The sequence below is a fragment of the Vigna umbellata genome, chromosome 8 (assembly GCF_029865625.1).
Source record: "Vigna umbellata cultivar VRB3 chromosome 8, Vumbellata_1.0, whole genome shotgun sequence".
In the NCBI taxonomy this organism is placed as follows: Eukaryota; Viridiplantae; Streptophyta; class Magnoliopsida; order Fabales; family Fabaceae; genus Vigna; species Vigna umbellata.
Genome location: NC_142172.1, coordinates 45977749 through 46049000, shown reverse-complemented (window position 1 = coordinate 46049000; position 71252 = coordinate 45977749). Strand labels below are relative to the sequence as shown.

Below are 71252 nucleotides of genomic sequence, written 5' to 3'. Positions count from 1 at the left end.
TCTGTTTTACAGGTTCAATATTGTGGGCCAGGTATTCTTAAGAAGACACATTCTATAATTTAAACATCCTTCAATTTCACTGCAAGGTCTAAACTTGTATGGGATATAGAACTATGTTAATTCATTTCAAGCTTAAACTTTTGGTTTCTTTTCGTTTTCAGTGGGCAGTGACAACAAGCGTAGATTTTTCACTTGCACAATTGATTCAGGTCATTATTCTGCTTAGTACTGGTGGGAAAAAGGGCGGTGGATATGAGGCATCTAAATATGTAGTTATTGCTCTCCATGGGGGAATCTTGACCGTACACGGTATGATAAACACCCTTCCGATCTCATTCTTGTCATTCTTGGGACAAATGGCAGCTATTTGGAATGTTTTAGGTACGAAGAAAATTCTTGTTAAATTTAGTATTTTCTGCATTCGGCTTTCATTGGAAGCCCTTTCTGAATTGTAAACTTTTAGGTGTTTTTGTACTTACGATTCTGATTCCATCTGTTGCAACGGAAAGAGCAAGCGCCAAGTTTGTTTTCACTACTTTAAATACTGAAAATGGGGAGGGAATCAGCAGCAGACCTTACATATTTCTTTTGGGACTTCTAATGAGTCAGTATACCTTGACTGGGTTTGATGCATCAGCTCATATGGTGAACCTTTTCTACTCTCTGTCTTCCTTTTGGGAAAAACCATGCACTACATTAACTAAAGACAATGCTTGACAGCTTATGTTATTTAACTTATGTTCTCTCACTTTATAATATGGTTTTTAAATCATGAATTGGGCTCAAAATCTAAATGGTAAGACAAAGCTAGATAAGATTTTACAAATCTAAATGGATTTTTGTAGGGATAAACTAAACTCAAAATTTAACAAAAATAATTATTCATTTTTTTTATCTGAGCTTTGTGTTGAGCAGAAGTTATTTGCACATCTGTTTCAACCTCTTCTTCCAGGATTAGATAATTCCAGATGAACTGAGATTGTTGTAGGTTTATAGCATATCATGTAAGTATAACGAGTTGTTTGTAATATACAAAAAAAAAATCTAAAATAGAATTTGAAATCATCTTATAAATTAGATTTTAGTCTAACTAGTAACGAGATAATCATCTCTTATGTATTCGTTTTAGATTCTGACACTGGTCAACGTGGGCTTTGCGTTTTTCTTTTTCAATATTACCGTTTGTCCAAGCTCGAAGGATCAGTCTGATGACTGGGTCTAAAATTAGTAGCATGAAATTGTGTCTTAGAATTGATTTTTTTCATGAATTGTTTCGTATGAGCTCTATTAATAACTTCAGTTTAAGTATTCGGAGGAAGAAGGTTTCTCTTACAATTCAATTTCATATTGAAAATTTTATGCTCTTCATTTCGAGTGATGGACCAAAGTGTTCCTAAATGATCTAGACTAAGACCTTCTGTTTACTGTAACTTGTATATGCAGACGGAGGAAACCAAGGATGCTGACAGAAATGGACCGAAAGGAATTATCAGCGCCGTTGGGATATCCATTGTTGTTGGATGGTTTTACATTCTGGGCATTACCTTTGCAGTCACCGACATCCCTAGCCTTTTGAGTGAAGATAATGATGCTGGTGGGTATGCCATTGCTGAAGTATTTTATCAAGCATTCAAGAAAAGATATGGCAATGGAAGTGGGGGTATTGTTTGCTTAGTAATCGTTGGTGTTGCGATTTTTTTCTGTGGCATGAGTTCAGTTACCAGCAACTCAAGGTAAATGTGGCAACCCTTAGTTTGCTTTCCGTGATATGGATTAAATATCTCGGTTACACTTACGTGTGAATATGCTATGATATGCTTAAACATTTTCCAGAATGGCTTATGCTTTCTCTAGAGATGGTGCCATGCCATTGTCATCATTGTGGCACCAGGTTAACAAACAGGAGGTCCCTATCTATGCAGTTTGGCTTTCCGTTTCAATATCATTTTGCATGGCATTAACGGTATGTGTAAACTTTGGTTTCTCTGATTTGTTGAAAGTGGAATGATATGATTAACCATTATAATCTGAAATGTAAAAACATTGCAGTCTCTTGGAAGCATAGTTGCTTTTCACGCCATGGTGTCCATAGCAACCATTGGTCTCTATATTGCGTATGCCTTTCCCATATTCTTTAGGGTGACATTGGCACGAAAGCATTTTGTTCCTGGGCCTTTTAACTTGGGCCGTTACGGACTTATCGTGGGCTGGGTTGCCGTTCTTTGGGTGCTGACCATTTGGGAGTTACTCCCTCCACCCCCACGCATTGCTTCCTGCACCTTCCCATTCCTCTTTTACCCTTCAATAATATTTAAACGGATATTGACATCCGTTAAAGAAAAAACGGATGTCGACTTCCGTTGAAGGGCAAACGGATGTCTGAGATCCGTTTCACTGTAAAATGAAACTAAAAGCTATCTTCCTCTGCCCAAAAACTATTAAGGGCCTACCTTTCTCCCTCTTACTTTTCACGTAGAAACTTCCCCTTGCAACTCATCAACCACTCAAACTCCTACAAACATTCTCATGATATAACACACCAACACTCCTGCAACCTCCTTCGTGTATTTACTTCATGGTTTAAATTCTTCATTTCCTTCTATATTTCTTCTCTTCTTCCATTGAAACCTCTCCTTCCAATGCAACTCTTTCTTTCTTTCTCACGTACCCCTCTCTCTTTCTATTACTTTTTCATATAAACGTTGAACCCCAAACTCGTCTTATCTTCACTAAGTTCAAATATCTTCCAATTAAATACCCAATCTCTCACTTTCCATTACAGAGAATCTACCTTCATGCAAAGACCTATTACTCACTGTTTCTCCCTCTCTCATAAGATCCTCCACATACACATATATATTATTTCACAAACTCTCACTCTCGTCAATCTCATGCTTAACCCACACTACACTTCTTCTTTCTTCTCTATAACCAAACAAACACACACGTGCTATCCGCATAATACTCTCTACCTTTCTTCACTTTCTCTACCTTCATACACACAGCCGTCTCTTGGCGTGCTCGATAATTAAAGAGGATCTGAAGAAAAAATTAAAGAAGTGGAAACAAACATAAAGAATTGGTTGGGAACAAATGGATATGGAGAGAAAGAGTGAAAATGAGAGTTGGGAGTGGGGCTGCTGTGAAAATGAGAGAAAGAGATTTAGAGTTTTCTTAAAAGAGTAAAAAAAGTAAAAGATTAAAGTAAAAAGGATAGTTTTGTAATTACAAATTTTTTTGGGGAGGTGAAGGGAGCAGTTGGGGTGGTAGAGGGAGTAGCTCCCTGACCATTTCCATACTGTTCTCATTGCCTGTTTCCTACCCAATAACCGTAGAGAAGCTTAACTACACCCCTGTTGTTGTTGCATGTTTGCTTGTTGGGTGTTGCTCCCTCCACCACCACACCTTTCTCCCTCCACCTCCCCAATTTTTTTTAATTCCAATTATATCCTCAAATTAAAATTTTTTATTTTTATTATTTTAATTTATTCCAAACCTAGTTCTCCTACTTTACTCCCTCCACTCAATCTTTCCATCTCTCAATTTCGTTTAACAATTTGTCTTCTGTTTTACTTTACAACTGCATTTGTCTTCTCCGTTTCACTTCTCCTCATACGATTCTTTCTTCTTCATTTTCCTTACATTATTAAAATACATTAAAAATATATTAAAAAATAATAAATCAAAACATTTAAATTAAATTATTAAAATATTTCCAAAATAAAGAATAAACTAATAAAATAAATCCTAAAATTAAAAACGTAACTCGGAGTCCGTTTAAGGAAAGAACTGATGTCAACATCCGTTTATGGAAAGAACGGATGTCAACATCCGTTTAAGGAAAGAACGGATGTCAACATCCGTTTAAGGAAAAAAACGGATGTCAACATCCGTTTAAGGAAAAAACGGATGTCGACATCCGTTTTTTCCTTAAACGGATGTTGACATTCGTTTTTTTCCTTAAACGGATGTTGACATCCGTTCTTTCCTTAAACGGATGTTGACATCCGTTGAAGGATGTCACCGTTTAAAAGTTACGTTTTTTATTTTAGGGTTTTATTTGAAGGTTTATTCGAAAACACACCTTAAGGAAGCAACACACGCACTGCACCACTCCACACACTGCACCACGAGAGCGACACTGCATCACGAGAGCGACACTGCACCACGAGAGGGAGACTACTTGATAATTCTTTCCACTACCACCAACCTTTACAACTTGTAGTATCTCACCGCGACAAAAGAAAGAGATGAAGAAAAATAATGTTAAAATAAAAGAAAAATATTTTACTCATGTAGGAGGAACTAAAATAGGTTATTAGTGGAATAAGTTGTGAATGGGTAAAATTAAAAAAATTAACCCTAAAAATAAAATTTTATTTAAGGGCAAAATAGTAAAGGGGAGGTGGAGGAAGAAGGGTGTGGTGGTGGAGGGAGCAATACCCTAAACCTTTTATATATTAGTAATTGGGCCTTTAAACCAGCGGCGACCACTGATAATCCAGTAAGAAACTACGAAAACAAGCAAGGGTATTGCTCCCTCCACCACCACACCCTTCTTCCTCCACCTCCCCTTTACTATTTTGCCCTTAAATAAAATTTTATTTTTAGGGTTAATTTTTTTAATTTTACCCATTCACAACTTATTCCACTAATAACCTATTTTAGTTCCTCCTACATGAGTAAAATATTTTTCTTTTATTTTAACATTATTTTTCTTCATCTCTTTCTTTTGTCGCGGTGAGATACTACAAGTTGTAAAGGTTGGTGGTAGTGGAAAGAATTATCAAGTAGTCTCCCTCTCGTGGTGCAGTGTCGCTCTCGTGATGCAGTGTCGCTCTCGTGGTGCAGTGTGTGGAGTGGTGCAGTGCGTGTGTTGCTTCCTTAAGGTGTGTTTTCGAATAAACCTTCAAATAAACCCTAAAATAAAAACGTAACTTTTAAACGGTGACATCCTTCAACGGATGTCAACATCCGTTTAAGGAAAGAACGGATGTCAACATCCGTTTAAGGAAAAAAACGAATGTCAACATCCGTTTAAGGAAAAAACGGATGTCGACATCCGTTTTTTCCTTAAACGGATGTTGACATCCGTTTTTTTCCTTAAACGGATGTTGACATCCGTTCTTTCCTTAAACGGATGTTGACATCCGTTCTTTCCATAAACGGATGTTGACATCAGTTCTTTCCTTAAACGGACTCCGAGTTACGTTTTTAATTTTAGGATTTATTTTATTAGTTTATTCTTTATTTTGGAAATATTTTAATAATTTAATTTAAATGTTTTGATTTATTATTTTTTAATATATTTTTAATGTATTTTAATAATGTAAGGAAAATGAAGAAGAAGAATCGTATGAGGAGAAGTGAAACGGAGAAGACAAATGCAGTTGTAAAGTAAAACAGAAGACAAATTGTTAAACGAAATTGAGAGATGGAAAGATTGAGTGGAGGGAGTAAAGTAGGAGAACTAGGTTTGGAATAAATTAAAATAATAAAAATAAAAAATTTTAATTTGAGGATATAATTGGAATTAAAAAAAATTGGGGAGGTGGAGGGAGAAAGGTGTGGTGGTGGAGGGAGCAACACCCAAAGGTTTAATACTTGATCCCTACTTTTGAGAGTTTGGTTTAAAATGATTCTACCTTTTAAAAAAATTCAACAAGTTCCCATAATTTATTAAAAAATGTTTAATCCGATCATTTTCGCTCACGTCGTTAAAAATCTAACGGTGCAAATGCCACCGTGGCCAAACCTGACTGAGCTGTGAAATTTGATGAATATGTGGCACTGTTAAATATTTTAAAAAATTAAAAATGACGTAATGTAGGTGACACGTTACTTTTTGTTCCTTGTTCTGATCACAAAGGAGGCACTTGAAGTTGCAGCACGACCACCGCCACTGTCACTGCTGCGGCCACCGCCACCATCTATTTCTTCTGAATCGGCGACAACACTTTCCACAACCCCCAAATCGATTGTCATGGATTTCGATCCCAAATCTTCCACATCACCAGCGCCAAACCCTAACTACGCAAATATTATCAATTGTTCCGCCATTCAAAATCCTTGACGTGAATCGTTCATCAACAGCTACCGCCTCAAGCTTTCCACTACGTAGTCCGCATACAAGCTCCTTCTCAACAAAGAGAAGTTTTATAAGAAACTAATACGTCATTTTTAATTTTTTAAAATATTTAACAGTGTAACATGTCACGTATTGGCCACGGTGGCATTTGCACCGTTAAATTTTTAACGGCGTGAACGAAAAGGATCGGATTGAATATTTTTTAACAAATTATGAGACCTTGTTGAATGTTTTTAAAAGATATGATATTTTTTACCAAACATATAAAAGTAGGGATATATTAAACCTATATAAAAAAATGAAGTTTCGTTTACAATAATTCTTTTTAGAATCCTATATTTATTTTTCTTTTAGTCTCTATAATATTATTCTCGGGACATGTAAATTGAATATTTTAAACTCCATATTTGGTTTTAAAATGAGTCGATTCATTGGAAATCAATTTGCAATTATTTTGTCCTTTGACTGTGCGGTCGTTCTTTAATTTTTCTTCATTGTTGCAACTACCGCAATGTCTGAAGAAATTTTTCTATGTTGAGTAACTCAAAATTTTCTTAAGTTTGTTGATAAACATTTTTGGAAGAAAAATAATTATTTCATAAATTCAACTTATATTATGCACTATTAAACAATTTTTTAGATATGATAAATGATTTTAGCTATTTTCGTTTCATTCAGTCCTAGTATCTCTTTTTGTTTTTTAAGTATATACATAATCAAAGGAAAACATAAAAAAAAAAAATTCAACAGAAAATTTTTACTCGATATATGCTTTCATTTTTTATAAGGTGCATCTCTTATTGGTTGAACAAAGAGCGAAATGAAAATGTGTTGCAGTCTCTTGGCATCATTGTGGCATTTGAAGCAATGGCTGCCTATTTTTTTTAGGGTAACCTTGGCCCAAAAGCATTTTGCTCCGTACTGTTCTCGTTCCCTGTTTTGTACTCAATAGCCATCCAAACATTTAACTTCGCTCCTATTGCCGTTGGATCTGTGCTTGCTCTCGTAGTCGTCTTCTGGAAACTCACCGGTCACCGTTGGTTCAAAGACCCTTTAACCGACATTAAAAACTCAACTTTTTCGTTGTTATGATGTCTTTGTAAAACCTCATTTATCAAACCTTATAAGTAAATGACTAATTTAGCTTCCGAAACTTATATTTTTATTTTGGTTCCTAAATATATATCATTATTATCGTTTGTCTATATAGTAGAACACAAAATAAGAAAATGAAAATTTGAACTTTAGAAACTTAAGTGAAATTATGAATAATTTTAACCGTATCTTAAACATAACTCTTCTTTGAACAAATCTTAGTGTTGTTAAAATGGTTAGAACTTGCAGATCAACCTGACCCACTACAGGTTCGAGTCAGGTTAGATTTGAAATTTTTTTTATACGGTTTAATTTTCAATTCGGTTTACTTAGAATCCGGTTCATCCAGGTTGAACTCATGGTGAGTCGGATTGGCTCACCAACCCACCTAGTTTTATTTAATTATTTATTATTTTGTGTTTTAATATTATTAGTTAATTTTTTTTATTGTATTCTAAATGAGAATAAAGAAAATATTATAAAATGATCAATTCAATACTCTAATATTATAAATGATAAGTGACACAAAAATTATCAATATTATAAACTTATTTATTTATTTTTAGGGTTTGCTTTTGGATTATATTTGAGTTATATGTTAATTTTTTATTTTGAATTGTCTTTAGAGTTTAACATTATTTTAGAGTCAAATTATTTAAATTTAAATTACAAAAAAATTGTAATTTTTTTAGATTAAAAAAAAACAATTACAAAAAAATTGTAATTTTTTTAGATTAAAAAAAAACTTGTAATTAAGTGAGCTAGTAAGTCAACCCGTTTAACCCATCAATTCGTGCGTGGTGGGCTAGGCCAGACCAAATTCGAATTTTTTCGGCTCACTAATAAATAAGTCGGGTTAAATTGACTCACTAAGTGATCAACCCATGGATGATCGGGCTGGGTTGGACGGAATGACCCGTTTTGACACGCTAATAAACCTCTCTCTGAAAATATATATATATATATATATATATATATATATATCTTTATGTAAATACAAATGTGTGTGTTTGTCTGTGTTATGCTTGTACTAATCTCTCTATCTTTGTAATATGATATCTTTAATCAATTTTATTTCTTTCAATTTTAAACATGATTTTTCTTATTTTTATTGTATTTAAATATAATTAATTATTTTCAACAAATTTATTAACAATGAGTTTTAATCACAGTTCTTTAAAATAATAGTTTATTATTTATGTAAATATAATTCAAAAAAACAAGTGAAGTTTGATATTTGAAAACGAAAACTACAAAGTCAACAAATGTTGCTTAAATTTATTGAGGCTGGTGGAGAACATGCCTAACCTTTTGGTGTTGACACCGGTATGATTCGCCATCATTGGCCTAATGTCAATGCAAAATTAATAGTGAAATAAAATGATAGTCAAAGCTTTGAAGGAAGAATATCATTCATAATTTTCTTATATGAAAATAGTATCGCTATAATTCTCATAGCATAAATAGGCTACTTAAATTGAGAAATTTACAATTTTAAAATAAGGTTGTTTTTAAATTTGTAATTTTATTTAGTCATATACTTAATATAACCATCAAAGAGTTTAAATAACAATGAAAAAACTATGAAACAGAAATAATGTTCATAAATATTATATAAGAAAAAAATCCACATATTCAATGCTTTGAGATTTTGAATTAAAAATTATATTAACGATGTACAATTTTTTATTTTAACTATCAAAATTTAATTTTATCCATCTAACCCATTTTCATGTGCAAAAATCCGTATCATATCAAAATCCATCTAATTTCAATCTACAATTCACCAATTTATCAATTTATCAATAATTACCGTCATATACAAGTTACTATATTAATTGGAGTTTAAAATATTTCTCTTTTACTTGATAATTCCTTATAACTAATTGTATGGTTATAAATAGTTTGGAGGCGTAAAACATAATAAAGACACCGTAAAACTCATGTAACAAGTTAAATTAGTTAAAATAATGAACCTTCTCAATTATAAATTTATAAAATTGTTTTAATAACTGGTTAACTTCTACATAACAGAATTTGTTTGTCAAAAAGTTAAAATTAAAAATTAGAAGTTAAGAGGAAAAAAAAAACTTTCATCACGTTGAGAAAATAAAGAAAAGAAAAACAGAAATAAAAATGGAAGAATTGAGCCACAACTCTTGATTGGTTTAACATCATCCAATCATTACAAGATTGTATTTTCATCTTTATATGGATTTAAAATTTACCTATATAAGAACGGCAACTTTGTTGGATTATGATACACATTAATAAATTTTTATATCCACTATTTTATATATTATTTTGTTTATACATAATAAATACTATAATTCACTTTTTTTTACTATATTAAATTTAAAAGTGAGTTGTAAAGTAGTTGATAGAATGTAAAAAAAAAAAAAAGTCCTCTTTTCAGTGTTATACGTAAAAAATATTTATTTTTTTAAGTTAAAAAAATATTGATAAAATTGATTAAAAACATACAAAATATGAATATGATTTAAATAATAAAATATAAGAAAAGTGAATTTAGATTGAGTTTTTGCGTTGTGAGGGAGGAAATGGTGTTTTGTTGATCACCACATGTTTGAAATTTTGAATGAAGTGGGGAAAAGACAAGGACCCAAGAAAATTCTTTAGTTCTACGTAGAAATAACAATAATTAATATTAGCTTAGATTTTTCTTCTATTTCTAAAATTATAAAGTTAGATCATTGTTAGGTAAAACTAGTTTTTGCAGCATAAAACCATTTAAACATAATATGATTATCTAACCAAAATCAGTTCATTTAAAAAATATAATATTTTGTAAGCTCTCGCCCAATGCAAAATTGTGTAGTCCAGTTTCTGGAAACAAATTTGTGATTTTCTGATAAGAATTTAGCTCATATATATTTAATATTATATATTTTTGTTAAAGTAAATAAGATTTTATAACAGTCAAGTAAACGTATAAATATTTGGTTTAAATATGTCTGTAATGTTTTCGATTAATAGAAAAAAAAAAGTACATACTTTAGACGAATTTTTCGTTTTCTCCAACCATGCAGGTAGCTGGTGGACAAATATGAGCCACAGATAATTTTGTGGAATATTTTTTATTTTCCTTAACGCAACATTTTTATTGAATATTTTATGAAATATACTTCTGAGTGAAAAGAGTGTCAGAATAAATCGGTGTAAATTGATTACTCTCAACATTTTTATTTAAATGTGATTATTTTTGTTTTCTTTTTAATTCTGTTGTTTGATTTTGTGGATACTGTTATTTATTTATTTAATTTTCTACCCATGTACGTTGCTTCAAAGATAACAATATAAAACTTTATCAGCACGGTAGTTATATATCCTAAAAATAAACATTATAAGTATGGTCTATATAATATATAGATCGTATTTGATTTAAATTATGTATGAAAAATTGTATAGTATATTAAAATAACCAGTGGATTGAAAGCCATGCGAATTATTAGTAATTTTTTTATAAAATGTCAAGTATCAATTAACTAATTGTTGTAAGCATCATATTATTTTTCTATTAAATGCAATATTTCTTATTATTATTTACATCTACGTACGTAAACATAAAGAGGTATATTACTATTTGACCATTACATTTAATAATTGGAACCATATATTTATTTTATAACATAAAGATCCGTATATATAGCTGAAACTAGAAAGAAATCAAATAGAAACAACACATGCACCTCTATGTGTGTCCCTTTGTTTCACGTTAAGAATATTACGCGTGTGGTGAATACAATAGTCAATAGACTTTTAATTTCCATTAAATTGTCTCTTTATATATTTAAATAGATTTTAAAAGACAAAAACAAAATAGAAATTTGATTTTCCGATAAAAACGAATCCTTGTTCAAACTCATCACGAATCCAGAGTCGATAAATTAATATATATTTCTAACTGTCATTGATAAACCCTGGTTCTGTGAAAGGTTAATTACTGATCAAATTAAAATAAGGCATCGACATCGAGTTAGTCAGCTAGATCAAGAAATAGTTTACTATTTTTTTTCTCTAAACTATTTTATATTTTTGTATTTAGTATCTAATTAAGTTTTTGGCGTTCTAAGTCATTTCTTTACTTTTTTAAAGTCAAGTATGTTACATTACCTTGTTTTTAGGATAATTATATTTATTTTAATAAATTATATTTTGAATGACTTATTTACTATTCCCTTCAATAATTTTATTTAAGGCTGCTTTGAAGAAATCAGGAAATGCAATTAATTTCATTTATTCTAAAAAAATCGTTGCACACATTTCTATTTTATTCTATTTTTTTTCAATCTACAAAAAGTAGAATGGTAAATCATTCATTTAAATTTATTATTAAATTTCTGCATGATACAATGCGTAATTATATTGCCAATACTATCTGCATCAGTCATCAATGGTATTATTTAGTAGTAGAAATAAAATTACGGAGAAAGAAAAAAATGAACAATAACACTAGAAAATAATGAGATGAGAGAGACATCAAATGGAAAAAAAAAAAAAAGGAAGAAAACGTTGCGGAGAGAAGTGAAAGAGAAACAGAAAGAAACACATTCTCACATCTTCTTCTGTCTGGAGCAGCCTCCATTGACCACGGGGAGTCTCTGTGATTCCTTCATCAATCATAATGGTCTCTGAAAAAGTGATCCCTTCTCATGTGGTCGAAAGTGGACACGCTCCACTTGATTCTGGCCATGCCCGTCTCAGAGAACTCGGTTACAAACAAGAACTCAAGCGTGACCTTTCGTATATTTCTCTTCTCTGTTTTCTCTTCTTTCCATGTTTTCACTACACTTTTTTTTTCTCTTAAATCTTGCTTGCAACTGTGGCAGGGTGATTTCGAATTTTGCCTTTTCGTTTTCTATTATTTCGGTGCTCACCGGAGTTACTACTCTTTACAACACTGGATTGAACTATGGTGGCCCTGTTTCCTTAGTCTACGGTTGGTTCATTGTCTCTGCTTTCACCATGATTGTGGCGCTTCCAATGGCCGAGATTTGCTCGTCCTATCCCACTTCCGGTGGGCTTTACTATTGGAGCGCCAAGCTTGCTGGACCCAGATGGGCTCCCTTCGCTTCGTGGATCACCGGCTGGTATCATATCCAATTCCTTTAACTTATTTTCCCCAATTTAACTTGAACATCTTCAATTCAATGATTTTATTTTCTGATTCTCAATGCAAAAATAAATAGTTTTTCTCCTAACCGCATGATATCACTATGCTAACATGAATGAATCAATGAATGCATGAATGACAAAGCCACATCACCACTATAACTAGTATCATTCTGTTTTTTAAATTTGTTTCCTCAAAATCACCCATACCTACCTCTCACTTTCTTTTCGGTTGATTTCGTCCTTCTCATCGACATGAATGATTCTGGATTCGTTTCCAGTTGTCGTTCCGTATTTGGCACGGGTCGCCCAGTCTTCATTATCTATTAAATACGAGTTAATTTAAGAGATATAATATCATATAGTTGCTATACAGTGTGTAAATAATTGAAAAATTCAAAAGATTATTTTCGTGAATTATTTTACGCACCTTGTTATTTACAAAAATTGACAAATCTCTTAATTATATTATAAATACGAATGAAGACATATTTGATGCTCGAAATAAAAGGTGCTTTAATCTTTAAAAGTTTTTTTCATTACAAGTAAAGTTGTCTGTCAAAAAAATTGTTCCTCTAAAGTTAATATACCAATTTTCTGCTTTTCCAGAAAATGTCTATAGGCTGAAACTTTTAGGGTCTAAAACAATATTAGCACTTCTTAAGATGCTTTTTAAGATAAATTTGTAGTTGTAAAAAAGTGGATAAAATAAAAGTATATGTTAATTTTGATGTGATATTTGAAAAGGTAGTGGTTGAAAAGTAGTAAGTATGTATTATACGGAAACATGAATAGTAATTTAATTTTCTTTATTTAGTATGACTTTTTGTTCTTTTTCTATTCATCTATATTTAGTATGACTAAGAAGATAGATAACAAGAAAAATGAGTTATAAGTATTTAAGATGTTCTTCAGTTTAAAGAAACTATTTTACACTCTCTTTTAACAAAGATTTGTAAAAACACTATTTCAGGGTAATTTTTAATACTTAGTCGTGGTCTTTTGTTGATACATCTAAAAGTTTGTTGTATGTTGTATGCATAAATTCAATATATGCCTGAAGTAAATGTAATTGATGATGCCTGACACTCGCACATGGAGAAGTTACCGTCACTATTTTTTAAGGAAAATGTTATTTGGACAACAAAAGTTTGACACAATTTTGACAACGGCGACGTGGCAGCTGTGCATTGGCTCAGTGAATTGAAAACAAACCAGAAAAAACCCAAAATACCCCTCACCCCGGTTCACTGAGCCAATGCACAGCTGCCACGTCGCCGTTGTCAAACTTTTGTTGTCCAAATAACATTTTCCATTTTTTAATGAGAATTTTTTTATGACGCGTTGACTGGTTGGTGGTAGTACCCATTAGATTTCGATTCTCCTGGGGACCTGAGAGATGGGTCTGTGCGCATCGCGATAAGTTGATATAAATCCGAAATTTAAATCCTTTTTTAATAATTTTCTCAGTGGATCTACGATAGATGTAAACAAATTCAAATAACTTTTATAAAGTAAATTTAATTCCAGCAATATTTTTTAAAAATGATAAAGTTATATATATATATATATATATATATTAATTTTTTATTTTAAAAAATTATTTATTTATTTATTTTCTTTCTTATGCATAAAATTTATTTATCTAAAATTTTGTTAGTTTTTTTTTGGAAATCTCATTGTGACAAGTAATTTATAAGTTCGTGTAAATTTCATACTAAAATCAATTATGTAATATTGAATTAAGTTTAAAGTTATGATTTAAAGTTTATCTTTTTTGTAAAATTTATTGTTTGTTCTATCTATACCTATTATCAGGGAGAAATGTTGTTAATTAGATTTATTATTTCACTTTCTATTAAGCTATTATCGAATTATAATTAATATCATAATCATGGTTTATAATCTATCTTAGTGAAATTTATTTTCTTTTAGTCTATTTTGTCACCTGTTATAAAAAAATTTGTTATATGTTAAACTTATTATTTCATCCACTAGCAATTCATCTATTAATATTTAATCTTATGTTCGAAATGTATATACTTTGATTTAAGAGATGTGTTAAATATTTCATATTGAATATTGGTAAAATTAATTTATAATATCTAAGTATGTACAAACTTTATCTTATAAATTAATTTTATAAGATTTAGTTAAGTTTAAAAGTCTATTTCTTAACTTTCTAACATGTAAGTTTATGTAATTTAACATAAAGAGATATAATTTAACATAAAGAGATACAGAAGAATAATTCTCATTTAATCGTTAAAGGTCACACAAAAGACTTTTAAGGATAGTAATAATAGCTTCTTTATATATATATTATTGTAACAGTAGTATTGACTTGTTTGAAAAACTACATGCCATTCTACTTACTAAAAATTGGTATCGTAGATAGTAAATCTATCATTTAAGCTAGTCACAAAATTTTTATTCATTCCGATCTCTGTTTTAATATTTCCAATAGAGATTTTAGGGTGTATTAGTGGCGCATAAATTTTTCATTTACTTCTCAATTTTATGACGTAAAATGTTCAACCATGGTTTCGATAATTTAAGACATAATTCACCAAGATGCCTAATGTTGTGCCTTAATATGCCGTATAGTTTTAAAAGAAAGTTTATTGCCTAATCAACGTGTAAAGTTTTATAATAAGATACTCTGCAATATGTTTGTCTGATGGTTGTTGGATGGTTTATCTCTTTTACAGGTTCAATATTGTGGGCCAGGTATTCTTAAGAAGTCACATTCTATAATTTAAACATCCTTCAATTTCACTGCAAGGTCTAAACTTGTCGATATAGACCTATGTTAATTCATTTCAAGCTTAAACTTTTGGTTTCTTTTCGTTTTCAGTGGGCAGTGACAACAAGCGTAGATTTTTCACTTGCACAACTGATTCAGGTCATTATTCTGCTTAGTACTGGTGGGAAAAATGGCGGTGGATATGAGGCATCTAAATATGTAGTTATTGCTCTCCATGGGGGAATCTTGCTCGCACACGGTATAATAAACAGCCTTCCGATCTCATTGTTGTCATTCTTGGGACAAATGGCAGCTATTTGGAATGTTTTAGGTATGAAGAAAATTCCTGTTTGATTTAGTATTTTCTGCATTCGGTTTTCATTGGCAACCCTTTCTGAATCTCTTATTGGAATTGCAAACTTTTAGGTGTTTTTGTACTTACGATTCTGATTCCATCCGTTGCAACGGAAAGAGCAAGTGCCAAGTTTGTTTTCACTAATTTCAATACTGAAAATGGGGAGGGAATCAGAAGCAGACCTTACATATTTCTTTTGGGACTTCTAATGAGTCAGTATACCTTGACTGGGTTTGATGCATCAGCTCATATGGTGAACTTTTTCTACTCTCTGTCTTCCTTTTGGGAAAAAGCATGCACTACATTAAGTAAAGACAATGCTTGACAGCTTATGTTATTTAACTTATGTTCTCTCACTTTATAATATGGTTTTTAAATCATGAATTGGGCTCAAAATCTAAATGGTAAGACAAAGCTAGATAAGATTTTTCAAATCTAAATGGACTTTTGTAGCGATGAGCTAAACTCAAAATTTAACAAAAATAATTTGCAGGCCAGTGTTAACCTGCCATTCCAGGATTAGATCATTTCAGATGAGCTGACATTGTTGTAGGTTTATAGTATAACGAATTGTTTTGTAATATACAAAAAAAATCTAAAATAGAATCTGAAATCATCTTATAAATTAGATTTTAGTCTAACTAGGTAAGGAGATAATCATCTCTTATGTATTCGTTTTAGATTCTGACACTAGTCAACGCGGGCTTTGCGTTTTTCTTTTTCAATATTACCGTTTGTCCAAGCTGGAAGGATCAGTCTGATGACTGGGTCTAAAATTAGTAGCATGAAATTGTGTGTTAGAATTGATTTTTTTCATGAATTGTTTCGTATGAGCTCTATTAATAACCTCAGTTTAAGTATTCGGAGGTACAAGGTTTCTCTCACAATTCAATTTCATATTGAAAATTTTATGCTCTTCATTTCGAGTGATGGACCAAAGTGTTCCTAAATGATCTAGACTAAGACCTTCTGTTTACTGTAACTTGTATATGCAGACGGAGGAAACCAAGGATGCTGATAGAAATGGACCGAAAGGAATTATCAGCGCCGTTGGGATATCCATTGTTGTTGGGTGGTTTTACATTCTGGGCATTACCTTTGCAGTCACCGACATCCCTAGCCTTTTGAGTGAAGATAATGATGCTGGTGGGTATGCCATTGCTGAAGTATTTTATCAAGCATTCAAGAAAAGATGGCAATGGAAGTGGGGGTATTGTTTGCTTAGTAATCGTTGGTGTTGCGATTTTTTTCTGTGGCATGAGTTCAGTTACCAGCAACTCAAGGTAAATGTGGCAACCCTTAGTTTGCTTTCCGTGATATGGATTAAATATCTCGGTTACACTTACGTGTGAATATGCTATGATATGCTTAAACATTTTCCAGAATGGCTTATGCTTTCTCCAGAGATGGTGCCATGCCATTGTCATCATTGTGGCACCAGGTTAACAAACAGGAGGTCCCTATCTATGCAGTTTGGCTTTCCGTTTCAATATCATTTTGCATGGCATTAACGGTATGTGTAAACTTTGGTTTCTCTGATTTGTTGAAAGTGGAAAAATAAGATTAACCATTATAATCTGAACTTTAAAAACATTGCAGTCTCTTGGAAGCATAGTCGCTTTTCAGGCCATGGTGTCCATAGCAACCATTGGTCTCTATATTGCCTATGCCTTTCCCATATTCTTAAGGGTGACATTGGCACGAAAGCATTTCGTTCCTGGGCCTTTCAACTTGGGCCGTTACGGAGTTATCGTGGGCTGGGTTGCTGTTCTTTGGGTGCTGACCATTTCCATACTCTTCTCATTGCCTGTTTCCTACCCAATAAAAGTAAAGAACCTTAACTACACCCCTGTTGCTGTTGCATGTTTGCTTATTTTTGTAGTTTCTTACTGGATTATCAGTGGTCGCCGTTGGTTTAAAGGCCCAATTACTAATATATAAAAAAAATGAAGTTTCCTTTGCAATATGATTCTTTTTAGAATCCTAGATTGATATTTATTTTTCTTATGTTATTAGTCTCTATAATATTGTTCTTGGTTTATGTAAATTGAATATTCTAAACAAAAATATATTTTTTGACACGTTCATTTCCTTTTCATTTAAATGACAAGGTGGGTTCTATTTTTTAAAATATTCATTAAAGTAATATGATAATTTTAAAAGAAAATAAGTAAATTTTTTTAAAAGTACCGTGTTAAATGAATGTCAGGTGCTTTATTCTAAACACCATATATCCAAAGATGGGTTGGTGTTGAGATGAGTCAATCCTTTGGAAATCAATTTGCAATTGTATTTTCTTTAATTTTTCGTCATTGTTGCAACTGTAGCAACCCCGCTAGAATGACCTATTATGTCTGAAGAAAATTTTCAATGTTGAGTAACCCAAAATTTTGATAAGTTTGTTGATAAACATTTTAGGCAGAAAAGGATTTATTTATCGGTTCAACTTATATTATGCACTATTAAACAATTTTTTATATATGATAAATGATTTTAGCTATTTTCGTTTCATTCAGTCCCAGTATCTCTTTTGTTTTTTAATTATATGCATAATTTTTTTGTCTTTTATACCTTTTCATTCTATTTTTTTCATGCCTTTTTTCCTCTTTGTCGTATTACTTTTTCTTTTCTGTTTTTTCTAATTTAATATTGAAATAATGGCACGTTACACTGGAATACTGCGAGGGAATTGGTGGATTGATTTATCTATTTATCTATCTATATATTTATATACTAAAAACATAAATATTTTTAATGTATTTTCTTGAGTTGAAACTAAATCAAAGAAATTTGTGTTTAATGGTCTTTCTTTTCCAACTTAAAAAAGGTTTCTTATTAGAAACATTTATTTTATAATAAGATCATCCATTATCAAATAGAATTAAACAAAAGTTTATTGTAAATAACAATATTTTTCATAATAAAATCACCAATTAGAAGGTAGTGTTAAACAATTTTTAAATAAAATCTAGGTTTAATATATCATTTGGTTCATAGTTTGAGACCTTGTGTTTAAAGTCGTTCTATTTTTTAAAAAAATTCACTATTATCCCATATTTCATTAAAAAGGGTTCTAAGTGGTTTTTTTGGCTTATGGCGTTGAAAATATAACGCTGCAATGATGTGACAATTGTGACCTGTTCAATTTTTATAACGCGGCAACTGTGACCCAATTGACGTGGCCAGAAACCCTAATTTTCCTAAGGCCAGAAACCCTTGTGCCACCACTTGAAACCCTAGTCGTCGTCGCTGTCGTAGAACGAAACGCTCCACCACCAAACCCTCTGGCTACCATGCTGCCGTCACCACCATCAACACAAACCTACAATTCGAAGCAAAAAAAAGCAACAGAAAACCCAGAAATCAAACCCAAATCGCCTAATTCCAACCAAACCCTATGCACCGTGAAACCCTAAACCGCGTCGCCAGTAATCAAGGCAAAATCTCCACCATGCGTCGCACCTCACCACCATTAAGCAAAAACTGAATCGAAATCACTAACCTGCAAACTAGAAATTCCAACCCAAATATGAACAAAAAAATCGCAATCGTGACACCTAGAAACCCAATTCACACCTGCAATAAACCATAAACATACATAATCGCTACCCAAATTGCAGAAGTCCTAGTTCGCAAGCAGCATCCATGGACACCAACCTGCAAATTGCACAAGCCAGAAACCCAGAAACAATGTGCCTCCATGCATCGTGCAAGAAGTCTCTTCATGCGTCCTCCATCTTTGTCTTCTTTGCAAAGAGCAAAAACCCAGAACGAGAGCTTCTTCTTTGTTCATCGTTGATCAAATGCGTTGCGCCACCATGGGCTGCCGCAAGTCAAGGTGCAAAATCACGAAGGCTCTCTCGCATAAACATTGCACAGGTCATAGTTTCTCTACTTCGAATTGTAGGTCTGTGTTGATGGTGGTGACGTCGGCATGGTGGCCTGAGGTTTGGTGGTGGTGCGTTTCGTTCTGCGACAGCGCGGCGGCTAGGGTTTCACAGTGGTGGCACAAGGGTTCTTGGCCTTAGGAAAATTAGGGTTTTTGGTCACGTCAATTGGGTCACAGTTGACGCGTCATAAAAAATTGGACAAGTCACTGTTGTCACATCATTGCACTATTATATTTTTAACACTCTAAGTTAAAAGGACTAACTTAAACCGTTTTTAACAAAATATAAAATAATAATAAATTTTTTTTAAAGGTAAAAGGACTTTGAACACAACATTCCAAACAAATAAGGAGTAGATAATGTATTAAACCTAAGATTTATTACAACCAAAAGGTTATGTCACGACGATTTAAAAAGCTTTTGTATAAAGAAGTCCTAAAGGGGATGCAGTAACTCAACAGCCATTTTGAAAGATGTGTACTGTTGAACAGCAGCTCGCTATAAAATCCATTCAACAACCATACCTTTTGAATCTACCATTCATTAATTCACTCACTCATTCACCGAAAAATCAAAATACCAAATCCACACTTACATGTTCCTTAACATCTGTATATCATGCACACAAAATTAGTTATGACTAGGCACAATTATAGTATTTTTTTTGGATTCTTTTCTCCTTGTACTTCTGCCTATTATTGTTATTGTCACAGCCGTCTAACACTACGCCTATCATCAACACAGCCTTTACTTTTTGATAATAACAAAAATAAAGCTAAACGTGTTGTCGTGAATAAGAAGAGAAATAAAAAAAAAAAACAATGTTTAAGGAAATGATGTTATATATAGTAGCATTCTCCCTGCATCGGTATGTTTGGTGAATGATCATAATGGGCAGAGACAACGAAACAGTCCCATCTCACGCCGATGCGATGGCAGAAGGATACGTTCCACTTGATTCTGGCCATGCTCGTCTTCAAGAACTCGGTTACAAGCAAGAACTCAAGCGTGACCTATCGTATGTTTCTCTTCTTTCCATTTTTTCACTGCATTCTTTTTTCTTTTTTTTAAAGAATCTTTCTTTGAACTGTGACAGGGTGATTTCGAATTTTGCGTTTTCGTTTTCTATTATTTCGGTGCTCACCGGAGTCACTACTCTTTACAACACTGGGTTAAACTACGGTGGCACTGTTTCCTTCGTCTATGGGTGGTTCATTGCCTCTGCTTTCACAATGATTGTGGCGCTTTCAATGGCTGAGATCTGCTCATCCTTCCCCACTTCTGGTGGGCTTTACTATTGGAGCGCGAAGCTTTCTGGGCCCACCTGGGCTCCCTTTGCTTCCTGGATTACTGGCTGGTACCCTACCTAACTTCTTTTCCCCAATTACTGCCTCGTAAATTTGTCCATACCCAGTTGAGAGTGTCTTTAGTTTCGTTACTAGCGACTTCTAATTATGTAAGACCGTGAGAATGCAAATTTGCAGTTTGAATGAGGATCTTGTTAGGGACTGAGTTGAATTTAACAGCACTTAGAAACAGGAAAAAGAAATGCAGACACGTAAATGGGAACACATGAGAATTTCCATAGGAGAGAGAGGAGACAATTCTAACAAAATATTCCTTGCCTCTCTCTCTCTCTCTCTCTCTCTCTACAAAACCATATCTAAAACATAAGTTATGGACCAATCAAAATTCGTTGAGCAATCGGTTGATTATTTTGGGCCGTGTACTTTTCCTCACATACCCTCAACATTTGGATCGTGGGTTACGGTCTCATGAATTTTCGCACCCTCTTTATTTGTCTCTTCTGCCACTACTTCTGTTACACATACAAACTAAAATTTCTGAACTTGGACCAAATTAATGTTTTTTAATTTAATTGTGAGGTTTTGGAGGTTTGTAGGAGTGGAAATAGATTGGTTCTAGTTGTTTATCCGTAGCCTACCAATTTGATCTTTCAGAACAAAGATACTCTTCACTGAAAATCTGAACAGAAATTTAGACTGTATTTCATAGATAAATCATAATCAACAAGAAAATGGTAATTATGTTAAATCCAGTCCCGAAATTTCATAGATATAATGCATAATTTGTTCGTTTTTTTACTTACTTGTCTAGTTTATGATGTATATTGGTCAACCAGGTTTTTGAAAATTTAGTGCTCTTAATCGGATAAAATTGACTACAATTGCCTAATTTGTTAGCTCTCCTTAGCGTCGTGTAGCTTGAAATTAAAGTTTATTGCTTAATCAGTTTTTGAAGTATAATAACAAGAGACTCTGCCTTATTTGCCTTACCACGGTTGTTTCTCTGATGCATGTTGGATGGTTTATCTGTTTTTGCAGGTTCAATATTGTTGGTCAGGTATTCTTAAGAAGGCACAAATTAAACATCCTTCACTTTTCACTGCAAGGACTTGTGCGGGATGTAGATTTCCATTAATCCATCTGATGCTCCAACTTTGGTTTCTTTTTTTCGTTTGCAGTGGGCAGTGACAACAAGTGTAGATTTTTCACTCGCACAACTGATTAAAGTTATTATTCTCCTTAGTACTGGTGGGAAAAATGGTGGCGGATATGAGGCTTCTAAATACGTAGTTATTGCTTTGCATGGGGTGATTTTGCTCCTACATGGTATGATAAACAGCCTTCCTATATCATTGTTATCATTCTTGGGACGGCTTGCTGCTATTTGGAATGTTGTAGGTATGAAGAAATTTCCTGTTTAATTGTTTTCTGCATTCAGTTCTCCGTGGAAACCTTTCTTAATTTTTAATTGACATTGAAAATTTTAGGTGTTTTTGTGCTTATGATTGGCATCCCATCTGTTGCAACGGAAAGGGCTAGTGCCAAGTTTGTTTTTACTAATTTTAATACTGAAAATGCGGACGGAATCAGCAGCAAGCCCTACATATTTCTCTTGGGACTTCTTATGAGTCAGTATACCCTAACTGGCTATGATGCATCAGCTTATATGGTATATCTTTTCCACTCTTTTTCTTCTTCTTTTTTCAAAATTTATTGCCCTGAAAAGCTTTTACAAAGTTTCTTGTCTGGTAAATCGTATTATTTCGACATGACATTAAGTCCGTTAAAACATCATTATTAGAATCGATTATTGGATTCGAGGTATTATTTCTTTTAGATTTGATGTTTCTGTCGTAGTTTTGTTCTCCAATATACAAATCATTCGTAATATTCAGTATTGTCCGCTTTGAGACAAAAAAACATTGTGTGTTAAGAAAAAATATTGTATATGCAGACAGAGGAAACGAGGGAGGCTGACATAAATGGACCAAAAGGAATTATCAGTGCTGTTGGGATATCTGTTATAGTTGGGTGGGGTTACATACTAGGCATTACCTTTGCAGTCACCGACATTCATTATCTTTTGAGCGAAGATAATGACGCCGGTGGGTATGCTATTGCTGAAGTGTTTTATCTAGTATTCAAGAATAGATATGGCAATGGAGCTGGGGGTATTATTTGCTTAGTCATTATTGCTGTTGCCATATTTTTCTGTGGCATGAGTTCCGTCACAAGCAATTCAAGGTAAAACGTGCCAGCACCAAATTAGCACGCTTTCTATACGACCGAGACTTAATTTCTCTACATAATATATAATATGATGCTTAAAACTTGTTCAGGATGGTTTTTGCTTTCTCTAGAGACGGGGCCCTGCCATTTTCATCATCGTGGCGTAAAGTTAACAAGCAGGAGGTTCCCATCTATGCAGTTTGGCTTTCCGTTTCTATATCATTTTGCATGGCATTAACGGTATATTTGATATATTATAAACTTTGATTTTATAATAATCTGAATATTTAGGTTTCTCTGATTTGTTGAAAAGTGGAATGTAACTGTATTGCAGTCTCTTGGAAGCATAGTGGCATTTGAGGCCATGGTATCCATTGCAACGATTGGCCTCTATATTGCTTATGCCTTACCTATATTCTTTAGGGTAACCTTGGCACAGAAGGATTTTGTCCCAGGGCCTTTCAACTTAGGCCGCTATGGAGTCATTGTGGGTTGGGTGGCTGTTCTTTGGGTGCTCATCATCTCCATACTCTTCTCGTTACCTGTTTCGTACCCAATAACCATGGAGACACTTAACTACACCCCTGTGGCTGTTGGATGTTTGCTTATTCTTGTAGTTTCTTTCTGGCTAATCAGTGGTCGCCATTGGTTTAAAGGCCCTATAACCACTATATAAAAACTGATCAGTTTTTTTTTTTTATATTTATAATTTGATAGATTTAGTTTTTTTTTTATAACGGTCGTGATTCTAACTATTATAATAAATTACATTTTTTATATGTTAAGTCTAGGAATATTTGTTAAACTTATTGTCTTAGGTTTACGAATATTTATCATATAATAAGTGAATTATTACACTACAAAAAATATTGTATTTAGTGGGGATTATTTTGGGGAGGTTATTAAAAACCCCCTCAAATAAACATTATCTAAAGTTATTTTGATAAATCATCTTAAAGCCAAGAATAACGGAGGTTTTGATTTCTTTTGGAAGAGGTTGGTTAGCTTAATAGATTATAATACAATTTTTTTTTCATTTCCCTCACATTTTTTTAGCATTCCCTCCCAAAATTTTACTTTTTTTTCACTCCAAATTTTAGATTCTTCTTTTCTAGAATTAAAACACAACAAACCCAAAAGAAAGAAACCCTTCGTGTCTCAGCTTCTTCCCTGACCTTTCACTGTCTTAGTTTTCTCTTCACCCTTGATTGACCACCTCAATACGATGGAGACGACCGTCACCGTGGAGGACTGGCCACCGTGGCCCACGAATTGGGGGGCTGAAGAAGCAGCACAGCATGGAGTACTGGATGATGGGGTCGCTTCTCTACGACGTCGAGGGCACAGAAGTGGTTAGGGTTTCGGATCCGCAACTCGCCAATGCCTTCTTCGTTCCGTTCTTCTCTGCGCTCAGTTTCAACACGCACGACCACAACATGTAGGATCCCGCCACGGACACGGATCGTCAATTGCAGGTGCTTCGCCATCTTTCTTTTCTTGGTAGTTGATTTGTGAATCACTGGAATGCAATGCGACACGAGTTAATTTCATTTTTGCATGATGCGATTAATTTCCTTTTCCTATGTAATTTTTGTAATATTTGCCAATAGGTCACTGAAAGTAATATTGAGGAGTTTAAAGCAAACAATGGGGGATCTGACTCTGGGAAACGACATCAGAGGGTATTTTTGCCGCTTCGGCATTACCACTACCGCCAGTGAGCTCATCGAAGGTGTTCCAACACTGTAGGAGCTATTATATTTTTTGTGTTCTTACACTTTCGAAAGTAGAGGGAATACTGGGATTCCTTTGAAAGTTAAACACACAGACTACATGAATTGTAACTCTAAGGTTGTAAGCTCAAAGTTTGTCCTCTTACAAATGATTTTAGGTTGACATTTAATTTCACATAGATTTGCATGCTGAACTAATTTCCTCTGCTTCTTTAGGTTTGTTCGCTTTGTGAGCACTCCAGAGATATTGGAACGTGTTTATTCTATAGAATCCGAAATTGCACAAATTGAAGAGGCAATTGCAATTCAAGGAAATAATTCTGTAGGGATGAGCTTTGTAAGTAAATATCTAGCAATTTTTAAATTCAATGGCATCAAGTAAAGGTCTGTTTAATTTAACTTGTATATCTGCAGGTAGAGGAAAACCAAATAAAACATGTGGAAAGCACTAAAGGGAATTTTGAAAGAACAGGTACATGTATTTCATATGGTTATGCTTTGAAACTATTAACAAACTTGTATTCAACAAAAATGGATATATATATATATATATATAATATATATATATATATATATATATATATATATATAATATATATATATATATATATATATATATATATATATATATATATATAAAGCTTTGCTGAAATTTATAATTGCTGTAACTAAGAAGATCTGTTGGCTTTGCTCAGGCAGGAAGACTAATCTGTTTACTGAAATTTTGGAAGCTCAATTGTAGCTATATGCTCTGATCATGAATTCAAATTTTGGGATATAGTTACCGAGATTCCTTACTACTAATTAATTAATCATCATAAAATTTCTTTTAACATATTATGGAATGAAAAGCATTGACATTTCAAGCATGTGATGGAGTACCATTTAACAATTTCATTGCTGAATTTTTATATGTATAAATCACTGTTTGTTTATTATGGGAATAAGGTTTCAAATTTTAGATCCAGAAGCATTTATAGGCCAATTCTTGGTGCTGCGGAAAATTATGGGAATAAAACCCCCAAAATTTCGGTGGTGGGTTTTTTCAAACCCCGGATCTATATTCTTTAAATGAATATTGTTTCCTTGATTTGGGGTTTTATTCAGTTGGGGAGATTTTTTTATTTGTATAATAATATGAGTATAACTGAATAATGAGTTTTGCTGAGTTGATTTAACGTATTGGCTACTGCTTGGAAATTGTCTTTTAGTTTCTAAGAATTTTTATCTCTTTGATTAGTCTTATTATTTAATTATTTATTGATGTTTTGTTGCACTATATTACTTCTTTTTTTTTATCGTTATTGAATAAACTATTGCTATCTCAGATAAGAAAGCTGACTACGATGTTGAGGTTAGCGGGGTTGAGATATCTCCTGATCTTATTGAAGAGGCCAGCCTGCTACATTCAGCATTGCTGCAACTACAGGTATGACTAAATTTTTATATGTATAAATATCACTGTTTGTTTCCCCTTGGTAGTAACTTCTTGTTTTGCTTATCAAATGAAATTGTCAAACTGATTTGGATAATTGAACTAGCTAATAATGGCTCCTTTTTTCTCTTCTCATTATTTATCGAATTAACTAATCTGTTTACTGAATTTAAACTTCATGATCATGGAAAATGATAGCATCTGTTATATGCAGAGTATTACAACTTTGAGTTCTACCAGTTTCTTGACTTTTCATTGACAGATTCGTTTCTTTTGTATATTAAATAATGATGATTTAATTAGTGACAGTAACAACTCTCTATATGTATTAAGTGGATGAGGGATTTGAGTGATGAAGTAAAGAAATAGCTGGTTTTGTTGAATATGCAGGTTGAGTCCGTGTAGTTTTGATATGTCATTGGTGACTGTGTGAAGTAATACTAGTATTGGTGATAAGCTTTGTAAAAGGTATTGTTCAATTTTGTGTGTTCTATTTGAAATGGGTTTGAATATTTGTTACCCTGTTGAATCTTTGGGTTATGGGAAATTGGTAGGCTATGTAAAGGAAAAAGGGTCGTGTGCATATAAATATGATGTAGCTGAAAGATGTGGAGCATTGGTTTATCTTAACAAATTCACTGAAAGATGTGGAGCATATGTTTTTGTCAAGCAAGAGATGATGCAACCTAGTGCCAACATCAAAGACAGGTAAATTCCTTTCTATATATTTATCTTGCTTTTTCTAGTTTGCATATTGTCATAAATTTTTGTATGAAGAATCTCAACTTTGTAGGTTTAGAAATGGATGATGAATCCATTGTTCATCTTGTTTATCATGCTTACAATCTCACAAAACTTTGTATGTATATCATCAACCAAAGATTAGAAGCAATGGAAGCAGGAGAGTCTACGAACAATGACTTGTTGGACATACATTGTTGAATTTTAAAAAACTAGTGATGGAGGAATGAGTTTAAGGGAAGCAGTTGATGAAGTGAAGCTCTTTTACTTTGCAGCATAGGAAGCAAATGCAGAGTGTCTCATGTTAAACTTTTATCTAAGTTATGGATTTTGTTTAGGTTATCAACATTAGTCTATATGTTTTTAATTGGTCTTGTAGTTTTCGACCAGATCAATCTTGTAATGTTATCTAAATATTATGTACTTTTTTATATTTACATTGTAATTGTTAACGAATGTACTTATATTATTTTAAATCATTAATAAAATTAATTTGAATTAATTTTGTATATTTTACAATTTTATATATTTTATTATTTTTTATTATTATTTTAGCAAGCTTGTGAATTGAATAACATATATTAATACAAAAAATAGTGTAAAAAATACAAATATTTTTTGTAATCAAATAGTTGAAAATAAAGGAGGTTAAAAACTCCCACAAAATAATAGTCAGTAATAAAGGAGGTTTTTACCCTTCGCAAAAAAAACCTCCGCAAATTGAATTTGATACCAGAGGTTGTGAAAAACCCCCGCAGATAGGTTGTGGCGACTCAAACTGCGGCGGTTTGAAAAACCTCCGGAAATTATTTTGCGGAGGGTAAAAACCCCCGCAAATTGAAAAAAAAACCTCCACTAAATAAACACTTTTTTTGTAGTGTTATGTCAGGTTTATAATTATTGATCGTAGGTTTAGATTTATTATGTCATGTCTATAAATACATGTAATAATAATAGTTGCACTTATTATATCAGATTATAATCAACACTTTAATAATACATAATATTGGTTGTTGTAAAAAAATAACTTTAATCAATTATAATTCAGATAAGTGATTAAATTGCTACATTAAAACATACTGTAATTATAGGGAAAATTTACTTATAAAAATAGAATTTGAGTAGTAAACTTACTATTTTATATAGAAAAAATTATTTACTATTTAAAAAAGCATTTATAAGTGATGAAAAAGTTTTAATTTTGATGAAAAAATACTTTCATTCAAAGTTTCACCTATTTCATTAGAAGGTCTGCTACCGGTACTAGAATCTATTCATGCTTCATGCTCTTACTTATCAAAGGATCCACTCATGCTTTAAGATGTTGCCATTGAAGTAACAAGAAGAAATTGACAATTAATGGTGGAAAATTTTGAAGCATGAAATATGGTTTTATAATTGTGTCAACAAGCATGCCCAACGCGTGCTTTCCAACCTTCGATTCAAACTTATCTATGATCTGTGTATAAAGATATGAAGACACATTATTCTAAAATTATAATTGATTTACTTGACACAAACTTAAATAAAATCTTAAATAATTATAATAACGTGAATTAGATCAATATTAATTTAAATAAATATTAAAAATAAATAGAATTAATGTCAACTTAATAATTCACATCATGTTTGCATATTCGGTCACAAAGATTACTTGTTCATGCTTTCTCACAAGAAGGAGAAAGACAAACACTGTATTTATCATCTTCCAATATCTTGAACCTCTACATATGCTTATAATATATATACTATATATGAATCATATAGGATAATGTCTACTACTTGAAAAGGAAAGGAATATAGGTTTCCATGTATGTTCAAACTTGAAGTTAACCATCTATAGAACAGAAAGTTTCCCATTTTGCTCCAAGTATATGCTTCCATTTGAAAGTTCAGTCAATCTGCAAGCACATACATACAAAAAAAAAAGAATGAGAAATTGTGTGTATCTTTAGTCTCCGAAGTATGACATAGTTATTATATTATTTGAATATATGTGTACATGATAAAGTGACAACCTTTTTTGATCTGATGGTGTTGTCCATATCAAATTACCATTAATTAAGGGGAACCCCTTCTAGAACATTTCTTAGCATCTCAGCACATTGATCAACAGCAGCAGGATTGGATTCATATTTATGCAAATTGAAACAATCAGAATCTTCCAGAAACGTTTCTACGAATTCACATAAATCAGTTCCAGGTATATTCGAATCCATTGAAGCACCTGACATTGGTTGTGAATCCCAAGAATCTGTGAATTCCATTCCCAAGCTGTTCACTGGAATCTGATCTTGATTATGGTTCACATTCAAGAAAACTTTTGGTGCTGGGAGACCTGGATCAAATGCTCTTTTTATGCTCTAATTAAATTATCGAATCAATTACAGACAAAAATGCTGGCTAGCGATCTACGACCAATGAAAAACAAAGAGAGAAATTATAGTAATTACCTTTTGTTTCCAAGGTGGATCCTTCAGACGAAGAAGAGTTGGCTTTGTGTCTTGAGGACGATACTCTAGGCAAATCAGAATTGAGAGAGCTCTCTTCACCTTTCAAACGCAATCTGTATTTCTGTGTAAGAAAAATGTTGGTTAAGAAAAAACCTAAACAAACGAAGCAGACGAGAAAACATGAATGGTCATTCATGAATGCAACTATATATAGTTATGGAAAAAGAGAACAAAGTAATGACATCAGGATATATAGTTATTGCATTGATAAACATACATAAACTTACATATTCTTGGATGAAAGCAAAGAAATTTCAATTCTATTTATAGCAGGTTAACCAGTAAATTCCAGATAACTCTAGCCCTAATAACTTTTAAGCATATAAACGTTAATCTGGGCAACATAAATGATGATAAACTATTGTTTGTCTAAGTTGAAGTGGCAGAAAAGAACCTGCAAATGACTTGCAACTTGGCGAACAGTGAGGTAAGGCTCACTGGCATTCATCCGAACTAATATCTGTTTTGGACGAGCAACTGTGAAACACAGGCATTTTAACTATCTTAATTATCACGAATGAAGCTTGAATCCATTACTGATATGTAATCAAGAAAAGAAAAGGGGGAATGAATTCAATATCTAGTGAGAGGGAAAAGAAACAGTACAGTTGTCTCCCAATTCTTTCACTGCTTCTAAAAACTTTTGATGCAACTCAGGAGTCCAAACGCTCAAACGTTTTTTGTGCTCAGACATTCTGAAATATTCATTGAGGTTGTTAATGTTCATCTTGGCTGATCCCAACGAATCTGGCTTTTCCTGCACAACATCTCTCTTTTCTTTTTTCTTGCCTGCATAGTCATCATGCTTTCTTTTTCCATATTCTTTGTGACCTTTGCACTTTGTGGTTGGCATTGTGTTGTTGAGGGTTTTCTTTCCTTTTTCTTTGCCGAATGTATCAGCATCGCTTCTTCCGCTTTTTGCTCCAAGAACCTGACATTGGGCGTTTGTCACCTGTTCAAAAGTTGAGTGCTTTTGAAGGAAACTAATTCATGATAATCAACACCATATACAACACCCACAGAGAAAATTGAGAAGATATCAATGTGCTAGGATCGATGTGTGTGTGTGTATATAAATATAAATGTTATAAAATCATCACACATCCTAAAATTTCGAGGTAGATTTTCTTCAATTGTTTAGTGTAGGTTTAATTTCGCAATAAATCAAAATAATTATAGATTTTCTTCAATTGTTTATCGTAAATTCAAAACTCAAAACATAGAACTAAACACCCACTATTCTTATAGTCATAATAGTTTTATATATATATAAAGTACACCAATTTTAATACACCATTAGTTACTACTGTATTATTAATATAAATCTTTAACATACGAAAGTGTGAAATAACGTTAGTTACATGGTTGAATATGGAAATAAGGTGAAAATGAATAGAGACTTATTTTAAAAAAAAAAAAACTGTTATATTTTTCACTTAATTTTTCATTAACTTTTATTTTTCTTTCACGAAAGTTCTTCAATTTTATTTTTTATTTATTTCCATTTTAATTCTTTTATCTTCATCCCAAGGAATTGAAGATGGTATGAGTGTTATTGAGATAACCCTTCAACTATATATGTACCTGTTTCATCTGGGTATTCTGTAATCCCTTTGCATGGAAGTCTGCATTTCGAGTGTTTTTGGGTGAATAGGCTCTTGAGTGATACACATGTTGCCAGAGATATTGAAGATCATTCGGAGTGATTGGCTCCTTAAGGAAATAACACAATCCTGTAGCTAAAGCTTTCTTATTTACATCATCAAACACTCCAGAATAGATGACTGTACATGACACAAAACGATGCATTATTATATATATATATTAGTCAAATGAGAGTAGAAAATTTAGAGCACTGGAACTTACAGATGACAGGAAGATCCTTTTGAACTACTACATCCAGAAAAGAAGGGATATCCATGTCAGCCATATCAGCTTTAGCCATTATCAGTTTGAACGTGCCTTCTTGATGGCAAATCATGGATGCAGCAGCGGATGCCTTATTTGTAGCAGTAACTGATTAACCAAACAATTATGAGAGCTATCTTCAAAATAAACAACACCAGATTCAATTCTTATCAACTCTAACAGTAATCGTCAAGGGTTTTGACGAATTTCACAGGTGAGGGCACAGATGTGAAATTCAAGTATAAAAATATGTTATTTGAATTCAAAATTGGATATGAAAAACACTGGTTAAAGTGTTACTGTGTGATCATTTGAAAACCATTTTTAAATTCAATTTTTCATCATTTTGCAGAATTTAGAGTACAGAGAGAGGGAAATGAAAGTGGCAAAGAGATTTGAGAGAAAATTGAAAGTATACCTTTGAAAGAATATAGCTGAAGAATTGTTGAGAGATAAGAACGTGAAATTTTGTCATCATGCACTAGCAGAATGCTAAAACCTCTTGCAAAGCTAGGAACATGTTTTATCAGTGAAATTGACTCATCTACCATTTTTCACAATGAGTGAAACTGAATTGACGAATCGAATGAATCATAGGAAGAAGAAGTTTGAAGTGTTTGTGCATTATAAAGAGTACATTATATAAAGTAGGAGGACAAGTGTCTAATAAATGTGACCATATCATAAAAGGCATTTATTTAATTACCAACAACGTCTTGTACCATTTTCTGGAAACAATATACTTTTTAACTTAATTAACTCTTCAATTTAAATCGTTTCAATTGTCATCCATTTAGTTAAATTTTTTCTATTTTCCAATTAGATATACAAAATTTATCTTTACAGGTGGAGTGATGAGGGTTTATCTTTACATTGTCATTACTTATATGTTTTTATAACAAAAATTAAAAACTAGCTTAATTGTTTAAAAAATGAGTATTTTCAATTAAATTTTTATTAAAAAATTTATATATTGAATGTTTAAAATTTATATTTTTTCGATTGAGTCTCTACATCAATTGAAATTTCGAAATACCAGACAATGTCATTTAGCAGAGATAATTAGCATTTCAAGACATTAACTTTTTTATTAACAAGTTCGTAGTGTTATACTTGAGAGTGTAAAATTAAATAATCAAGTCATCCAATAAATTAGTTCAAAAATAAAAAAAATTAAACACTGGCCAAAATTTTGATAAAAATTCAATTAATAATACTCAAATTTAATGAAATACTTAAAATTTAATTAAACTGCATTTTATTTTTTTATATAAAGACACGTAAATAATGATGATGTGAAAATTAACAGAAAAACAAAGTGATAAAAAAATTAATTAAAAATAATAATAATAATTAGATACTGGCTAGATTAATTTTTTTAATAAAATTCAATTAGAAATACTTAATTTATAAAAGTTTAAATTTAATTAATCCTATTTTTTTTACTAAACTTAATTGTGCATACGAAATTTAATACAGGTTAAGCTAACACTTTTGTATTAATAATTATATCACAATGTATGACCTTAATTACTAGCAAATGGTATTTATTCATAGACGTTACATAAAAATAAATAAATAAAAAGCGTAGTTCACATTTTCTACATAAATTAGTAAACTTCTTACTACACGTAATGTGGCACCGAATACATTTAAGAGTGCATCAATTTTAAGAATCATTTTCACATTTCCATAAAGAAACGTGGTTAATGTTCTTCTTTTATAGTTTTGGTAGTACTTTTTTTTTTTGGTGAAATAATTAATAGTTCTATTTAATAACAATACTTTTCCCTATTTGCGTTGTGAGAAATTTAATGTCTATGAAAAAGTATTAATTAATACTTCATCTAAACTTTATTAAGAAGTTTAGTTTCATGGTTAAGAAGTTTGTTGAAACACATATTAAATAAATTTATTAATACATATTAGACGAAATTGTCCATGAATATTGTCATATATATATATGTATATATATATATATATATATATATATATATATATATATATATATATATATATATATTACATAAGTTGGTTCATAAATTAATTAAACAAATATAACAAAAAATATTAAACAAGTAATATGCATTAAATAAGTCTATCCATACACTAATTAATAGGTACAACAACAAAAAATTAGATGAATCATTTCATCCATTCATTATACAAGTCTATCTATACACCAATTAGACGAACCTTTCAAAAACAATATTACATGAGTTTATCCATACTCTAATTAGATGAATTTAACAATATATATTAGATAAGTTTATTCATACACATATTATAAATTTATTAATACACATATTATAAATTTATTAATACATATTAGATGACTCTGTCCATTTTCTAATTAGACAAGTCTTGTAGTATACATTAAATAAGTTTGTTCATACACTGATTATACAAGTCTAGTACCACACAATTGTGATAATGTACTGATTAGACGAGACAAGTCTTATATTACATTAAATAAGTTTGTTCATACACTGATTAGACAAGTCTAGTACTACACAATTGTGTTCATGTACTGATTAGACGAGACAATTCTTGTAATATAATTAAATAAATTTTTTATACACTAATTAGACAAGTCTAGCACTACACAACTATGTTTATATAATTAGACGAGTCTAACAATATATATTAGAAGTCGATTGAAAAAAGTAGTTTCTATATTATGAAAAGTTCATTAAGTTAATGAAATGTGCAGAGTATAAAAATGTTGTTAATTTGAAAAATATTATTAATTTCCCATAATTGTTTTTAGAAAAATGAATTCAAAATATAATTTCAATATAAAACTGTGTTAAAAATTGAAATGTAAGTCTAAGTATCAAGTTAAACAAAAATAAAAAAGTTGAGGAACGTGTACAGTAAAAGACTCGTATAATTATTGTTTTAAGGTTTTTAATTTAAATGGTGTGAATTTTTATTTGAGTTAAGTTTATGTTTTATTGGTGTTAAGTCTTCTTAATAAATTTTTTAAAAGAAATTCATTTTTTTATATAGTTAATGATTTATTTTGGTAGCAAACTTAAATAAGGTAGGGTATGACCTTAATTTTGTGTTATTTTGGATTCAAAGTTGTATTTATCCCTTGCATGATATTCATATTTCATTCTTTTGTTTCAAATCTATCCCAATGTGTTTTTTTAATAATTATATTTATGTGTTTAAAGAAAAATTAAAGAGAAAGAACATATTGATTTATCTTGATAACCTACTAAAATGATATGAATTCAATTTTTTATTATTTTGTTAGGTTAACTTAGACTTAAAATTATAAATCTTATATAATTAAATATAAACATTACTTAAAATTAATTTTATTAAATTTAGTTGTTCACATGTAAAGATTATATCTTAACACATTGTTTATAAGAAATATATGTAATATAATTTTAAACCTAAAAAAAATTGTTGAAGATCAAACATTACTATTAAATGACTGTACATACATATTACTGTTCTCTCTCTGTAAATTTTGTTTTCTAAACATAGCTGATGCTATTTTTGTTATTTATTTTCAAGAAACTTATTATTTATTTGTTTTCTTCTTTATTTTAATAATTCTAAAAAAACATTTATTGAAATTTAAAAGAATTTGTATGCTATACATTATATAATATTTTTATTCTCCTTAAATAAAATGATGTGAAAATAAGAAAAAGTAGAAATAAAATAAGCCTATATAGTAGTTTTCTCATTATAAGTATTTTTTTTTCTTACATCATCTCATACATTTAGCATATTTATATAATTCATGTAAATACTTTAGGTGATTATAATGACTGCATTAGGAGTATAGTTGGTAGGCAATAGGCAATTAACTATTTATAGGTTGTTTCCACAAACACATAAATGTTTAATGGATATATTAAAATAGTTAATTCTAAAAGTTTGTATTTTATAAGCCATAAGTTATTTTAGTTATATTCTTTTAATTTAAAATTTATTGAAATGAATTTTAATTATTTTTTATATTTTAACACTTTATTTATTTTTATTTTATCTTTTACTACATATTTAAATTTTATGAATAATTAATTATTAAGTTAATTTTAGTATTTATAGGTTACTTCTGATTTCTTTTTTGCAGATTAAATTAAAAACAATATCATGTAAATTTAAATAATAACTAATATTTTATTATATATTATTTGAAAATTATATGAACTATAAAACTGTAACATATAAATGTAATAATAATAATTTTCATTCGGTTAGGAAGATTTAGAAGTTATCTCAACAACTTCTTATTATCTCCTATTAAAATTCAAATTCTTAAATAGAAAGTTATTTAATATTTCACATCAATTAAATATATAAATAAGTGTAAATTTTATTTTAAATTTTTTTTTTATAAAATTGAGTTAAATTTAAAAGTTATTTTTTTAACGTATAACAAAGTTATAATTAAAGTTTATACTAATAAAATTTATTATTTATTAAGTGAAACAAAAATTACCCTGTATGTAAAACTAAATTATTTTTAAAGTTTATTATTAGAATCCTAAATTCGAATATATTCTAAAAATATTTATTATTTATTGAATTTATTATATCACCCAATCAAGTTATTGTCATATAACCTATTAGTATCTAATATTATATATATATATATATATATATATATATATATATATATATATATATTAGATAAATACAAATCTTATTTTAAAAACTGATTTTATTGAATTAGGTTAAACTTAAGTTAATATTTTAACAAAAAAAGACTAATAAAATAATGTATTTTCAATCTTGTTATTGACTTAATCTTCATTACTCTTTTAGTAATTGTATTCCTTACATTCAAAAATCAATGCACTTAAAACACGAGGAAATTATATAGTTTAGAAGGGATTAATCTAGTGTAGTGTTTTTCTTTTTAAATTTTTGTTTTTGTTTTTTTTAGATTAAGATAATTAAATTTGCACAATAATGACCATCAGAATATATATTCTCAAAAAATGAAAAATAATTAATCTTATAACATGAATTAATAAAATGAAGATTAAAATAAATACAAGTAAAAGTTAAGTTAATTTCTAACCAGCATAAACATGCCCGGAGTTAATTATTTATGAACATGGACGATTACTCTGTAAAAAAAAAAAAGCTACTAACTTTAGTGTACATTATTATAGTTGTCAATATTGACATCTAAATTAAACTTCTATAAAGGTTTACTTGTAATATATATATATATATATATATAATATATATATATATATATAATATATATATATATATATATAATATATATATATATATATAATATATAATATATATAATAATTCTTTTGAAAAATTACATATTTATGAGTTTCATGATATTCTAAGTAATAAGAACAAAAAATTGGATTCCGGTAATCAACTCATAAATTATTATTAACTTATTTTATTTTTCTCCAACTTAACATAATTTGTTTTTTCAAATTAAATATTGAAATTTATATATTTTCTTTTATCTTTTTATTCTTATTATTTCATATAATTTATAAACTTATAATTTTCTTGCTCTTTCTAAATTAAGTGTTGATATACTTTTATTGTGTCCATAAATATTTTTCATCTATAAAACATACTACAGAGGGGAACAACATTCTTCAGATAGAGTTAAATATATGATTCTGCACTATACAAGTCCACTGATATTTCTAATTTAATACACTTTGATTCTATTATAACGCGTCTGTATTTTCAAGATAGTGTTGTAATGAATTACTATTGTAAATTTAAATTAAACTAAACGTATTTCTTTTATTTTTAGATTAATTGAAGGAAAATATTCAAATGATTTTTAATTTATTTTATTGGAAAAGTTTGTAAAGTATGTAGATAAGTATTGTTTTGAAATAAACGAATTTAAAGTTTGAAGCGGGAGGGTGAGACAGGAGACGAGATCCCCTACAGATTCCACAGACACTCCAAACAATCCCTACCTTTAAATTTCATTTTTTTCATCACAAAACATGATCTAGAGCGTGCACCATGTGCAGTTGTGTAGAGGATTCGGTTCGGTGAAATAGAACACAATACAAAATGCCAACATCCAGAGACACCGAGAGACACAGGTCGACGAAGATGGTGAAACTCTCTATCTCTCACTCAATTTGAAATTAGGGTTTCTCTTGTAATCGCCATCTCATATTCTTAATTTGTTTGCAGGATGAAATCGAAGAGTTGGAACCATTGTTTGATTACAGCCGGGTTCAGCCTGTGAACCCCATTTCCATCGATGGTGCGTTTCTTTTCTTGAAAAATTTAGGCGATTCCAAACCCTTATTTTTACAAGATTACTGTTTATCCTTTTTATTACTATCCTATGGGAGTTTCCGCTTGAATTTGAATGTCTTGTGATGGTCGCAGATGATTTTGATGATGACGAGGATGTGATTTGCCCTGATGGTAAGAAGAGAAAGACTACGGATACTGTAAGTCTTATTTTAGGCTCTGATTTTTACGTATTTTTGCTCTGATTATTGGTTTCGGTTTTGTAACTGTTGAAACTGTTGGGTTTTAGGTTGAGGATGAGAAGAAGACTACTGGGGAAAGAGTCACAGTGGTGAACATTGAAGATCAAGATGATGATTGGTTACCCCCTCCACCAAAGAGTGCAAGTAATTCCCAGAGGACGATTGAAGAGGATTCAACTTTGAAAAAATTGAGGTTGTGTATTTCACTCTCCTTAGGAATTTTTAAATGCCAAATCTTAAGTGTTTGCTATTGCCAATCCTTTTACTCCCCCGTGAAATTATATTGTCATTGTTCTGCGCTGGAATTGGTTGCTCCAACAGTGATATCATAAGATGGGTGCTAGCCTTTTTTATGTTTTTGAAAAGAAAAAAATTGGCCATTCAACCCTAACCACATGAAGCAATGATAAAATGGAATCATTGACACAGTTTTTCATTTTCTTTCTGTATACCTATAATTTTTGTGTGTTAATCATCTGTGGTTTCTTCTGGAGCTGGACTGCCTTTTTCGTTGCTCCACATGTGAACATTACACAGAAAAAGATATGCATGGGTGAATAAAATGGTTTTAATGTTCCATATAATTACTCCCAATCCCTACCCGCTTTTATCTACAGTTTCTAACAGGGTGTTACTTATGGGTGCAGATTAAAGAAGCTGGAACTTGCCTCATTTGCTGAATCAGCAAAACAATTGTTAAAAGATGTTGAAGAGTCTTCTAAATTCGAAGTTAATGATTCGTTGCAGTCTCCGGTGGATGGTGTAGATGAGAAAAGTCTACAGCATTCTGAAAGACCAAAAATCGTCATTTCTGTTCAAGACAAAGATGGAACAAAGCAGATTCGAATGTTCATGGTATATAATTCCTTCAGCTGATATACTTTTTGTTGTCAATGGATGATTCTTCAGCTTGGCGATACAATCTGTGGGTTGTATTAATTGTGTCTGAATTGCATGTGAATCATGCAAATAGTTATCCTATAATTCATTCACAATACGATTCTTCAGCTTGGCGATACAATCTGTGGGTTGTTTTGTATCTGAATTGCATGTGAATCATGCAAATAGCGAAGGATCGTATGAATCACCCTCGTGCAATTCTCCTGCAGTGGGTTGTGACATCTTGCTGTCCAGAGTCATCCGCGTTGTACCTAGCCAGCCATCGTGGCTGGAGCAATAATTTTTGCAAGCGAGATTGCAAGTAAAAGGCTACCAGAGCAGGCAAATCGTGTTGCACTGCAGATCCAGTCTCTGTTCCACTTAAGCTGCTCTTGCTGCTAGTGGAGGGAGATGACCCACAACCCTAAGTTAAAACAGAAATATGTTTTTTTCCTTTAGGAGTTTCTATGTTGTTACAGGTCAAACACCATCCAGTTATGATTTTTTACTATGGGCCATAAGTTTTTATTGGATCACTGGGAAATTCTTCCTACACCCTATATACTTTTCTTCTAGCTCCCTGTAATTATATTTGATGGACAAAACTGCACTTTTGAAATCCTTGACATATTTCGAAAAACTGCACTCTAGTGTCTTTTGATCTAAATATAAAGAAAAAGAATAAAACAAAAGTAAAATATATATTATACATAGTTAAAAATAGACTTTAACCCTGATCAATTTCACAAAACGAACTTGTAATATGGATTTTACACTTAAAATTGTAACTTAGTCTTAACTCTAGTCCTCATCTTGCTGTAGATGAGTGGTGTCTTGAGTGTGAGACTAGATATTTATAGGTATTTTGATAGTGACTTGATAATTGATGGCATGATAGGCCTAACAAACATAGTTAGGATATACTTTGATATCATAATAAAAAGTGAACTTCAAGTCTAGTTCAATCTTACAAAATTGACTTTTACTGTAAGGTTTACATTTACTTATGCATATTAACTTGACCTTATCTTTAGTTAATATAGGATTTTTACAAATTATAAAGTTTTATCTTCAAAATTAAACTAAGATATTTTCTAATCATGCCATTTTGGGAACTAAAAATTATTTTGGAACTTATATATGCTATTTTGTTATCTATTTAACTTCATGCTAATATATGTGTTTATCAGTATCTGTTTCATTTTGTTAAATTGCTCTTAGACCTATGTTTTACTGTTGATAATGAATCTTTCGATTCATTAAACGATGTGATTCAATTTCTGTTTAAGGGTTTGTATCTGATTCAGCTATCATTCGTCGATCTACTGGTATATTTTGTGATATTAATAGTTTTATTTCAGGTAAAATCTAGTTGTAATTTTTGGGATACAAGAGTTGTGTTTCTGTTTTTTTTTCAAAGCTGTTTTTCAATTATAGGTCACTGGACATATTTTCAAAACAGAGTTTGGCCTCTATCCTTACGCTCATCTTTTAATTGTCTCTAGGATGACAAGTTTGAAAGGATTGTCAAGACATATGCCGATAAAATCAAGTGTGACCAGAAACAGATAGTGCTGTCCTTTGATGGTGATAAAATAAGTTCGTCCGAAACCCCTGCTAGCCTTGGGATGGAAGACGATGATATTATTGAAGTTCACGTGAAATCATGTTGATCTAGGTGAGTTATATTCTATCTTTCTGTTTTTAAAAAATCTTTGATTTTGTTCATAGCATTATGATATCTTGCATTGGTAATGTACTTCTGACTTGAAGTAATTGAAGGGTGTCACCTGCTTGCTCACTTTCTGTCATTGTCTCCTGCTCCAGTAGCCGTTCGATTGATTACTTCATTCAAAACGTAATTTGCTTCTTTGCTGGAAATAGTTACAATATCGCCTATACTCATCTGACCCAGGTATTATGGTGCTCAAACTGACATTTTGGACCATGCTTGGGAACCCTTGAAGGTTTTTTGTGTCTGTAGCATCTTTAGTAAAACAAGAACAATTCTAGTTCGTATTTGCAATACTTATTTGTACAGCAAATATTTTGACAGAATAGTTTAGGCACTCTTTTGATAGATGTTTCTTTGATTTGTGATATAGGTCTGTGAAAATCCAGAAAACCTCCCGGTATTTGTGGTGCATTGCATTTTTTTTTTCTGCTGTTTGGTTGATCGTTCAATAGATCTATAAGCGATGAGGTAGCTCAAAGTCGATTCCGAAAATTTAGTTATTTGGTTGATTGTTGATAAGGATGTGAAACAGACATAATACTTGTTCTTCAGTCTCCAGATAGACACACACGTAGGGATTATTTTTAACACTAGAGTACATAAACAAATGCAAACATCATTTTATGGTTACACATTTTCAAATCAGAGATTTTAATTTGTAGTCTAGGATACGTATTAATTTTATTTTTTTCAATTTATTATTCTCTCAAGTTATTATTAGTCAAGCATGTCTCTTGAAGACTGTTAAAATGCTAAAATTTTACGCAAAAATATTCATGCAACTTAAAAAATGAAAAATGGTTTAGAACAATGCATTTTATGCTTAAATGGGAGAGAAATAGAATTATGATAGAGATGAAAAAGGTAACTTTCATCTATTAAAGGCTTAAATGAGTTTTAGTTCCTCGATATTAGATCATTTTTTTTATTCCTTGTAAAGATTTGTATAAATTAGTCCTTTTAAAAACATAACTGTTTTTGTAGTCCTTTTAATACTTTTACAAGAAATAGTCCTACAAGAAACTGGTATTGGTTCCTTTTTATGAACTGTTTCTTAAGTTGTAAGTTATATTTGGGCGTCACCAACGGCTACGTGTAATTAACAAATCCACTTCACACCTGGAGTGACAAATTTTAGTTTATATAGGAATTTAAATTCACGGTTTCGAAATTTTGGATATTACTAAGTTTTTATCGAGTTTTGTTACTTTATTTCATATTTAAATATGTTATCCTTTTAATTTATTTTATTGATTGGATGTGTCAATTATTTTATCTGGAAAACTTGTTTATTTACCGCAACATGATTTATATTGATCACAAAATTTCCCAGACATGTTAACTAAGCAAGAGAACATTTAAGTGAAAAATATAAAAATTTATGAATAATTTGAAATTCAATTAAGCATACTTTAATTAATAATAATAATGATTTACTTTAGCAGATTGTTTTGTTATATTAATTACTATAAAATTTATATTTCTCAAACGACTATATGGAATTTAAGTTTTCTAATACTTGAGTACTTATTAAAATAATTTGGGTGTTACTCCCTCTACCACCTCATTCCCCTATTACTCTTTTCTTTATTTTTTCATTTCTATTTTACCCTTACTAAAATTTTAGGGTTAACATTATTTAAAATCTCATGTGGACATTCATTCTCTTTATCATTTTTTCCTCTTTCTCTTTATTATTTTTTCCAGGTTGCCTCTTACGTTCCACTATCCTTGGGTTGTCTCTCATGTTTCACTTCTTCTCTTTTATAGAATTGTGACGTGAGAGTGTGGTGGACTTTGTGTTTAGTAAGATTGAAAGTAGGGAAAACAATTCATCTTCAGCCGTGAGTGTGGTGGTGCTTCAAGGTGCTGGTTTAGAGGCGTGAGAGGTTCAGAGGCGTGAAGGTGCGTAATAAAACCCTAAAATATAAACCGTATAATCTTTAAACGGATGTGAGCATCCGTCAACGGATGTGAGCATCCGTCAACGGATGTGAGCATCCGTCAACGGATGTGAGCATCCGTCAACGGATGTGAGCATCCGTCAACGGATGTGAGCATCCGTCAACGGATGTCAACATCCGTTTAAAGATTATACGGTTTATATTTTACAGTTTTTTTTATATTAATTTTGAAGATATTTAAATAATATAATTTATATTTTTTGATATATTATTTTTGAATATATTTTGATGTATTTTAATAATGTATTTTTGAGGAGGAGGCATATCAGGCCTATGAAGAAAAAATGGAAGATGAGAAACGGATGTGATGGAGTTTGGGAGAGAATCTGAGAAGGTTGGGAGGTGGGTGAGAAGGGGTAGAAAGATAGATTTTAGGGTTAAAGTAAATAATTAGGATTAAAAAGTAAAAAGGTTATTTTTGTAATTATAAAAGGTTAGTTTTGTAATTCAAAAAATATGTAATAGAATTGAGGAGGTGGAGGGAAAAAATGTGGTGGTGGAGGGAGTAACACCCAAATAATTTAGCAACCATAAAATTTTACTTATGTTAAATAAAAATAATCGAAATCACTTACTATTTTATACTAATTATAATATAATTTTATATTAATTACATCATTTGTCATTTTCTTAATACAAGACAATTAAATAAAATAACAACAGGAATGAACAATTATGTCACCCACTTAATAAAAAATTACAGAATACTTAATTGAAACAATATAAAAAAAGAAGTACTTTAAATTTTCTCAATAAATAATAATAGGAATAATAATAATATATTTTCTATTTTGTAATGACTAAGCAGTTTTTTTATGGTCCATTTGAAATTTGTCATCTACATAATTTTATTTAGACAACTATTCTTTAGTATTACATTTCCGTGATTATTAAACATATTTCCTTATTTTGTTACTAATAAATTTAAAGTGTTTCTTCCTACACCTCACCAGTCTCACCCTGAACCTGTCTATTTTTCTATTATTCCAGCTGTACCCATCTGAAATCCTACACCCCTTTCTTCTCTCTTATCGCAGTGCTCCTCCCATCCTCTGTCACTTTACTTGTTGTCGTGCTTGTATGTGTTGTTTGTATGAATTGTTTGTATGTAGTATTTGTATGTGCTATTTGTATGCTGGGATTGTATGTGCTGGGATGCATTTCTGGGATGGATGAGACGAAAGTTGAGGCCTTAACCCACTGGTTGAGAACACGCTAGTGTTAGAAGAGAGGTTGCAGAACTCTCCACAGTTGGAAGTGTGGTTGAGAGCTCGTCGTACAGTCTAACCACAGTTGTGCGGTTCATATCGCGCTGCAATCAGAAATGCGGCTACCGCACTTGGAAGTGCGGTTTTATTGTTGCCACAACTTGAAATGCGTTCAAGCATTGCTTTTCATTCTTTTTATTTGCTTTATTACATTTAATTGTTTTTTAAACTTGATTTGTTTTTTATATTTTTTATTAGTTTATTTAAATATTAAATTTGTAGTTTATATTTTGTAATTTTGTATTTTACTTTATATTTGATATTTATTTAAATTTTATTTTTAATGTAATTAATTTTTCTTAATTTTAAAATTTAAATTTGTTTGTTAATTTTTTAGTCTATAATTATTTATTGATATTTTATTTTTCAATATGAATTATTATTTAATTATTTGTTGTATACTTTTTTTAGATTTTGATTCGTTTATTAATTTAAATTTAATTTATTGTGTTTATGTTGTTTTTTAAAACTTTTTTTATTGATTTGTTAACTTTTTTTTATTTTTAATTTTTAATTTTTATTATATTTGATATTTATTTAAATATTATTTATAATATAATTAATTTGAAATTTATATTTGTTTGTTAATGTTTTTGAAATTATTTATTTATTTAAATAATAATTATTATGCGTAAATTTTTAATTTTTGATTTATTATTTTGTTTCTTAATTTATTTTTTAATTTTTAATATTGTTGTTATAATTTGTAGTTATTTAAGTATTATTTATTAACTAATTATTATATATTTAATTGATTATTTTAAACATATTTATTATAATAATATATATAAGAAAATGAAAAACAACATAAAACTAAAACACCTAAATAAAAGCATAAAACTAAAACAGCATTCAACTAAAACAAGATAAAACTAAATTTAAAAAACAGCATATAACCTCTCACAAATATAACTCAATGAAACAAGAAAGGAATAAATAAAACAATGGAGAAATAAGGTTGGGGTGCATGCACAAGCACAAGGTTAACATAACAATGAAGAAATGAGATGATGTGCATGCAGAAATTATAAGTATAGTATTAAAGTTGTTGGTGGTTGAAAAATCATTAGATCATTATTACAATATTTAGATTTTATAAAACGAAGGACATAACTGTCAATTGGGAGTTGCAAGACAGGTGAAATGTAAGGAGAAACACTCGTAAATTTACGGAAATACCTTCCTTTTTTTTCATATCTAACACTTTTGAAACATCTCTCTGTATTCAGTGTAAGTAAACAAAGAAATCCATTTCTTTATTCATTTACTCCCTCTCAATGTTTTCTTCTAAGAGCAAAGACATGTTTGAAGGAATTGATTAAAGGGCCATGTCAAACGGGGAGGGTGATATTGAGCCATGTGGAGGAGGCAAATAAGACAATTTTTAATGAGTCATACCTACTTAATAAATTTAAGATCTAAATTTTAAAAGATAAATTGACATGAGACTAAATTTAGATATGAGAATCTTAAATATGATATTGGGTCATAAAAATAAATTTTCTTTTTAAAAAAAAACCTTTTTTCTGAAAGAAATATTCTAAAATAATAAAAATATTTTTTTCATTAAAAACAATTTTTCTTAAGAAATATTCTAGATCAATAAGTAGAAAAGAATCATTCACAATAATTAATACTAAAAATTAATTTATTTTAAGGTAAAGTGCAAATAATATAAAATTTAAATGAAATTTATACTACTATTGTATTTAAAGAAAAAATATACACGGATCTAAAAAATGAGACGATATAGAGGGACTCATAAAACATAGATTAAAACCTCGTAATCATCATTGAAAATGTTCTGATCCCGAAAGGTGTGTTAGTTGGTAAAGAGAGAAGTAAATATATAATTGGAAAAACGTAGAATCTTATCCTAAATAATTTAAAAAAGAGAAAATAAATAATTTTTTTTATAAATTAAAATTATTTTATATAAAATTTAGAGAAATTGTATATTTCTTTTTACAAAATAGACTTATATATAATATCGATTATAAAAAAACTTATTCTTTTAAAATATTCAAGGATATATTTATGTTCCCGAAAAAATTGGTTATCTAAACCTAAATTTGTAGGCCCAACAATGCCACAAAATCCAATTTGGGTCCAGAGTCCACTATTGTCAGTCACGCACATGTAAAATGTTGTCTTCCTCACCCAACTTGCTTTTGCATCTCCAAAGTTTCAAAATTTCCCCTTTTTCTTTATTGTTTTTTCCACACCTTATACTCTCTCTAAATTATTCTAATTACCATAATTTTTTTTTCAGAATTAAAAAATATTTTACTAGTGATAAAAGTATCACGTTAATTCCATTATACAATTTAATATAATAAACAATTAAAGTTTTAGGAAAAATACCACACGGTTGTTTGATTTTTAGTACACATTTATATATAATGTTTGAAAGTAATCAAATAAATTTCAATTATGATTTGGGTTAGTAATTTATGATTTTGCTGTCTGATCTGATTAGATTTTGTCAGTCCATTCCAAGGAAGTAACTAATGTTCTTGTTAGAGATGATAAAATAAAGAAGAAAGAGGACATAAATAGATAACAAACAAATGGAGGAAAAATGCTTTAATTCGAAAGAAATAAATGAAATAAAAATAATTTTATATATATTAATATATTCATTTATTATTTTTAATAATATTTTTGAATTATTTATAATTATTATAACAAAAAATCAACTCCTTTTATAGTCCATCTATATAAAAAAAAAAAGCATTTATTATAAAAACAACAAAAACCATCGTGTTTTTCTTTTTCTCTTCAGACAATCACTCATCTCCTTTTTGTTTCCATACCGACTACCCCATCACATTCGAACAAACCAAACGAAAAATTTAAAATTTTAAAAGAATATATATTATAAAAATCAAAGAAAATAAGACTAAATAAAAAACAAACTTGATCTTATAATGAGAAATAAACAATAAATATGTAAAACTGTCACAATTTTTTTATTTCTTTTGTTTATCTCATTTTTAATTTTGTTTTCACGGTGTATTTTTATTTTTTATTTCAAACAAATATTCAAATAAAAAATATAAAAAAATTGACTACTTTATATAATGAAAATAAAAAATATTACATTAAAATTTTTCAAAGGATCTTTTAGTTTAATTGCTGTAATTTTCTCCTCATAACTAAAAAAAAGTCATCCAAAGAAAGAAGCCAACATCAAACAATTTCTTTTTTACCAAAACCAAATGCAAAACGAAGACAAAAGCTAAAAAGATTATTTAAACCTTAGTATTTGATTAACAATATATATATCTCACGGTAATTAACCTTTTCCTTTTCTTTTTTTTGTGTTACAGAGTAAAAAGTGGATGGAGGCTTTTATTATTAACAGTGTTATCTGAAAGGAAAATGACACTTGAACAACCATTTTTGACAACATTTAGACACGCGCACACGTGTCAAAATCTGAGTGGTCCATTTTCATTTAATTTTTCCAACTGGACCACTCAGATTTTGACACGTGTGCGCGTGTCTAAATGTTGTCAAAAATGGTTGTTCAAGTATCATTTTCCTATCTGAAATCATATTACACTGATATAACACCTCCTACACTTTTCACGTCAATCCAAACAACATTTATTGTATGCACTGTCAATCACCTACAACGCAATTCAATGCTATTTTTTATTTATCTTTCTACATTATCTTCTCATTTGTGTCTAATAAATAGCTTCATCCACTTGTAATAATCATTACAAAGAATAATATAATTTAACTTAAAAAAAATGATGTAATATAAAAAAAAGTATGATTAAATAGATTGAAAAGAGTTACAGAGTACTTGTTTGTTGTAATGTAAATGGAGTGAAAAGCTCGTGACCCAACGTGAGACACGAGGGGTGTGGGCCCGGGGTGGCTGATCCGGTCCGGCTCATCCCATTACGCGAGTTCGGATTGGCCCAACGCGGCTAACCATTGGGATTACGTAACCACCACATTCACATGCACTATACATTGGATAACGTCCTGGTGGACCCCACTTCACCACATCGCTCTTCCATGCTGGAAAGTTCCATCTCTCCATTGTACACGTCACCTCCCCCAATTGGGTAAAGCCTGCAAGAACGCATGACTCATGCTTCCTTCCCTTTCTTCTTCTTCACTGCACAGCGAGAATAGCACTTTTCGCTGCTTTCTCTTTGCTCTCTTCTACTTTATTTTATTGGGAAACAGTCGTAGGTAGAATCTCTTACTTCCTTTTCACTTTTCCTCCTTCTCAAAAGTCAACCCTCCATGCTTCTCTCGGATTTCTTGTTCATCGTTGCTTCCACTCACTGGTTTCTAAACACTCTTTTCCCTGCTTTTTACTTTCTTTGCTTTTTTCCTCCCTGCTTTTCATCACGAAAATTATATTTAATTTAATTCGCCTTGTTTTTGTTTGTTTGTGGTGGTTTTCTCATCTTCATTCATTTCTGCTATAGTTTTTGCTACTCTTTTGGGAGGACAGAGTGGTGAACTATGATTACTCAGTGTCCTCTGATCTGGGTGTTTTTATGATTCAACTATCATACCATTACAAGTTCTTGAGTTTTATTAGTCGTGTGGGTAAATTCTGGATTTTTGAAATAATTCTTTTGGATTTCTAATCTATTTGGACCAACAGGTAAGACATGGACATTTGAATCGCTTTTTTCTTTCCATAATAGTATATTGAGTAAATAGTATATCCACTGTCAGTGTTCACCTTTATTCTGTTATGAATTGTTACATACAGTGCATTTGTCATTTTGTTTTTTTATAGTAATCACTTTAAATGTTATATTTATTATGATTTCGGATTATTTGTATCATCATGATTTCTGAATAGCTGACAATTTTTTTTTTTATATTTTCTGGTTTATTGAAGATAAACTATTTTCCATTTGTATCTTGTCAAAGGACTGTTTTATCATTCTTAATAGTCTTCTCATGGTTTCACAGGTATAACTGCATTTCATGTGAAGCTATTCTGCAATTTCCTTTTTTTCTTCTTAAGCTTTAAATTCTATTGACCCTGTGCGATTTTTTACAGCTTGTAAACCTTCACAGGGCAACAACTGATGTAAGGCGAGATATTGCCTTTTGCATAAAAGGACTCTGCAACCCTACATGGACCACCTGAGCTGATATCTGGATCTTCTTTATTTAAATTGCTGTCTATGCAGTATGAGGTTTTGTAATCTCAGAACCTTTTTCATTATTGGAATTGAAGATTAAGGAAATGGACAAGGTTTGTGAGTTCTGCACGGCCCTGAGGCCACTTGTTTACTGTAAAGCTGATTCGGCATATCTTTGTCTATCCTGTGATGCGAAGGTGCATTTGGCAAATGCTTTGTCCGGCCGGCACCTCCGGAACCTTGTGTGTAACTCATGTGGACATCATGTTGCTTATGTTGTATGTTTGAACCACAAAATGTTAATCTGTCGAGACTGTGATAAAAAATTGCACAATGTTTCTTTATCACACCAGAAACGAGCTATCAGGAGTTTCATAGGTTGCCCTTCTGCTAAAGACTTTGCAGCACTCTGGGGGTTTGAATTGAATGAGATTGAAAACTGTGCCAGTCAGGATCAGTTTGATTCAGTTTCCTGTGTTTCTGCGGAATTGAATGTAGCACAAGTCTCAGGAAAGCCTGATATTCAAAATGAGGTCCCTTCACTGCTAGCTGGGGCCAAACTTGATGAGGAATCGACCGGTCAACAAGGTCAGGTATGCAAGATAGAGTTTTAATATCTCATTTATTGTACTGATGAAAGTTTCAGATTTTACTCATTTGAGCATTACTTTAATAGCTAAAGCCCTCATGATATAAAATTTAGTTTTATGTCACCGAAGTTAGTTTTCCATTATAATAAATATAAGATGGCTTTATTGCAAACCATCTGGTACTTCTGAAGTGATTGACTTTAAAAGCACGTACATACATGTATATTAAAGTTTACGAGTTTGTTTTCCATACTTTGAGAGAATTAGAGGAGTCATTATAACGAGTTAAGAGTAGAACAGGATGTACACTGTTATTGCTTTCAATTTACTTTAAATGGATGCAATAATAGACTACTTGATACTTTAGTTCCGAAAGTTATAAAGTAACTGATAATCTAGTACTGGTTTTATAAAAAAATGTCAGTTAATTTAGTCTCTCAAATTGGTTCCCACAGTTAATTTGATCTTTTAGATTGTAAAATCAATAATTTAATCCCTGAATTTAACAACCACTGTCAAGTAAGCTATTTAATTTAACAACTATCCATCAATTTGGTTCTTGAAATTTATGGTGTGTTTGCTTTGGTAGATCTACGGTTTACGGATGCGAATGAGTATCGTGCTTTAGGAGATTTGCAGTGATTAGAGGGAGTGGAATTGCAGGTTAGGAGAGAGAATGAATTCTTGCATAGGTGAAGAGATTTGAAGAGATTCATGGTGGTTTTACTGAAGTGTCCTTTGTGTATTTTTGAATTAAGGTTATGCATGGAACTGATGGTGTAGTTGTCCTGGTGGTTTTATAAGGCTGTCGTTGGTGGTTTTGTGGTGTTGGAGTTGTTCTCTGTGTGAGGTGTTGGTGGTGAGAACAGATTCTCTATAATGAGAATCGATTAGAGAATTGACAGTTTTTTATTTTCTGAGAAATGGGTCCACTTTTGATTTAGTTTTTATTAAGAACTTAAATTTAATAATAATAACAATAATAACTCACATTCATTTTAATATAATTAACACTAATTATTTATTTTAAATTACTTTTATATCTAAGGATAAAATGATAATCTTTTATTTTTATTCATTAAAATATATATATAAATAACAAATTTAGGAGATTTGTTCATCTTTCGTTTGATCCAAATAACCCCACTTTTACCATATTTTTCCTTTAAATTCATTCTTTAAATCCATCTTCAAATCCAAAAACTGCATATGAAACCACTTATTACCAATAAAGTGAGAGGCTGAATTGACTGATACACACTTACAATCAGAAACCAAAATGACTTACATTGAAACTAAAACAAGTCCAGGGATTAAAATTTCTTTTAACAATTCCAGAGAGTAAAATAATTAATAATTTTTATTTTGGAAATTGATTTGATGGATCCTCTTGTATTGGATAAATGATAGAAACTACCGGTTTATTAAATCTTGAGCAAATACAAGGAATGGTTTGTGCATTCTCAAATTTAGGAATTTGCAACATGTTTTTGGCCAAATTGGTGTTCCTCACTTTGTAAATCTCTTGTAGTTGCTAATCTTCCTTCCTTTCTCTTTCTATGACAACCACTTGTTCAGAGCACAACAATTACTGGAAGGTGTAATTTAAAATCTACCCTTAAGTATTTACTTAAATTGTAATTTTTTTTTTCTAGTCCCAATTCAACAAATCAAGATAACAAATAACATAATTTGGATGTACATGTCTAATTAATTAGCAAAAGGAACAGCTTCTATCATATGTATAAATGCAACCCATATCTTTTCCGCTTTTGATACAAGTTAAAATGTGATGTATCTCAATTTTTGATATTGTTTTGCAGATATTGCACAATCATCAAGAGCGTCAAACTATTGTGCAGCAGATTATTGATCTAAAATGGCTCCAACAAAATGAGGAGATTGATTATTCTGCGAAGATCAGTAGGCTAAAAGAAAAAAAATCATCACCTTCATTATATCACACTCTTAAGAAATTGGACGAAAAATTCAATGGTCAAGCAAAAAATTCCCAGGATTTGGCTACTGATGTTCTGGAAAAAGACTGTCCTATTGTGGAGCCGAGTACAGAAACTTTGCCTTCCACTTTTTCTCAACTTGATAATTTATCTTCATCTTCAATTATCGATCTTCCCTTGCATGGAGAATTGTTCTGGACGTGCAGAAGTCCACTTCGAAGTAATCAGGTCAGAGAATTATCTGTTTGAAGACCACTGGTTTTAACCGCTGTTCTTGATATGAAAATATGAAGTGTTAACTTCTCCTATTTTGCACCTTGCTTTGGTGAGATGCATCCCTTTGGTTACATGAAAATATGAACAAGTACACACAAATATGCAAAAAATGTTTCAGACAAATCACAACTTTTTTCGCTTGCAGTTTGAAAGAGAACACTAGGTTTTGTACATCATTGGATAATATATTTAGTATATGATGAATAATTGGGAACATAGAACCGAGCAATAAAAATAAAAACAATCGAAAAATTCCATATTTGATGTTAAATTATTAAAGATAAGCTATCATCAAGGAGGCAGATATTATGCCTTGTATAGGTAACTCAAAAGGGCACTAAATCTCACCAGACAAGCAACGCGAGCTTAAAACTCAAGTATATCTTGTCTACACTGGGAAAGAAAACCACAATCTAGCTAGGGATAAGATATCCCAATTCTCATTCAACTAAATCCTAACTTCTGATATTACGGATATTCCCTCAATCCTGATTATAAACCGCAATTCACATTTTCTGCTACATTACAAATCATAATTTAATCTAATACAATTTCCCCATACTGCAATAAGCTTCCACCAGTTATAATTGTAATACATTTCTCCTTTTCCTTTATTACAAGATATTAATAAAAAGCTTTATGATGATGTCTGTGTAGCCAGCAAGGACAAACAGAATTACACATTGATGAAAAGCTGAAAGGACAAACCGGACCAACAAAAACCGTACATAAGAAAAGCATATTATGCTAGAAATAAAACAGGATATATTATGCTAAGAAAAGAAGTGATTTTCATATATAATTACTGAAACCGGTATTGGTTTCATAATATAAGATTAATATCATTCCAAGATTTTCCTAACAGTGAAGGTCCTCCTATGCAAAGGCTTTAACTTGTGTCTTCCAGGCCTATCCTAGTTTAAAGAAAAATTGGGTTCAAGCTGAAAAAAATAGAAAATCATACAAACAAATTTCAGCCAGCTTTTGAATGTCTTGAACAGGAGTTTGGTTGGAAAAATGCCAAATTAAACATGCTCTTGATAGGGTTTCTAAACTTAAATCGGTATCATAGAAAGTTTGGAAATTTTGTTTCAAACATAGCATGCTGGCTTTTTAATCTTAGACCTTCCTCCCAATCTGTCAGTGACAAGAAAAAGGAGTTGAATGTCAGACATATAGTAGCATAGGCAGACACTTGTTTTGCTGTGTGTTTGTGACTGCTCTCGCATTTGATTCATTTAAATTTGGTTGACATTATATTGATTGTTCAGTATCAAACATTTGGTCAACTTTATACTTGTCAAAATGGAAATTTCTTTTTGTCAATGTTGCAGCTGTGGTCCCAAAATATTCAAGACCTCGGTATATGTGAAGAACTTGTTCGTCTAGATGATTTTAACATCCCTGATGTTGACTTAACTTTCCAAAACTTCGATGAATTATTTGGAGGAGATCAGGATCCAATTAGAATATTGTTTGATGATCAAGATGTCTCCTGCTCTTCTTTAGAGAAGGATAAGTCAATCGACAAGTCAGATATTGACAATCTAAGTGCAATGGAGGTCTGAATTTCTTCTTTATAAGTCAACATATTTTCATTCCTTCTTAGTGTGTTGATAGTCGTAGGGCTACATCAGACTATAACGATTAGAGAAGAGCATCATAATATTTATCAACATGAGCAGAATGTGAACAGTCATTTATTTTTTTAAGGCTAATTTTAAAGGACAAAGGGCAATATTAATGCAGAGTAATAATTTTATGCAGAACAGTGCACTTCAGCTGTTTTCTTTCAGTGGCTTATCACTTCTTGCATCAAAAGCGGAAAATGTGAAACTTTCAAAGTTTAATTTTTTTCTGATTCATGGTTTTGGTTATACCACACATTTTTTTTTTTTTGGAAAGCATTCAAACACAAATACAGTTGCAACGGTACCATAGATACAGTAAAACTGTTAATATAAGTTTCCGCAACCATTGTATTTCTGAAGCTATTTATAACCATAACAGTTCAAAGAAAAGCCATAGAAGAAGAATTGGAGGACTGCTGTATCCACCCATGTGATGCAATGAGTTAGGTCCATAATTTTGTTATATATGGTGCACATGTTTTGAAGCCCCCATGTTTTTATAGTAAGCTTTAGAATAAAAAAGTCATTTTGTAGTTTAAGGTTAATTCCAGTTTATCTTCATCAAAATCACCTGATAATGTATTCATGAATAGTGGATCAAGCTAAGGTATACGAAGTCAAGGTAACATCAACGAGATACCCGGTCTCCAAAATAATATACCTATTAATTGTACTATTTTTTTTTTCTGTCATGAAAGGATTCTTCGGCTTCTGCATCCATTAATCTCTCCCAATCTGATCATGAGAACAAGGATATGAACCCTCTCGGCCAGTACTGTCCAGAAAGCATGGATCCTACTCATGCAACTCAACCATTTGATTCAGCTATACCCTTATCTGTTTTGGGAATCAGTCTGGAAAGCAGTTTCACACATGAGGACGGTATCCTTTCTCCCTACAGTGAAGGGAAGGCTTATTCAGGTAGTTAAATTGAATTGAAGATTGCACATGTGGAGCCTAAAGGAAATGTCATATAAAGAGAAAAGGTCTCAATTGTGAGTTCTGAGTGCTAAGTGTCCCACTTTAGCCTATGTTTAGTTGAGTCATTTTAGCATGCCATTCAGTTATCGCATACCTGTTAGTTCTTTATCTCAGTATTGTCAATTTTAACATTCGAGTTTGTTTTTGGTACCACGTTGATCTATTACCAGCAATAATGCATTTTATCCCTGGAAATATTAAGTTGATATTTGTATTTTATCAATTTTTATTATATTTATATTCTTTCTGCTTCCAGGCATGAGAAGCAATTTCGACTTCTATCCAGGAAACCTGGAGCTAATGTAAGAAAGAGAGTGAAAGGCATTCCTATGACAGAAATCATTTGACTTTTGCATATTCATGCTGTAGATATCTCTCTCTCTTCCAGATTGTTCCTAATCATGAAGCATTTGTTCACTTGATAAATTGATTCACTCACATTTTTTCTGTTGATAATATATTGTAAAAGTATAGCATCATAATATGTACTGCTTATTCAGAAATATATAGTTAATCTGTGTATGTAAATACGAACAAATTCTTCTCAAATTTGAGTTTTCTTCCTCTTAGAAGTCTAATAATCTTGACAACTCAATACCATGGACATTATATACAGCGGAAAAAAACTCTACAAACAGGTATTGCAAATCTACAAGTAATAATACAAACAACTACTAAGAATTCATTCTTTGCAATATACAGTCCTTTATTAGTTAAAACTTATCGAAAAATATAAAACTAAGACAGATTTACTAAATTTCGTGTTAGACATGTCTAAATATGTGATTATCAATAAATTTCATCTAATGAAAAAAAGAAAACTGTATAAAAGAGTGTCTGACCAAGTTTATTGTTATTATTTCTCTTGATTATATTGATAAAATAAAAGAGCCTGGGGACCTGTTTCGAGAGTGTGTAATCTACATGCACAATACTGCCGGTTTGCAAGGTCTTTTTGGTTCTTGATAAATGATATGTTTGTTGCTGTACCTGCAGATCTAGGGACTTGTTTTGGTTTCTCTTGATAGCTAAGTTTAGTCAACCCCATTGCATTTTTTTCTTGACGTTTGAACTCTTAAGCCCTATTACAGAATAATGTACCTATACTCAACAGTTATGTTTCAATTCAATCAAAGTTAAGGATTATGCTGTACAACTAGAAGCAGCCATTTTCAGTGGCAGCTCTATGCATTGAGAGTAGTAGAGAAAGGGACATTTATGATTTGGTCTTTGGACCTTGATAAAACTTAAGAACAACTAATTCAGCTTTTAGCAGTGTGACGAAAGCTGTAATGAAAGGGAAAGATAATCTGAACATTGTTTGTTTTATGAAAAAACAATATCTGAGAAGAATTGTGTGGCTAACTTAACAACCATGACACGTGGGAAAGAGTTTATGTATTGGCCATTGAGAAAGAAATCAACGTGAGGATTTTGAATAAGTGTTATTTTATTCAACAAACATTTTGATACCAGATTTTGATGGAGTAGCGATTAGAGGAAGAGGTTGTTGTAAATGTGATAAAGAAGCAATCCCTCTAACCAAATAGAAAGACCATGATTTCTTTTCTTTTCTTTTCTAAATGAATGTCAACCTGTCTTAATCCACTTCATGACTTGAAAATGGGAAACCAAAGCCTAGACCACCAGCCAGTACCCTCCTTCAAACTAACTTCAAATTCAAGCATTATATAATCAAATGCTGCCCTAACCGCAACTGCACCTTGAATACGCCCTCTAAACTGTCTTCGCCTCTTATATTATCTTTCTGTTAGAACCAAAGTTTATTTTTTCTATTTATGTCTATCTTCAAAACCAACAATAAATCATACAACGTGGACCCCCATCTACCAATTTTATGTCATTCACTTTTTACCACAAATAAAACCTATAACGTTTTATTTTCCCAACTTTATATGGATGTAATTTTTTATTTTCTTCTCCAAAGGGTTTTTTAAATATATGAATAATTTCTATGGTGATCATTAATATTATTTTGAATTTGTTAGCTGTTATTGTTGATAATACAAAAAATTAAAACATTTTTTATTAAAATATAAAATTTCATATTAACAGTGTATAACTTTTAATGAGAATGTTTATTACGCTATTTGACATATACAATGGTTTAGTAACCTCCGCACAATAGTTTCTGCATTAAGTAATAATTATTGATGTGAGCGCATATATGGATTTGACATTAAATGCAGATATTAGTTAATATATAGCAATAATTGAGAGTAAAATTGTAGTTTATAAAAGGAAAATATTACCTTGATACCCCTTTCTTTTCTCTTATTTCTACTTCAAAATCTCTAAAATCTCTGTTAATAATAAAAATATCATATTTAACTAATATAAAACAAAAAATTTAAATAAAATAATAATATTTATAGTTATTAATGGTAGTATAAAATATAATCGATGTCAAATTATGACCATCCTTTACAAAATATTGCTGAATTGAGATTAGATGAAATTAACCAGGTTGCAAAAATTAGTTACGGCAGCGAGAAACTGCATTTCTCCATAACTATTTTGTAAGAAAAAAAAATTAAAATTAAAATGAACCTTCTTTAGAATTTTTTTTTTATATAACTCCTCTGAATTTTAATTTTTAAATTGTTTATAATTAAAAATGAATTTACCAATAAGACTAAAAAATCACGCCATTACTATTACATAAGAGCAAAAGAGAAAGTATATCAATGGCCAATGCTTAAGCACGAAATTTAGTTTTAAGAAACACACCAATTTAAAATACCAAAAAAATCCTAAAAGGATGCAGCAGATCTAACGAATTGAGTAGGGGTAATTAGGGAAAAGAAAAAAGTTGAATAAGCTCCGAAAGAGCGTTCTGTTAGGAAGTGTGTCAGAGACGGTTTCTTTCTTTCTTTCCATGGCACCAAACACACTCGCCTCAACCATTACTACTATATAATCTCTTCTTCCACTTCTCTCTCTCTCTCTCAAATCGCTTTCTCTTTCTAAAATCTCCTCAGTCCTCGACAGAAGCTCAAGCAAACAGCGAGGTCAGTGATTTTCAAGAAATTCTCTGTTTATTCAATGAACAGTATCTTCTTTAATTCAATTTTAATTCCTCTATGTATTAACTTCATTATACATTAAGTAATTTGCATGGTCGACTTATCGATCATTTCATCGACATTTCTTGAATACAACTTAGTTCGACGTTTTCTTCGATCGCGCACTGTGATTCTTTAACAAATCGGTTATCAAATTATTATTATCTGAGTATAAATATGAATTAAGTGATGGCCGATGAAACATTTCAGTTAATGATCGTTCATCGCGTTGCGATTCCGCAATTCTTTTCATTTATAACTATCTTTGTCTGATTTTGCAGAATCAAGAAAAATGCTTAATAAGGACGCTTGCTCTCCCTCCTCCAATGGCGGATTCGGCCCCGCTGCCGTCTCTGGTCAATTGCCGTCAAACGGAGGCTACGGTTCGCTGTACTCAGCTCTGTCGAACGATAACCTTCCTTCGCTCTCCGCGAACTGCAGCAACGGAGGCGGCGTTTCGCTGTACCCATACTCGGACTCAACAACTCAGTATGACTCGTGCGTGATTCAGAAGCACCAGGACATGGTGAACCGTCAAAGCATGTGCCTGAATCGCCTGGTGGAGACTTCCAAAGAGGTGGATGCTCTGAGGCAGGAGAACGGTCAGCTCCGGGCAGCAAACAAGGAGCTGCAGAAGCAGCTGCACCTCGTCATCCAGGCTTCGCTGGAGAGTCAGTACGCCGCCGCCGGCAGTGGATCCTCCGGCCAGACTCAACCGACGCTGTTCGACGTCTTGCATGGCTTCCGCAGCCTCCACATTGGGGAAGGCAAAGAGAATTATGCCGATTGGAATAACAACAATAATCATAATCACAACAATATTTTGAATAATAATAATAACAAGGACCTGCAGGAAGCGTCAGACGAGAGTCCAACGAGCGTGATGGAGAATAACGTGGTGGAGGTTGAGAGATTCTCGCTCCCTAAGAGCATATCTGTGAGGTCCAATGGCTACTTGAAGATGGCTCAGTCTGCTGCTCTTGCCACCAATAATAATGTAACTCGCAATAAAGGTGCCACTCGCCCACGCGCCACCGCAACTCCACCTGAAGCCGTTGTAAGGACACACGTGCTAACTATCTATATATGCTTGGGCTTTTTATGTTTTAGTTATTATTATTATTATTTGTCTTGATATGTGATTATTGCGTTTATCGTTATTTACCGTACTTGACGTGCTTGTTAGTTGCTAATTATTTTCCTTTCAAAAGAAGTAAAGCATTGCTTGTCTCTGTCATTACCTGGAGGTAGCTGCAACGAATGGAGTAGTTTGTGGTTGTTGTTTTCATTTGCGTGTGCTTGTTTTGCAAGTGTGCAACTCTAGTTAGCAATCGGGTTCGCAGGACCCATTAGCTCAAGTTGCTCTAAGCCATAAAGAAGTAGCCCGAGCCTTGCTGTGACAGTTGTAACCTGTTTGGTGGGTGGTGGCTGGCATAACCTGGGCTTTAGGGTCGTTAGGTGGGGCTCTAGCTTTTCGCGTTGTTTCCTTTTCTTGCGTGGGTCTCATGTCCCAGTTAAGTAAGATTAATTTTGATAAGGAGCCATACAGTTTTGGTATTGTATAGGGGTCAAATAATTGTTTTTCAACCTCTAAAAATTTTGAAATATAGAGAAATTGGCAAGACTGTTAGCCATACAACACACGTCCACTAAATATTGTTCTTTCATGTCTTGATTTGAAAAGATTTATAATAGTCAAGTTAGATATGTCATTCTGCTGCTAGCTGCTAGTGGTTTGGTATGTTCAACGTTTTGATAGCCACAAACAACAGTTTCTAATTAGTGTTAGATGACATAACCAATTTTAATTGGTAGAGTAGAGCTGATGCAAATATATTTTATTTATTATATGGAAATTTTTACTGTCAGCAAAAAACATAAAGAAGTCATTTTAGTAATTAAAGTATTCAGTGTGTGGAAAATATATATCTAGTTTGTGCACCGTGTACATAAATGAATAATTGGACATATGATATACATAACCATATCTAACAAACATTAAATAATTTTTGTATGAATCCACGTTATATCCTTTCCTCTCTTATACACTTATGCTCGTTTAGACGATGACATCTAAATTAAGAGAGAGTATAGTTCATCTTACTTAGAGGATGACACATAAGTTAAAAAGTCAGCTTAATTGGTTGAGCACAGTATGTATGAATTGTTATAAAAGCTTAAATATATTCAATGTTTATGGATGAAAAAATAACGAATCTAACATAAAAAATAGGAAGGAGTTTATTTTTTTATTATTATTGTAATTTATGCTACTTGATTGTTGTTGAAATTTTTGCATATGTTGCCATGGAATGGTACAGCAGAAGGTGTATGTGCGGGGAGGGCAGAAAGAGGAAGAGCCTCTGGAAATGGTAGTGTATAACCAAGGGATGTTCAAAACTGAGCTGTGTAATAAGTGGCAGGAAACTGGTACATGCCCATACGGAGACCACTGCCAATTTGCTCACGGTATTGGGGAGCTTCGCCCAGTCATCCGCCACCCACGCTACAAAACCGAGGTCTGCAGGATGGTCCTTGCGGGGGTTGTGTGCCCATATGGCCATAGATGCCATTTCCGCCATGCACTCACTGAACAAGAGAAAGCTGTCGTATCACAGCCTAAGCCCAGAACAATGAAGCTGGAAAGATAAGAGTCCGTATGCTGGAGTAAACGTAAATGGTACATAATATTCTTCATTGTGTAATTACAAACATGGACAACTACCACCTAAAAAATAATATTGCTTTTCTAATGAATTGGAAAAGTAAGGGTAAAATACAAATACAAAATAGGAGGTTTGCCAATATCTAGAGCAGGATTGTTGGGGAGAATGTGGTTAGTAGTCGTCGTACCTTTCATATTTTTTTTTCTCCCGTCACATTTTGATTTTTGAGAGTTACATTCATAATACGTCAGATGATCCGATCCAACCAACCATTAGAAAGTATTCTTTGTAATGATACTACTTTTCTTTTCTTTTCTTTTTTTGCTTTTTTGGGTACTCTTGCAATGATACCATTTGATACTTTGCAAAGAAAGCAATTTCTCATCGCGGTTGTAATATATTTCTAGTGTAGTCTATTTCTTAGCTGCCTGTACTTTTTTTTTTCTTTTAGTACGAGCATATAATATATTTCACTTCGCTTTCCTCATCAAGTAAATCCCTCTTTCCTTAGGTTACAAAAATCAGGTCTTAAAATAAATTTGGTAGTAATCCGTGTCTTGGCCAAGATTGTCATTTAATTGTTTTAGCCCAAGATTCGTTAGGCCTTGGCCCAAGTGTAGTAATATGCCCACATTCACTCCAGCCTTCTCCCGTGAACAAAATGTGTCTAATTAAGCTAGGACATACTACCACGTTTCTTCGGCCTACCAGTGATCTCACATACCTGGACATTGGTAGCTTAGTTCCTTCAAAAATCCATAAACTATTCAAGGAAATTCATGTCATTCACTTTTCATTAGAGATAAAACTTCAAACATTTTATTTTGCCAACCACTGGTCGGCGTGCGCAGTTTTATATATATACTCTTGTAAGATAAATTCTTTTAAAATGATCCAACTTTGTCCAGAAATCTCTTATTTATTATATATGCCTAATTATAAAAAAAAATTAAGTATCAATTTGATATCATTGGCTTTTAAAACGAAAAATAAACACTCTTAGTGTTCTTTTATTTTGTTACATTAATTTATGTTCTTAAAGCATGGATTGACGGAGCACGTGGTGGTCTGCAGTCGAGTACACGATATGTGGCCGTGCATTCATGATCAAACGGTTAAAATATTTGATTGAGTTTTGATGAGTGGCGTAGAGATAATCCAAAGTTGAACGGGAGAAAAGATTCGTGTAGGTGGTGATAAGATAAAGACAGCGTAGTGTGTGGTGGGGTTGGTGTGAGTAATAATAAAACCCATCTCCCTCTGTTAAGCATCAACGTTCCAAAACTCTTATTCCTATCATCTTCTCCCTACAGACATCAATATATATATTTACACGTGGTTAACCTAACCTAACCCAACAACCTGCGTTTCATATTGCAGAGAGAGAGAAAGGGAAAGGGAGAAGAGGTTGAGGAAGTGATCGGAGATGGGTGGGTTGGTAAAGCATAAGAGAATCAATATTTCTCACTGTTTTTGCCGATTCCACCCATTCCTATTATTTCCTCTGCTTTCTCTCTTTCCACTCTCCTCTTACCTTCTCTTACATATCTATGGTAAGCTCTTTTTTTCCTTTCAGATCTCCTCTTTATACCATAGATCTGTGCTTTTAAGAACCTTGATTTCTCCATCTTCGTACTTTTTCCTTAATCTGCTAGAATTACTATCACAGATTTACCTTCCTTATTTTTTTGTTCTTCATGTTTAAGGTTTAACAGATTATATGAGCTATTTCTAGCATATGCATCTGTTCTTTATGATACATGAGCGATGTACGTTTTTAGATAGAAGCTAATTAATTGGATCTAGTTGAATCTTGGCTTATTTGTAAATCTATTTGTATATTTGAACTGATTTTATCTTAATTGTATTTAAAACGAAATGAATAAAAAAAATTAACAGACACTAACAGCTATAGTTCTTTTGATGTCTGCAAATTTATCGTAAGAATTGAAGAAATAACTGTATGGCCAGTTCTGCTGAGTTTACAAAACAATATATTTATTTTAAAAACTATTTAAAAAAATTGTTAAAGTTCACAAAATAAGCGATTACTTTTCAAAAAAATAAGATTAATTACTTTTCCAAATAATAAGATTAAGTATACCTTAATGATATTTTTTGTTTAATCGATTCCGATATTATAAAATATAAAAACATGTTTAAAATTGACGGAAGGTTAAAAAACGTAAACTTTTGCATAGTTAGAAATGATAATTTCTTGTTAATTAATATTTAAATCATAAATGAGGTGTGAAGATGCTTATTCGGAGTGGCCAAGTAAAACGGTCTTTGAATTCATTTCTTAATTTTTGAATTTATATATACATTTTTAATATAATATTAGAGTTTGTATTGAAGAAAATGCTCTGAACCTGACAAAGGAGTTCAGTAAAAAAAAATTGGAAGATTTAATAAATACGAGGCAAATAAAAAAATGTTCAGAAGATTGACTTGTAAACTTGAAAATACGAAGAATGTAGATATAAGGAAAAAAAAAATACATTTGAATTTTTATAATATGATTGTGGATTGAGGATTATAATGCAAGACAGTTACAGATATACAAGACGTTACGCGGGATGCGGATATTCAATAAGGTTGAATGTCTAAAAATAACATTGAAATATTTTCTATACATAACTTTGAAACAATAAATGCGTAAAGCAGTAACATTATTTTAGATATTAACTTTTCCAAATGTTTCTTCAAATTGTGGACAGTTTTGCTTTCTATGAACAAGTATGCTGTAAAGTTGAAATAACACGAAGTCGATGAACGATATACATCATCATCCATATGTTTTCCACTTTTTTTCAACTAATGTGATATTATGAAACCTTTAAACAACGGGATTCGATTGATACCACCAAGAAATTTGTTGACATGTTCCTCTCCACTACAAATTGTCTGTGATAATTATTACAGTTGCTTCTTAATTATAAAATTCATTAGGTATAAAAAATGGTATAGATAGTAAACATGAGAAATTCTTTTATAATAATTGAATTCAAAATTGGTATAAAAAATTATGTAATATATACATATAATAAATTGCAAAGTTTTTTCATATCGATTTTCATGAAATCGATACAGAAAATGACGTAGTAACATAATTATAATAAAATATAAATATTTTTTATATTGGTTATACTTAAAACTAGTATGAAAAGTTATATTTCAATACTAGTTAAATTTAAAACTAATATAAAAAGTGGAACGGTAGTAAAAATATAATATTTGAAAACACTTTCTATATCGATTAGTTATTATAACCATTTTAGAATGTTTAATATTTATTTTTGTCTTTTTTACACTTCTTCTCATTTATTTCTTCCTCTCACTGCTAGTTCACTGAACTCACTTGTCTCATTCGTCTCTGGTTGTTGTTCTTCGTTGTCATGGACATGTTCCTGTGGTCGGTGGTAGTTCGTTATCAATGAGGCGGGTGAAGCTGTCGTGCATTCTCTCCTTCATCTGTCATTACTAGTGTTGTAGTGCGTCACTAGTGCTTAGGGTTGGAAAGGTGTGTGGTGTGGTGGGTGACGCTCCTTCTGCGCGTTGAAGCTTTCGTTATGTGGTGGGTTGCGCTCCTTCATTTGCTCAAGCTATCTTATTGCTTGTGGTGTTTTGGGTTTTGTTGTCGTGACAAGTAAGTTCCGATCAATACTTGTTTTACTATTGAGACATACATGCAGAAAATCATATCTACTATTGACTCATGAAATTTGGTAATTTCAACATTTTATAACAAACATTTGAGTATTATTAATATAAGTTAACTCAAATTGTTCATAGATTTTCTAACTCGACTCTAATGAAACAAAATGTTTTAAACCAAGTTCGAGAATTGGTATGAAAAGTATACATTCTATATTGATTGAAGCTTTAATCGACATGGAAAACGTCTTTTTTATATCGATAAAACCTTAACCGGTAAAAAATGCAATTTTCTTAATGTTTCAATCAATATAGAATGTCATACATTTGATATCGATTAATTAAAAAATTAATATAAAAATTTGGTTCATATATAAATTATTCTTCATGTAATAAATTTTTTGGACTAGTTTCAAAATCGTATAAAAGTGAATTTTTATACCAATTTTAGATCAGCTATAAAAAAGAGAAATATTTTCTATACCTTCTATTTTTATATTAATTAAAAAATTAGTATACTTTTTTTTACTAACCGATATAAAAATCTTTTATAACACATTATATAAATAATTCAATACTTAATTTATGGATAAAAGTAACATAAGCTTAAATCAAGGTACTTTAATATTATCCACAAAAGCGTAAACACTCTAAATTAGTCGAAACAACAATATTAACAAGTTGAGTTGGAGTATGCGTAATTCAATATAACACAATTTTTATAGAAAAAATATTAATCGACATGATGAGTGGTATTACGTACTTGACAGAGTTTGATTAAAACAAATCAGAAAGATATAGTTTTCAAAATAAAAAATCTCCAAGTATAAAATATTACACATTCCTGGTCTGGTATCTGATTATATGTAATATATATATATGAAACAATTATCATAAGAAGATGTATCAATTCATTAACCATCTTAAATATAGGGTAATATATTGCAGAGCATTTTACATGTTGAATGCACAATATTATTATTTTTAATTTGAAGACCTTGTCAAGAGAATTTACTGGCTGCAAAGACAAAATTATTTATAATATTAGGATAACATATATTTACATCTACTTAATATATTATAAAAATACAAAATCTTAAAAAAAAATAATTTGTATATTTTTAAAAGAAAAAATAATAATAATAAATAATATTAAATAAATACAGTATACGTGTGAAAATATCATTTCCGTTAAAATTAATAAAGTAAAAGGGAGTCATAAAACCTAATTGAAGCATCATGACAGATACAGCTAAAACGTGATACTTTTATTTTATATATATCTATATATATATAAAGAAAGAAAGAAAAAGTTGCGTTGAAGATGGTATCAGATGAGTGAACACGGCAAGGCAAGCATGGCATCGAGATTGATGCGTGTTCTGTCGTATTACCGCGAATTGGGTGAAGTCAAGCTAAAGTGGGCATTTTGCAGACTCTGCCATTCAGTGAGTCACGTGACATTACATCAACGCGTTTTACTTTAATAATATAATGATATTTAAAATTAAGAATATAGTTATAATAAAATTTTACCAGTGGTAAAAAATATCATCCCAAATTAAATAAAAACAGTCCTTTCAGTTTCAAAATAATGGCAGTTGAACGGTTGATTAAGGCGCGGTGAGCGTGGCGAGGGTGGTAAGGGCTTGGTATATATTATTAGGGTGGGAGTGTGTTGAGTGAGTGCAAGAGGTTTCCTCTGGAAAAGATGAGGCAGAAAGGAAAGAGAGCTATGAGCGAGGAAGGGTTCGGTAATGGGTGGTTAGGTAAGAGAAATCAGATTATTCTCTCTGTCTTCTTTTCCTCTTGCCTGAGCCTCCCATTCCTAATACTTCCTAGTTCCTCTCCTTCCTCTTTTATTTGCCTCCCATTTCAATTCACACCAGGTATGTATTCATCAATTTCTCCATCTGTAATTTCATTTTTCACTCTGACCTAATCTTCATCGTTTCTAAAGATCGTCTCCTTCAGGTTCGTGATTTCTATGTTTATGCTCTTTTATTTCTGCAATTCGTATAATATCAAAACCAATTTTGGAAAGAATCACACGAGTTCATGTGCAGCGTCAACTCACCAGTGTGAAGAACAACCGATTCACACGAGTTTCTTACATTTCGTCACAGGATCAGTGACCAAGACTCATTTCCGTAACCACATCACGAGTTTCCGAGTTGTAATCTCAAGTTTTTTTAAATAAAATTCTAGAATATTTTCTATATTGAGATTTATAATGTGATTCGATTTCACCGGTTGTGAGATGTAGTAAGGAGATATTATCATACGAAAAATGTAGAGCAAAATTTCTCCTATGTCTGATCTTCGCACCAGAGTACTCTCTTACCTGAGAAAGAGATACTATCATTAACCATTTGTTTGTTAAAACATTCATTCCTGATCTCAGGTCCATCCGAACTTGGGAAGAAGGGGAGGTGAATAAATCAATGAAATATTTCCATTATAAAATATTCTAGGTATAATTTTTTTTCTATTTTCAATTGTGTATTTAGTTAACATTAATGAAGGTTAAAACTATAACTCAGCAAAAGAAAATGTTCAAATGAAAGTTTATCGTTACATGTACGTATTCTGTATTAAAAAGTTAAAAAGGATTGAAGGACTAAAAATGGATTCTATTTAAAGGTGGAAGTATATGAGAAAATCTTATTAATATTTACTGTTAATATGAGAAAGTCATACAAATCTTCATCATGAGCATTCTTGGAAAACATTTCTTTGAACTTTTTTTTTTAAATCTTCTTCACAGTTAATAGTTTTACAAATGCATATTATTATGAGATGATTAAATAATCTTTTAAATACAATATATATATACACACACTTGTTTGTTTACGCTCATAATTAGTTTAGAAAATAAATTATAAAAGGACTAAATATTGCCTCTATTTACAGTAAAAATAAAGTTGCAAATGTGGGAAATTCTTGGTGGTAAACATAAACGTAATGATGCTCAAAATGCTTCTATTTACATTAAAAAAAACTATTTTCCGCATACCTTAAATGCTTACACAAATGATAACAATGCTATATTGATTAACTTATATCACTTATCACTAAATCTTATTTAAAATATAATTTTAATTTATTTATTTTATTCATTCCATAATTTTACTTTTTATTTGAAAATAGACATTTTTTAATTAATTTAAAAATCTAGAATTTTGTTCACATTTATTTCTCATTTTATTAATTAAATTATTTTCCATGACTCAACTGTTTCAAAACAAAAAATAAGTAAATTGAAATTATATATTCTAAATATAACATTTCAGTGTCGAAATAAAATATTTAAATTTTATATTGAAAAAAAGACCAATTTTTTTTAAGAGGATAAAAGAAAAACCATTACAAGATTTATTAGTGGCCACGTTGAAAAAACTATAAATGATAATAAAAAGAAATGGAGGCCCGAGAGGGTCCAATCCATTACGTAAAAATATTCTATTCAATATGGTCTGCCGACAACTTTTGTCCATATTCTATGTCACGAGTTTCATCATGCTCACAGTTTTGATTCCTCTTTTCTTTTTGCGCCTTCATCAGTATGATTAAAAAAGCTGTTTCTGTGTTCCATTCTTCTTATTATGATTATCACTGTAAAGTCTCTTGTAACCTTACACAATATTTCTTTCTTGCATCATTGTTGAAGAAGGTTTGAGAGAGAAAGAGAGGAAAAGGGAGACAAGATTGGAGGAAGACATGGGTATGGGGGGATTGGGAAGTAAAGCTTATGCTATGCTATTGTTAAATCCATCTCTAACCATAGCAAAGCAAAATATGGTGTTTCTTCCCTACACCTCCCATACCGCTGTTTTCCTCTGTTTCTTCCCCTTCCTCCTCTTTCTGCTGCTTATTCATCTCAGATCTCTCAACTTTTCCCATCTGGTAATCTTATCCCTCTTTTCTCTCCTCTATTTTCTCATCAATTTTTTATCTGCTAATTTTGATCTACTTTCCGATATTAAAAGATTCATCAGTTGCAAATTTCGTCAGAACTGAAAAGTTCTTTCCGACTTATAATTTTTTAGATCTAGACAAGTTTGGTTCAAGTTCTTGTTTAACAAATTATACGAACGCATAAAACAGCCACTTGTCTGGATCTGAGTTCATTAAACAAATTTCACTGAAGCAAGAACCATCTTCATACGACAGCAGTTGGACCCAAGAAAGCAAAATCAAGAACTCTCATCAAAGCCCTTACCTTTAACGCACCTTTCTCCTTTTCCATGAATCTTTCTCTCCCTACGATCACCACCACCCAAAACAAAAAACTTTAAATACTGATGCGCTTAATTCTCGTTTAGCTAATTTGTTGCTATTTTTCTTAAAAGTTAGATATATTTGTTTGTGTAATTTCATTCTTCCTAAATTTGAAATGTTATTTTTCTACTTTTGCTGTTTCAAAATATATAATTTCCTGCAAAGTAACACAGATGTTCTTTTCAAAGCCAGGGTACATCACGTTATTTATTTTTTTATTTTTTACCAAATAGTATAAATTCGTTAATACATGGGCAAATGAAAAAAAAAAAAGTGAGTAAATCGTATTTAGAAAATCTCGTATTTCAAACTGGTCAATATTCAAAAAGCTGAAATGGTGATTGAAAATATGTTTCGAATTTTTTGGTTACAATCCTGCTTGGAAGCGTGAATTCAATTTTTTTACATGTATGAAAACACATTTTATTCATATTTTTCTGTCTGACATTGTCCTTATATATAATTTCCCTTTCTTTTTTATCTTATTTTTTAAAGTCACGCATGAAATTATATATATATATATATATATATATATATATATATATATATATATATATATAATTGGTTTTTGGCTTTTTTTACTGAAATATTGAACGTTTTAGACAAGGTTTCACTGAAATTTTAGTTGTTAAAACCATGTTTTGCTTTTATAAATAAGTTATTGGTTTTTAATTTTCTTTTAAAAAAAATTATTCATTGTTATTTTAAAAAAATTTAAATTTTACTTATGATTTTTTAATTATAAATAAACTGTTGCGTTTATTTTACTTTACATGTAATTAAATCATAATATTAATTTAATGTTACTTGAAGATATAACATGATAAGGTGTAATTGAAAACAAATGATAATATTGAAAAATTATGTTAAAAATAAATTAAATGAATTTTTTGTTTTAAAAGTATATAAAGGATAGATAAACAAACATTTAGATCAACTAGTGAATACAACTGTCAAAACGGGTAATTTGACTCCATCTGGTTTAGCTCACCACGGGTTTGTCACTTAGTGAGTCAATCTAACTCGCTTCATTTATTAATGAGTTGAAAAAATTTGAATCCGATCTAACCCACCACAGGTTGGTGGGTTAAACGGGTTGACTCACTCATTCACTTAATTATAAGTTTATTTAAAATAAAAATATATATATTTTTTAATTTAAATATAAATAAATTTCTAAAAAAATATATCATATAATCCAAACTTAATCTAAAAACAAACACAAAAGACGAAAAATAATTTTTTAATATTGATAATTTTTGTATCATTTGTCTATTTATAATATTAAAGTCTTGAATAGATAAATCTATATTATTTTTCTCTCTTGAAACATTTATTTTAATCTCCATGTACAATATAATAAAAAAGTGCTAATTAATAATATTTGAAACACAAAATAATAAATAATCAAATTAAAATAGATAAGATGGTGAGCCAACCTGGCACGGATTCAACCCGGATGAATCAGGTTTTAAGTGAGCCAAGTTGAAAACTAACCCGTATAAAAAAAATTATATTTTTTTCAAACCCAACCCAGTTTAAATCCGTGGTGAGCCAGATTAGCTCGCGGGTTGCAATCCATTTTGACAACACTACTAGTCTATTAATTTGTCAAGAAAACAAGAATAATGAGGATGGTAATGCTAAACCACAAATTTGTATTCAAGTTCAATCTTAGAAAACAAATTATAAAACCAATTGTGGGATGAGTTCTCTCAGAGCAATACTCATTGGTTGCCTTTCGTTAAGTGTTATTTTCCAAAAAAAAAAATCTTTTTAAAACTTTTTTAATATGGATCTTCAATATGTGAGAATTAACTCTCTCTCTATCTCTCTCTATATATATTAAAAGTAATAAAAAATTACACTATTTAATAATAATATAATTAAAGTATTGTATAGAAAAGTATTATAGTATAATTTTAGGATGTTATATGATTAAAAATGATTCAAGGCATGATCACAATTTATGGTATACAGCATAAAATTGGCAAGCTCACCAATTTGAACTTACCAGGTTAATTTATCAAATAAAGTTGGAATTTTTCTTTTCCTTAACTCTATGTATGCATATTTTTATTTATTTATCTATTTCATATTATCTTAAAATTTCAGTATAAAAAAAAGCTAGAATCAAAATTCCAATAACAAACTTTAGTCTAAATTTACATTTTTAAAATACAATATTCTCAAAATTCACATTTTTAAAATACAATATTCTCAAAATTCACATCTTACAAAAATCTCAGCCTACCCCGTTGAATACTTTACATGCGGAATTTCCACCAAAATCACTAAACTCGATTCGTCCACATACAAAGTCTCCACCTAAATTCAAATCAAAATTCAATTCTAAGAAAAAATTGGATCTAAAACTCCAAATAAAAACTACAAGATTCTCTAAAACCCAAATCACTTTCATCTTTCCATTTATTATTATTGGGCAATGGTACCAAACTTGTCGGAAGAACCACTCACATATTATGACTAACAACAGTATCTGAAATGGAAAAGAAATCCCTTTCACATTTAAAATATGTTAAATTTATATATGAAAATAAAATTTATCTTCAAAACTTTAATGCACTCTTATCTTAAATTTTAAAAATAAATATTTTTTTAATCTAATTATGTTAACTTTTTTTATCATATTAAAGAGTTTCATGTTCATAAAGTATTTACACCATTTGATATATTTAATCAAATGTTAATCTATAACATCATTTAGTACATAAAAAAAGATTACATTTTTATATTTGAATGATTATATTTATTATTTTTTAAGTTTAAAGTTTGAAGATTAAAATTTAAAAGGTTTAATGTCTAGGTCCTTATTTTCATCCAGAATTTCAAATAGGTCCCTTTCTTTTTCGGCATCTCAATTGAGTCCTTATTTTTGTAAAATTGAATCAAATAGGACCTTTCCGTCAAATTGAAATGACGCCGTCATTATTTTCACCCAGAAATAAAGCATATTCTTCTTAACGACGTCATTTCAATTTGACAGAAAGGTCCTATTTGATTCAATTTTATAAAAATAAAGACTCAATTGAGATGCCGAAAAAGAAAGGGACCTATCTGAAATTTTGGGTGAAAATAGGGACCTATTGAGACATTAAACCAATTTAAAATACAAAACAAATTTCAATTTCACATATAAATATAAAAACTAAAAACATATTCAACAAAGCACAAAATTAAATCTATAGATTTAAAATTTTATTATTCAATTAAGTCTGGACGTGAGATGCTACTCGAGTATACTTATATTTAAAACTAAATTTGTATTTAAAATATTAATTTAACAAAGTAAATTCAAGTTTAGAAAATAATATTTTCGTCATTAAATTCAAAGTAATCTGTTACGAGGATTAATTTGTATATATAAATTCATTTTTTTTCTATGATACTAAGTCTTAAAATAAGTGTTTGTGGAATAATTATTTATTTAAAAAGTAAACAAGATTCATTTAAGTTAAAATAAACAGACCAGA

At 30.9% G+C, this 71252-nt stretch overlaps 6 protein-coding genes, 1 long non-coding RNA gene and 1 pseudogene across 24 annotated transcripts in view; 7 read left to right on the top strand and 1 right to left on the bottom strand.

Moving 5' to 3' along the window:
* Positions 1–2026, top strand: part of LOC124828239 (amino-acid permease BAT1 homolog) — a 4247-nt gene extending 2221 nt beyond the window's left edge. Inside the window, exons 3-7 of the mRNA XM_088096057.1 lie at positions 13–31; positions 162–381; positions 464–645; positions 1444–1733; positions 1834–2026. Of these exons, the coding sequence (XP_087952183.1) occupies positions 13–31; positions 162–381; positions 464–645; positions 1444–1733; positions 1834–2008 (886 nt within the window). The 3' untranslated portion in view covers positions 2009–2026. The remainder of the gene's footprint in view (positions 1–12; positions 32–161; positions 382–463; positions 646–1443; positions 1734–1833) is intronic.
* A 9646-nt stretch (positions 2027–11672) lies between these two features.
* Positions 11673–17381, top strand: LOC124828233 (amino-acid permease BAT1 homolog; annotated as a pseudogene). The gene is made up of 8 exons (XR_015781371.1): positions 11673–11947; positions 12034–12294; positions 15028–15046; positions 15174–15393; positions 15489–15670; positions 16413–16700; positions 16801–16930; positions 17017–17381. The product of XR_015781371.1 is annotated as an amino-acid permease BAT1 homolog (transcript).
* A 2599-nt stretch (positions 17382–19980) lies between these two features.
* Positions 19981–27254, top strand: LOC124828240 (amino-acid permease BAT1 homolog). Of its 2 annotated transcripts, none has more exons than XM_088097788.1 (15): positions 19981–20325; positions 20404–20664; positions 21653–21671; positions 21793–22012; positions 22102–22283; positions 22569–22858; positions 22954–23083; positions 23178–24318; positions 24454–24575; positions 24793–24913; positions 24991–25048; positions 25905–26005; positions 26402–26479; positions 26566–26719; positions 26893–27254. In XM_088097788.1, the coding sequence occupies exons 1-8, from the start codon at positions 20189–20191 to the stop codon at positions 23517–23519; spliced, it is 1581 nt and encodes a 526-aa protein (XP_087953914.1). In that variant the 5' UTR covers positions 19981–20188; the 3' UTR covers positions 23520–24318; positions 24454–24575; positions 24793–24913; positions 24991–25048; positions 25905–26005; positions 26402–26479; positions 26566–26719; positions 26893–27254. The 2 variants fall into 2 exon arrangements, with proteins under 2 accessions (XP_087953914.1, XP_087953913.1); XM_088097787.1 differs by having other exon boundaries at positions 24454–24694.
* A 1541-nt stretch (positions 27255–28795) lies between these two features.
* LOC124828234 (two-component response regulator ORR23-like) lies at positions 28796–31269 on the bottom strand. The gene is made up of 6 exons (XM_047301482.2): positions 31132–31269; positions 30850–31049; positions 29872–30217; positions 29660–29742; positions 29206–29326; positions 28796–29090 (listed from the first exon to the last, which is right to left on the bottom strand). The coding sequence occupies exons 1-6, from the start codon at positions 31244–31246 to the stop codon at positions 28810–28812; spliced, it is 1146 nt and encodes a 381-aa protein (XP_047157438.2). The 5' UTR covers positions 31247–31269; the 3' UTR covers positions 28796–28809.
* Positions 31270–37067: 5798 nt separating this feature from the next.
* Positions 37068–40695, top strand: LOC124828242 (uncharacterized). 8 transcript variants are annotated; one of them, XR_015781453.1, is made up of 8 exons: positions 37068–37265; positions 37347–37419; positions 37548–37612; positions 37702–37847; positions 38302–38509; positions 40039–40211; positions 40364–40448; positions 40639–40695. XR_015781453.1 is itself a non-coding variant. In XM_088095951.1 (7 exons), the coding sequence occupies exons 1-6, from the start codon at positions 37221–37223 to the stop codon at positions 40204–40206; spliced, it is 705 nt and encodes a 234-aa protein (XP_087952077.1). In that variant the 5' UTR covers positions 37068–37220; the 3' UTR covers positions 40207–40211; positions 40449–40695. The 8 variants fall into 8 exon arrangements, 5 of the variants coding, with proteins under 5 accessions (XP_087952077.1, XP_087952076.1, XP_087952075.1 ...); XR_015781452.1 differs by having other exon boundaries at positions 40361–40448; XR_007027999.2 differs by having other exon boundaries at positions 40307–40448.
* Positions 40696–47565: 6870 nt separating this feature from the next.
* On the top strand, positions 47566–54606 carry LOC124828243 (putative zinc finger protein At1g68190). Of its 8 annotated transcripts, none has more exons than XM_088096361.1 (7): positions 47638–47715; positions 48383–48456; positions 48548–49225; positions 51046–51408; positions 52791–53018; positions 53786–54008; positions 54325–54606. In XM_088096361.1, exons 3-7 carry the CDS (start codon positions 48737–48739, stop codon positions 54372–54374), a joined length of 1353 nt encoding a protein of 450 aa, XP_087952487.1. In that variant the 5' UTR covers positions 47638–47715; positions 48383–48456; positions 48548–48736; the 3' UTR covers positions 54375–54606. The 8 variants fall into 8 exon arrangements, with proteins under 8 accessions (XP_087952489.1, XP_087952487.1, XP_087952490.1 ...); XM_088096359.1 differs by lacking the exon at positions 47638–47715 and adding an exon at positions 47728–48139; XM_088096362.1 differs by lacking the exon at positions 47638–47715 and adding an exon at positions 47760–47813.
* A 2361-nt stretch (positions 54607–56967) lies between these two features.
* LOC148194822 (zinc finger CCCH domain-containing protein 15-like) lies at positions 56968–60218 on the top strand. Of its 2 annotated transcripts, none has more exons than XM_088096367.1 (3): positions 56968–57100; positions 57436–58211; positions 59479–60218. In XM_088096367.1, the coding sequence occupies exons 2-3, from the start codon at positions 57447–57449 to the stop codon at positions 59803–59805; spliced, it is 1092 nt and encodes a 363-aa protein (XP_087952493.1). In that variant the 5' UTR covers positions 56968–57100; positions 57436–57446; the 3' UTR covers positions 59806–60218. The 2 variants fall into 2 exon arrangements, with proteins under 2 accessions (XP_087952493.1, XP_087952492.1); XM_088096366.1 differs by having other exon boundaries at positions 59476–60218.
* An 892-nt stretch (positions 60219–61110) lies between these two features.
* On the top strand, positions 61111–65943 carry LOC148194821 (uncharacterized). The gene is made up of 2 exons (XR_015781785.1): positions 61111–61373; positions 63168–65943. It is a non-coding gene; the product is annotated as an uncharacterized LOC148194821 (long non-coding RNA).
* Positions 65944–71252: the final 5309 nt, after the last annotated feature.

Coding starts and splice junctions, on each gene's coding strand:
- LOC124828240 (XM_088097788.1), top strand. CDS start 20,189: ATGATCATAATGGGCAGAGACAACGAAACAGTCCCATCTCACGCCGAT. Junction 20,326..20,403: donor GAACTCAAGCGTGACCTATC/GTATGTTTCTCT, acceptor GAACTGTGACAG/GGTGATTTCGAATTTTGCGT. Junction 22,859..22,953: donor TCCGTCACAAGCAATTCAAG/GTAAAACGTGCC, acceptor AAACTTGTTCAG/GATGGTTTTTGCTTTCTCTA.
- LOC124828234 (XM_047301482.2), bottom strand. CDS start 31,246: ATGATTTGCCATCAAGAAGGCACGTTCAAACTGATAATGGCTAAAGCT. Junction 29,743..29,871: donor GAAAGAATTGGGAGACAACT/GTACTGTTTCTT, acceptor TGTGTTTCACAG/TTGCTCGTCCAAAACAGATA. Junction 29,091..29,205: donor ATCCACCTTGGAAACAAAAG/GTAATTACTATA, acceptor CATTTGATCCAG/GTCTCCCAGCACCAAAAGTT.
- LOC124828242 (XM_088095951.1), top strand. CDS start 37,221: ATGCCAACATCCAGAGACACCGAGAGACACAGGTCGACGAAGATG. Junction 37,266..37,346: donor GACACAGGTCGACGAAGATG/GTGAAACTCTCT, acceptor ATTTGTTTGCAG/GATGAAATCGAAGAGTTGGA. Junction 38,510..40,038: donor AGCAGATTCGAATGTTCATG/GTATATAATTCC, acceptor AATTGTCTCTAG/GATGACAAGTTTGAAAGGAT.
- LOC124828243 (XM_088096363.1), top strand. CDS start 48,737: ATGGACAAGGTTTGTGAGTTCTGCACGGCCCTGAGGCCACTTGTTTAC. Junction 49,226..51,045: donor CGACCGGTCAACAAGGTCAG/GTATGCAAGATA, acceptor ATTGTTTTGCAG/ATATTGCACAATCATCAAGA. Junction 54,009..54,324: donor TGAAGGGAAGGCTTATTCAG/GTAGTTAAATTG, acceptor TTCTGCTTCCAG/GCATGAGAAGCAATTTCGAC.
- LOC148194822 (XM_088096366.1), top strand. CDS start 57,447: ATGCTTAATAAGGACGCTTGCTCTCCCTCCTCCAATGGCGGATTCGGC. Junction 58,212..59,475: donor CAACTCCACCTGAAGCCGTT/GTAAGGACACAC, acceptor GGAATGGTACAG/CAGAAGGTGTATGTGCGGGG.